The sequence below is a fragment of the Hypomesus nipponensis genome, chromosome 3 (assembly GCF_054491055.1).
Source record: "Hypomesus nipponensis isolate SF chromosome 3, ASM5449105v1, whole genome shotgun sequence".
Classification (NCBI taxonomy): Eukaryota; Metazoa; Chordata; class Actinopteri; order Osmeriformes; family Osmeridae; genus Hypomesus; species Hypomesus nipponensis.
Genome location: NC_140363.1, coordinates 5189428 through 5256669, shown reverse-complemented (window position 1 = coordinate 5256669; position 67242 = coordinate 5189428). Strand labels below are relative to the sequence as shown.

The following is a 67242-nucleotide window of genomic DNA, read 5'->3' as shown; positions in this document are numbered from 1 at the left end:
TTATTTCTTGCGTGCATTTCCAGAACATGCTCGTAAGGAGAACCATCGTACGTGTCTCCCTGCCGGACCATTCAAATATGGGCATTAAAATGCCCATGGTTCCCGCCTTAATATCTTTGCCGTCCAATCACCGATTTTATTTCTGAAAACTTCCAGATACTCATGACAACTTAAGCTCAAAGTACATATCATTGGTTAAGGGGTTACTGGGAGGGGAAAATAAATCTATCGTCAGCAACGGCAGCCATTGTTTTCCGAGGCGGAGCCAGAGCGGAGACCATGGGAGATTGCTTACAGTGTTATATTTACAGCTTCGAATTGAAATCGGAGACGATATTATGAGTAAAGACAAGTTTCTTAATATGTGTTGTCAATATTGTCAATTAAAAGTCTAAACTTTTTCCTTACGAAGAATTTGTTTGTGGGAGTGACGCGAGTTTTTTCAGCCAAGAATGACGTGTCCGGCTTGGCCGTTTGTGACAGGCAGCTATGACGGTACTAGCACTGTTTAGCTTCGATTTGAGCAGATTTCTAAAAGACTTGGAAAAACAACATTAACTAGCTAGATTATGTACACTGTAAGCTAAATGTACATGCCTTGCTTGGCCAATTCGGTCGATTGTGGAAGAATCTCGAACGTTTTTTAGTAATCGAGAGGAGTATCCAGCCATAGCGCTAGCAGCTACTTTTGGGGGAGGATAATTCCGGTTTCCCCTATGTCTCCACTAGTCACTAGAATGGTCATAACTTTTAATCAAAATATGATATTTCTAATCTGTTTTCTGTTCTACATTGCCCACAGATTTGTGGATATTCCACCTGCTCAAAGTTTTTCTCTATCTTGTAATTAAAGTGGTTAAAAATTAAGTTGTCTGATGAGGTATGGTGGATAGAAACGTTTTTTGTAAAAAAAAAAATGGCTGCCTGAAACCACCTTGATAAAATATGATTTGCCTTAAGTAATCTTTTATTTATTTACATCATAAAAATCCCCTAGTTCTCCTCTTCAATTTGGTATAAACAGTTAAGGTGTATGATTTAATATGAACATTCATAAAATATGAAAATTAATATGAATATCATATTTCAACAGCATATGGAATGTTCAGAATTTGGTCTCAGGCAGTAAAGGGTTGCACTTAACAAGACGCTGTCCATTGTACTGAAATGTGATTCTTCTGACGCAACTTCAAAATTATGCGGATTCAACATCAACCTGCTCTACATCTGTAGCTTCAGGGTGCTGTTTTTCCTGCACAGTAATTCATCAATTTAATACAGACACTAACCATTTTTAGTTGACTGCTGACATTGGTCGAGATTACAGGTATAGCCATTTTACTATCCAAGGGTTATAGGTCTACTTATTACCAGTGTTGGGAATAACGCCGTTCAAAATAACGGCGTTAGGTAACGCCGTTATTTTTTCAGTAACGGGGTAATCTAACTAATTACTTTTTCCGTCGTTACAACGCCGTTATCGTTACTGAACGTTAAATGCGGTGCGTTACTGTGAATTGATTGAATAAACTGTGTAATCTGAACGCACTCCTCCTAGCTCTACACAAACTGCTAGTGAGGAGACTGCATGGTTTTTAGCGATTATGATTGGCTACAAGCAGAGTCACGTCATCATGGTAGCCAATCGGAGCCAGTGTTTTCACACACAAGCCAGGCCACGCGACGCGCTGCTTGCACCACACACACCAAACAGCAGCCGAGATGGCGAGTTCGGAGCAATCCGATGACAAATTGACATTTACAAGGTGGAAATATAGGCACTATTTCCAATTAATCGAGGAAAAAGGCAAGAACGTGCATGTAAAGTGTACACTATGTCCGGGAGGGAAGATTTTGTCGACATCCGTTGTTAGCAACTCAAATTTAACGAAGCATCTTGCAACGAAACACGCATCGACAAAGCTAGTGGCCAAAAACACAGATAACTCCACAGATAGCTCGCCATCCACAAGCCAGGAAGGACACGGAGCAAAGTCAAAGCAGCCAAAGCTAGATTTTTCTGCCCCACAGCAAAAAGCTATAACACAGGCTGAAGTCAACCGTATGATAGGCAGGTACGTGGTCAAAAATATGTTGCCGTTATCGGCACCCAGTGCCCCTGTAGAGAGACTATTTAGCCTGGGGAAGCTGGTCTTCACCCCAAAGAGGAACAGGCTGTCAGACAAGAGGTTTGAATTGCTGCTGCTTCTTAGATACAATCAGTGGTTTGAAGGGTAGAATGGTTAGGCTACATGGGTATGAAGAAAATACTTGAAATGTGTCACAGGTTGTGAGAGTTAGATTTATTTAATATGCACAAAGTTAAACACACTTTATATTGTTCAAATGCTTACTTTTGTATTGAAAAAAATACTTAAGTACATGTTGTTTACTTGACCAGTTGTCTCAGGTTGTAAGATTTAGATTTATTTAATATGCACATAGTTAAACACACTTTATATTGTTCAAATGCTTACTCTTGTATTGAAAAAAATACTTAAGTACATGTTGTTTACTTGACCAGTTGTCTCAGGTTGTGAGAGTTTGATTTATTTAATATGCACATAGTTAAACACACTTTATATTGTTTAACTGTTTACTTTTGTATGTGCAATAAATATCGAAGGTTATGTTCAAGTACTTGTCTGTTCTACTCATTTCAGCTGACTTGTGAAAACCGCTCAGAAAATCCAAATTCTTTGACATACAGCAACTTTTTTTTTACACGCAAATAGTTACTTTCCCTGGTAATTAGTTACTTTTATAATAAAGTAATTCAGTTACTAACTCAGTTACTTTTTGGAACAAGTAGTGAGTAACTATAACTAATTACTTTTTTAAAGTAACGTTCCCAACACTGCTTATTACCAGTTAATATCACTTTTGAGTTGCTAGCCTGCTGGTACTAGGCTAAACTAGCACGGTCCCATTATGTGGGTAGGTTAGCTTTATCCTTCTGGCTTCAACAAGACCAGCTGCTGCTAACACTGTTAGAAAGATTGCAGACGCTAGGGATAGATTGATTACAATAAAAAGTTACATGCTCTACTACACTAACAACTTTCAAAACATGTTTCCATTGTATAATGAATGGATGGCAATGTAAGGCTAGCAGGTTCGCACTGTGTGGGTAGTTTTCCTAGCTAACTAACAACGACCTTCTTGATTGCTAACTACTCTCTGGGTGTTGAACAAACTTCTGATACATCTCTTCCTTTTGGGTGACATTTTCCTGTCTTCAAAGCACAAAAGGGTAAAAAATATCAATGCTGAGACCAAACGAAATACTAATATGAGGCTTTATTATTTCCTGGTGTATTTAGCAGTTTATCGTGTCAGACTACTGACAGCTCTCTTTCTGCAAGTCAAGATTCACGAAGTGTTTCTGCTTCAGCCAATTAAATGACATCATCTTGTTTCGCGGGCTCGAGGGCGCATTGGTTAACTTGGAAATGTATGTTTCACTTTTCTGGGCGACAGGGGCGGATCTAGACATTTTCACCTGGGGTGGCAAAGGGGTGGCAGAGCCGCAGGAGGTATTTTTGATGTGGCACATTCATTTATTATTTATATAACAGTGTCATATAGTTAGCTGTATTTACATACCGGGGCCTGTTTTTCTCAAATATTCATGACATAAGATAGCCTACACTGCAAATTCATGAGTACACCAGACTTAACTGTGTCACATCAACCTTATCTGACTGGAAATATATGTCTGTGTAACACAACTTTTTATATCACACAACTAAATAATTTGTGTTTTTTGAACATTGAATGCTACAGCATATTAACAGGGAATGTATGTTATATTACATAAATCTACTGGACACATTTGTAATTGTACATCTGATGTATTTATTTTTTGTTCTTTTAAACTTATTTATTATGTTATCCTGTTGTGTGCATTAAATCAAATCAAATCAAATTTATTTGTATAGCCCTTTTTACACGCAAGCATGTCACAGAGGGCATTAAGCATGAAAACATTGCCATACAAAAAGCATTTATAGATTGAAATTCGCTAATAAAAAGAACCTCAAATACATTTAGGAATTGCCTTCTTCAATAACTTGTGGCAAAATATAGCATCAACACATTTCTGAAATAGGAAGAACCCATTATGCCAGGTCTCAAAGGTCAAAATCAGCGATACAGATATAACAGCTCAATATCTGCAAAACAGCAAAACTGAAACAATGTCTGAAAGTAATTCTCATTGCTAATACATAACAGGTTAGGTCAAAATAAATTAAATGTCATGATCTACACCAGGGTTCTCCAATCCTGGTCCTCGAGGGCCGCTGTCCTGCATGTTTTAGATGTTTCCCGCTCCAGAAGACCTGTTTCAAATTAATGGACATTCAGGACAGTGGCCCTCGAGGACCAGGACTGGAGAACCCTGGTCGACACTCTACAATGTATCTTTATTTTAGCGTCCGACATGACAACTAAGGATTTTAGGGTCAAAATCAGGGATACAGATATAACAGTTTGTCATACAGCTCTTGAAAAGATTTCGATTTACATTCTCACTGTTCAACATTCTCAAAGCAAAATAATTCGGCGGTTGCTGTTATGCAATGTAAAAAACTTTTGACAAATTTGTCCAAGTCCAGTGCTTATGCACGCTTGCTCTCAATACTCAAAAGAGCAAAGTTACTTAACCGCTCCTCCTCCATCATTGAGCGCAAAGGAAAAATAATAATTACAACTACATAAGACAACTTTGTTAAATGGATTTAGCAATACTTAGGAAATACCAAACATGTTACCATTTACAACCTAGATAATAAAAAAGAACAAAAGTTGTATCTAGCTTTACCATGGACAAACGAACGGTACTGATACTGGCCGGGTTTCCCAGATTTGTTAAGAAGCTCTTAACGCTAAGATCTTCTTAAGAACGTTCTAAGAACGCTATAGAACGCTCTTAGAACGTTCTTAAGAAGATCTTAGCGTTAAGAGCTTTTTAGCGTTAAGAGCTTCAATCTGGGAAACCCGGCCACTATCAGTGACAGCTGAACTGTTGCTAGCATGGCCATATAAGAACGGTACTGAATCAGGGCTCGACATTAAGGCTTGTCCGCGGTGCTTGTCTGGGACAAGTAGAAGAGAAAGAAATATACTTGTAATTTTGTAGGGGTTTAATATTAGCTGATATTTAACTACGTTGCTCTACATTTAACCGATACAAATGCTGCTTATGCTTGATAGGTACAGTAGGCTACTGTACACAGCTGCCAACGCTAGCTAACGTCAACGTAAATATAGCTATATAAAATGATAAATCTATATCCAGCCACCAAGACAAGTGACTGTTGTGCATTGACAATTGAAACGTTAATGTACTTGTCAAAAGAACAAGTCCCTCAAAAAGTTAATGTAGAGCCCTGCTGAACTGGGGCAAGCACGGCCATATAAGAACAATACAGTACTGATAGCTGAACTGGGGGCTAGCATGAGTATAATTAGCTAGCCTAGCTACAGTACAGTAGGCCTATAACATCCACACTTGTGACTTAACAAAGTCAAGTGTACACTTAATTATGCTTTCATGAATATGCTTTGAGGGAACGATTATTTATTCACCTTAAATACGCTGCTGCTGCACTGTTGAACGAAATACCATTTGCTATCGGCGGTTGCAACTTTGAATGTTCCTCTTCTTCCAGATTAAGCTATGTTTAACTGGCGGTTGGTACTCAAAATAAATTGCCATTACTGCCACCAAGTGGAAGTTTGCTATTGCCACCGCAAAGTCGAGAAAATGGACATGGACCCTACCATTAGAAAAGGGGCGACGCCGCCATTAATGAATATAACATTGTAGTTCTAATGTTAACAAACATATTATTTTAATATGATTTAATACCATTTATTACATTGTAATCATATATTTTTTTAGCATATCGAGATTGGGGTGGCAAGTGCTGGGCGACGAATGAGTTTTGCAAATATTGCGCAAAATATTTTTTTTCCTGAATCGATCCAAATTGCACCACAAAGGAGTTCTAAAATATTGGTGGGGACAATTTTGTCATCTTAAAATATTGGTGGGGACTAGTACCTAGCGTCCCCTAAACCTACGCCCATGGATTTAACATAACATTTTGATCGAACGAGTTGCAATAAAGTACCAAGGAAATTTAGGACTGCGTTCATAACGTGATATAACATTTTAGTTGACATTGTCCAGGGCCCCTTAGATGTCATGTGCCCCTGGGCAAGTGCCCAGTTGCCCTAATGGTTAATCCGGCCCTGCTGGGTTTACTGAGTCGGCTGACTCGTCGTGATCACGCAGGCCCAGTTTGCACTTCCCACAGAGATTTAAGCACAACATCAGCCTCCCCAGTACATAACGATTCTCCTCTGTCTGTTTGTTGTGCTCTAAAATAGTCTGCTGATATGCACTATCTGTGCCATGATGTTGACCTGCCCGAATAGTCCCAATTTCAGGGCGCAATTGATATGGGTTTTACAGCTTTCGTGTTTCACTGTTCTTTCTGCCAGATGCTTCAGGTCTTTGAATCCATCCATTTTCCAAACTGAGTCTGCATTAGTACCAATTCCAAAAAGGCATGGGAAACAGAACAGTGCTCTTTTGATGTGCTAGCAGTTAGCCATGTCTGTCTGTCATACCATTCCATCTTGAAAGCTTTCTCACCAGGCTGCAGCAGGATTGTCGATCGTCGTCTGGTATGTGTGGCGGTAACGTTATTGGCATTGGTCTGTCTGATATGATCTGACTATGTTTTATTTCTTGGTCACGGGGTACAGTTCCCGCGGTTTTCGCAATATTCCAGTTGCTAGGCAAATTTCATGGGGCACATCTGAAAGTGCCCCATCTCCCAATGTTAACTTTGGCCAGTGTTGTTCACGCTCCCCACGTGCCCCTAATGTACAAACGCCACTGGGTGGCATGTTGTGTGAGCTCTCAGTGCGCATTCCATGGACGGTTCAACCATGTGTGAATGTGTGCGTTTGTGTGCTAGTGTTTCCTTGGAGTAAAGACTCGGGGGAGCTGTGTGGAAGCCCTTCACATGTGTGACCAAAAGGTGTTAGCGTTTATACTAGTGCTGTCAGTTTAACGCGTTATTAACGGCATTTTCACATGCTGTTGCAACAACTACCAACGTTAGAAAAACTACAACACCACACCGGATCTAGCTAGACCGGAAACAAAACAACAGGCACGCCACACACTTGTTTGGCTTGCTAGCCGGCTAAAGAATAGTAGCAGAGCCCGTTTACGGATATTAGACATTCTCTGGTAGTAGGCTAACATTCCGTTTTGAGTGGATGGCGAGCGCGAGATGCCGTTTTGTCGTTGTAAACTGAGCTATCATCGCAGCATGTCCAGTTTGAAATACCACCAAGCACACAGCTGATGCGAATTCTCCACCCCCTCGTCAAAGCCAGGCGATTGCAATGTTGTTTTCAATAAAAAAATATTTGCACAAAACAATCCGAACCACTTTTCTATGTTGATAAGAGCATTAAAATTTGAAAAAAGAATGGGACAAAAAGAAATCAGGGACATTTAGAATAGATAAAAATATGCGATTAATTGTGATTAATCGCGAGTTAACTATGACATTAATGCAATTAATCGCGATTAAATATTTTAATCGTTTGACAGCACTAGTTTATACAAAAGCCACAGCCACAAATCAGTGTAATGGTGACTCTTTTTGGTCCACGCTCAGTTCAGCCTTCTAAATGTGCCCCAGAGGCTCCACCGGTTACCGTGTGATTTACTACCCCTCATTACCAGCACATGTGCACTTATGTCACCCTACTCAGGCCCTGATGGACCAGGAGAAACTGCAGAGAGTCATTTAACACCCAATCAAACACCCAGAATCAAACACCCAAAAAGCAACAGACAGACTGCATACCAAAAAATACCTAAAACCTGTTTATGAAACTGTGAGAGTAAAATAACTGCCAAACCCCTCAAAAATCAATTGTGTTCACTAAAAAAAATACTCAAACGTATCCAAACAAACAATATGATTATATACTAGAACATTTGTTAATAAATTGACATTTTTATTTTTTTCATTTATTAATGAGCATTCAGTTATCCTGCTGAATCAGATAAACCAAAAAACCTTGTTCACAGAGAATATAAAAAAAGACTGAAAACACACATTTAGCAGTGACTAATCCAAGAGTCCATAAAGCAACTAACAAAATAACGTCTTTGAAGTCAAATCAAAGAGACACCTCCACATTGACGCTCTTTAGCCTTCTGTATCATATCTACTGAGACAAATGACTATATGATGGAGTCAGTAACAGCCTATCCACCACCCACAGAGAACAAGGAGAAAGAGAGAGAAAAAGGAAAATTGAACTCATAGCCTTTACCATCATTGAATTTGCAAACAACGGAATTTGGAATCTGTCCTTGCTATGCAAATCTCGACTAACAAACTAAAAAAAATAGTACAAAACAGTACAAACAAAACACAAAACTGGAGAGCAAGGAGCCGCCACACTTTAAATGAAGCATAAAATTAAAAGTCAAAAATAGAATAAAAGGTATAAAATACGTATTTCATTAAATAGGCAGGAGGTTCATAGACAGTAGTTACATTAAAGAGATTCACTAAAACAGCACGTCTGAATTTGAATTATGTAATGCCAAAGTGAGTAATAATCAGCCACAAAGGACAACTTGTCAGCCTCTTAATTCTGCACTTGTAATGAAGCAAACTAATGGGATCTACATTTATTTTAAACTGGATCATGTTTTCAATTTAATTTAATTAAATTAAATTGATATAGCGCCAAAACAATACAATTATCTCAAGGCGCTTTACAAAGCCCAGGGCCTGTTTTCAATATCTAACACTCTATATCTAACATTCATAAATAATGTCAGTGCCAAACATACTACCCTAAGTTCCAAACAATTCTATATATCATTCAAATAAAATCCACACTCCCCACAGTCCAAAGACACGTAAGTCAGGTGAACTGGAGATAGTAAATTGCCCATAGGTGTGAATGTGTTTGTGTTGACTGGCAATCTGTCCAGTGTGTTTCCCTGCCTTTTAGCCAATGAGCACTGGAATTGGCTCCAGCCCCCTACAGGCCTAATTAGAATCAAATAATCTGGTTGATGGCATTTCTCATTATGACAGAACACTTATGACGTCTGTCATTTGGGGTTGTTCCAGTTTAAGCTTAACACACAGCTGAGACTGATGTACGAATGAAGACAAAGACGGACATCCTAGCCATATCTCACTAGTTTTTAACACATTGTATCTACATGATCTATAGAAGATTTATACATGTAATGTTCTGCACTGTCTGGCCAGCCATGAACATTTACATGGCTACACAAAAACCTGTTTTCCGCACCAACTCTTCATTAGATTCTTGGCACTGTTATTCATCAGTTGGGGCAGATAACATCTCCAGCTCTCGAATTGTAGCGCTGACATCTACAACAAAGAAGAACACAGTCAGTCGTCTTTCTCGTGTGATTCATGACAGCTGAATGATCCCAGCGCCAAAGACCCCTGAGAAAGCATTTTAATCAGAATTAAAAACATCAGTGTCCAAGCAAGGCTTTGGAATATGAGTTTACTGTTCAGGCAGATGGATATGGATTATGATGAAGATTTGTGGAGATCCTGACTTACCCAAGATAAACGGGAAGTTGGATTCAGTCAGTGCATGAGCCATAGCTTCCAGTAGGTTCTTTCTCAGCTTGGTCTCGATATGTTCCTTGCAAAGAAAGAAAAAAAAGATTCAAGTCAAACAAACATTTGTTTAAATATTCCCAAAGTAATTGATTCACCTGAGAAACTGAATCTTCCTAAAGAATTCCGAAATCCTAAAGAATTTTCATTTTTGAACTTGTAACATGTAAAAGTGAACAAACCGTCAGATTTCTGAACGAAACCAGCATCCTGTTCTTTGCTTTGTTGAACATGGTGTGCTTCAGTGACTCAGTATGTTGTATCAGTACTCTCTGCTTTGACAACATGGATCTCGTTCCAACACATTCTTCAGCCTCTGCAACCAAACCAGCAACATTTGGTTTACATGACCGAAATTACATAATTACATAACTCTTCAAATAAGTCTTTCTGGAATCAAGCACAATTCCACTGACTTACTGTTGTAGCCAGGAACCATCTCTTCTTTGATGGTATCTGTGATTGATGCATATATTTCCTTCTTTTGTTGCGCAATCTCTCTATATATCATATGCTTCAGTTTGGCTTCCTGTATATTTTCAGGAGATATCAATGAAATATTGCATTCAGAAAACAATAGTACATTTTGAAAACATTATTGGTTTCTTTTTTTGGCTAACTATGAATCAGCATTACTAAAGAAACACCAAATTCCAGTTTAAAAGAGGATCGCTTCCATCCAGAGACTCAAAAACAAGTGGTTGTGAGACTGAAAAGTGTCAGATTGTTTTAATTAAGCGGAACCTTACTATCTTGCATCACATAATTATATAATAATTTTAGCATTTCAAAACAATTTTTGTACTTTCAGTACACTTTATTGTCTAGCAAAATTACTAAATAATGCATCGTTAAATGTAGGTTTGTGTAACGATGTGAGAGTACTAATAAAAAGGTACTAGAAGGCCAACAGATGTTTCCAAATGAAGCAATAAGGCTTTAGAGAGGAGTAACACTGTGAACATACACGCAACTTCACTAAAGTTAAATTAATTTGTGGAATGTTCATTATTTCACCACTATGTGGGTCAAATGTGGGACACATCATAGGGAAATTAATTTTTACAAATGAATGTTGAAGTGTGTTTTCACCCATAGCTATTAGAAGTGGCACTTATATGTTTATTGTACTTGTCGCATATTTTGGATAGTTTTTTTCCTCCGTGTTTGTTGATATATTTACTACCAAGAAAAATATAAAGTGGTGTAAACACTCTCACTTACCTCAGCTTTTAAGAACCTCAGAATGTGAGTCATTGCAGCAGGGTTGCTGTAGCCCTCAGTGACACTGATCGAGAAGATAGTGAATCGTTTGACCTTCTCCCGCACTGACAAGCCAGTTTCCCCTTTATTTCTGAACACATTACATTGGACACGTCACACACAGAGGTTGTGGATGAATACAACTTTTAAGATTACTGTAAGAATACTTACGGGAACAAGGCATTGAACTTTTCATTGATGCTTTCATACATAATTTCAGCCAAACACCTGTTCAGGTCTCTTGTTTCTCCATCATTTGACCTAAAGAAACCTTTATTTCTGCACAAGGCGGATAGAGTCTGATGGTATCCACGTCCATTTTTTTCAACCTAAGGAAATTATATTGAATGTTTGATTCCTTAAATGTGTGTGGATCAAACCATGGTAGATCTGTAACAGTTTTAAATACAATATCATAAAATAACTTCATCTGCCAAGTAGTAGTGCTTACTGGTACATCCACGTTTTTCTTGGTTATTTCAGCACATTTAATCTCTGACTTGTTAACTCCATCTGAGAGGTATTTTTCCAGTTCATCGTAACATGGCTCTAAATGATCAAACCATAGACATTTCAGTTCATCTTCCAGCTTCTTCCTCAGCTCACTGTGCAGCTTAGCTTTGTCCTTATTCTGAAACACATACCACAGAACCATCTGAGTTTCTCCTCAAGATAAGACTAATTTACAGACAACACAAGACACTTTCATTAATTGTGACACTAACCATCTCCTCGTTGTTATCTTTGGATGTCTGTATGAGGGACAGGATCCCTGTGGCACTTGTAAAATACTGTGTGGCCACTCTGTTTGTGTGACTGAGGTTAAACCTTCTCAGCACATCTCTCAGCAGTTGTATCTCTTCATTTTTTTCCCCAAAGAAATAAATAAAGAAAATAGATAGGGTAGTGTCAGCTATAATGACTACATTGACATGTGAATCTACTCTGTTTGTGCTCACTTCAAGAAATACACAAACTCCCTTTATGGGTGTTGATGAATAGCACACACTCCTCTAATGGAAACAAAGAGACAGCTACTAAAACTGATGATGCTCTACCTGTGTCCTCCTGTTTCAGATATGGCTCCTTTGAGCAGAACTCCTGTGAACTTACAGTAAACACTGAAAACTGAAAATATTCCTGAAAAAAAATCACAATAGGTAAATCAACCAGGTATATGATCACAAAAATCTATCAAAACACCCCCTGGCTAAGAAAAATACCTGGGGTTGACACTGTTTTTCAAATTTTTGATTCACTTGATTCTTGGCCATGTTATTCCTGTGCTGTATGCATTTAAGCTTTTTCTCCGAGTCCTGGGAAATGGGGAGAATAATTAATAATTGTGTATTTAATCTGGCATAGATATATCATCTAATGAAGTAGTGTCGGTTTGTATACATTTTTCACTTACATTGTCCGCTGTGATTTGTAGATCTTCATTGTTCAGTCTAAGGGATGTGAAAATCATTATGTAATTTCTGTTGTTTTCTGCATACTGTTTCAAACCTAATAACATAATAAACAAACTAATAGTACACTGAACACACTCTTTAGTACTGCCTACATTTACATACACAAAATCGAGGATAAAAAAAAGAGACTGACTTTGATGATCTCATGTAAGACTGGGGATCCATGTTATCAGTTTTGGTGCAAATGAAAGAGATGCCAGTGCATGCCCCTCCCTGTACCATATCTGTCATGCTGCTCTTCAGGATCTCCCAGGCTGCCTTGTCAGATGCTGCTCGATTGATATCACTCACAACCCAAACATATGTGCACTCCCTTAACATCTGGGGAAAAAAAAGTTATTGTTTTTGTTGTTCGTTTGGTTTAATGGAATATATTTCGCATTACAAACAACTAGTTGTAAGGCTGGGTGTCAAACCTGCCCCCACCTCTCATATGCTAAAGTCTGGAGTTTCTGGACGGTCTCAACTTGATGGCTCTCACATCCCATTCAAGATGTGGTCTGATTGGTTGTTCTTGTGTATAAAGGGAATTGTAATGCATTGTTCTTTGGATTCTTTGTCTCCTGAGACCTTCTCCTCAGTTCTCCCTTGTCCTACTGTCCTACTCCTTGCTCACCTCTTGCTTTCTCTCTGATTTACAATGATCATGGTAGAGTAGGTAAGATTGAAAGCTTTCATATTGTAACATGTTTGCCTTGTAATTGATTTCATTCATTTGCAAAGTTATTAAATGCGTATTTCATTTAACCATACTTTGACCATTCTTGCTCTGATTTAACCCATAGAGTCAAATACCTGGAATTCTATTGGTATTGGCATTATTTGGTTCATGCTAATACACTGTTCAGTTTCCCATCTTCCTTTAAACCATAGGGGAATTAGTTTGGGTTGTTTGGACAATATTTACCCCCCTACATAGTACAGTATAATCCAAACCCGTTTCTATCTATTCAATATGAAAAATAAAATAAGCGCCTGTACCTATATAATTTGTCAGTGTATTGAAACTATAAACTATATTTTCTCCCAAAAAAAGAAATTCACTTGCCAAATATTACATGTTTTCATGTAATTGAAACCTGTAGCTTTGCTAAAATAATAGCATTAATACATATGAATACAAATAAATGTTATTAATGAATTAATGTATGAATGTAAAAAATTGTCTGTTTAATGATGTCACACCCTGGTTCTCTCCCCCTGCTGGTCATTCTATGTTGGGTTTGTTTATATTGCTGCCCCTCAGTTAACCTTGGTAGTCAAATCATTAACTGCACTTGTTTTTGCTTATTCTGTCTTTCTTCTGTTTTGTATCAATACTCCAAATTTTCCCTTGTTTGATTGGGTGTGAAATTGTAGTGTCAATATGGTGTCTAAACTTGAGGTCTGACACAAGGATCTTGTAAGTTCCTTTAAGTAATTTGTTTCATTTAAATAAGTTGGGCGCTGCACATGCATCCAGAATCTCCTTCATTTTGTGACAAAGAGCACTACAGTGAGCACTTACCGATTTCCACATCTCGTCTCTGGTCTGATTGCAGTCTCCATTTCCAGGGAGATCAACTAGCACAATGTTCTGGAGAAGCTCTTTTTTATCTGGCACTTTGATTCTCACAGTCTTCACTACTGGCCAATAGAGTCCCCCAAGATCAGACTCGTGATGTTGAATATAAGGCCTGATATCTTCAGAGAGATCTGAGGCCTGTTTGAGCATGAAATGAGACTTAGAAGGTAATCATGTTTTACAAGTATGAGCTGTAAATAAAGTAACTTGAACTCACATATAATTACAAATTACAGCTACAAGAACTGTAACTTACCTGAACATTTGAGATGGTTTTAGTAGTTAAGCTGAGCAGGGCTGCAATAACTGTTGAACGATCATCCTTCATCAGTTCATCAAAGCTTTTTGCAGTTGCATTCTTTCCGTACAGTGCTTCAATCTTGTCTTCTGCCATTTTGCAGATGGTTTCATCCCTTTCCTCAAGTTCTGCTAGAAAACCTAGCAGGCTCTTTAGCTCATTTTCCCAGGCCTACAAATGAACATGAAGTATTTTTCATTATTCATTTTAAACATAGGATGTGAGTTGTTACATTACAGTATGACAGTGGTAATGTAACAGTTGTAAGAAACCTCTTTTGAGATGAATTCAATAGTTGCTGTGTACTGGTCACTCTCAGCTCCAGCCTCCACTTGTATGATGACTGATGTACAAGCAACAAGTGTCCCTGTTGGTAACAGATCCTCCTCATCTAGGATGGCATTTATCAGGGAGCTTTTACCATCTCCTGTCTTTCCAAACACACCAATAGTGGTTTTCTGTATCGTTTTCTTTAGCAGATCTGCCATAATGTGCCTGGATACAACAAACAAACAAGTCGTAGATAAATAGCTAGATAGACATACATAAAAATTGATACATTTGTTTTAATTAACAGCAGATTCAGGAAAACATCATGGATGTTAATTTGTGCTATTATACTGAAACAGGCAATGTACCTGATGAAGTTCATAAATTCTGTGTTGGTCTTGGGATTGGTTTGGATTTTCTTTTCAAATCTGTGTTGAACCTGTGCCATGACTTCTTGTAATTGCTGAATGGCTGCAATCTCTTTAATTTCTATAAATTAAAAGACCATTAAACCATAAACAATATCTGTTCTTTGACAATTACCTGTAGTGAGAGTAAATGTGAAAGTCCATGTCTTTTGGCCAGATCTGACCACAGTATCCAGACAGGTTTGACTAACCCTTTAATCTAAGATTTAGATTAGAATGATTGTGAATGGATTGGATGAAGTCTTAGGGCTGTTTGAATATGTGCTAAACCAAAACATTCCAAAACTAACAAACCATCGTGCTGATCTTGTTATTATTCAACTATAACCATTGTTTTATTATTTATCATAATTTAATTTGTGTAACAGATGGATGTGACACAGTATTTACCATGGAATGATGCCACTATCAGTAACTTGTCTGTTATGGGACCATATGGTAACCCACAGAAGAGCTATTCTTTATTCAGAACAGTCATTTTTTAATCACAGGTTCCTACCTCCTGCTTTCTTCTTCTTCCACTCTCTGTCTTTGTCAGAATCACTCTCTCTTCCTCTTTTTGCTTTCTGTTTGCTCTCTGGAAGTAATGACCCCCCTGGTGTCACCCCAATTTCCTCACAGGTGAGATGTCTTCTCCCATTCTCTTCCATCATCTTGTCTATCTTCTCAAAGAGTTTAAGAACTTGACTAAATCTGTAAATCTTATCAAATATGTGATGCCTCATCTTACACTCCTGTATGATCAGGCCTAAAGGGTCTTCTTTTTCACCGACGTCAGTTGTAGAGACATGTCGCGCACTTCTAACAGTAGTTAGTACAATGGTAAAGTTCATGGCCTCATCGCTGAACAAGTTCAGTATGGCTTTCACTGTGTGTCTGTCCTCCTCTGAGAAGCTGTCAGGCTGCAGCACCAGTAGAAATACATGAGGCCCTGGAGCAGACAGGGTCACACACTCTTTCACTGCCACCGAGAGCTCATGTTGTGTGCGTTGGGGATGAAATAGGTCAGGAGTGTTAATGACTGTGATGGGTCTTCCCTCCACCTGTCCTCTGACTCTCTCACTGACATGTTCTTCACAAACCTCAAGGGCTTCAGTCTGAAATGCATCTCTTCCAAGGATGAGGTTTCCCACTCGGCCATTGTCCAGTTCATTCTTCCCCAGCAACACAAGCCTCACTGCAGAAGATTAAACCAATTGCAATATAACAGTATAAACTTAATTTACAATTCATGTAAACCACTGGAATTAAGATTGAGCAAAATTAAGATAATCTTTTGAAGAAACTATGAATTCAGACTCAACTTGTATAGTTCATTTCGTGGCATATAGGGGCTCTCATGTAGCCTACCAACTGAGACAACCACGTCATACGCTATGGGCCTATATCACGTGTATTCATGATGTACAAGTGTAGCTAAGGGAACAAAGCAGACATCCCAACGCATTTTCATCCTGACGCCCGCAAATGCTACAATCTCCCGGAAATCGGTGATTTTGTATGTAAAGCGAGCGAGAGACTGTCCTACGGTCATTTCTGGTTAAATAAAAGTGCATATCGCGCGTCCTGATTGCGCCCCGGAGGAGGGGGGGGGGGAAGCCACCTCCCGGAAATGAGTCTCTGCAGGTTGGGATGTCTGACAAAGGGTGCGTTCAAAACGGGTAAAACGCAAACTCTTGTGCAACCCCCCCCCTTATATAATTTATAAGGCCTGGCTGAATCGCTTTTGTGGCATAAAGGAGGTGTCATATACCAACCGCGTCAATCACTCCGTATAATTTCATGTATATTTCCCTAAGCAATTTCAATGCTGCAATAAATCCGTAAAAGTTAACATGTGTCGGCTATTCACCTGACACCAAAGGACTGGGAAATTTCCAGGCAGTGGCAGTGGTTGAGACAGACTACAACTGTACACCAACATCAGGAGGGCAGAATAGACAGGTACAATTTTTTAATTTAACATTAACTGTTGTTTTCCTCTATTTTATGCGCAATTTACGCAGTAAGAAATACGCAGAAAAAACTGGATGGAGTTAATTACTTACTGTTTGCCGGTTAATTGTTGCTTCTTCTGCTTCTTCTTCTGTTTGTTTTGCTTAAGCTTATGTTCAATGTAGCACTGAATTAGAATTTGTCTGATAGAACTTGGAACTTCCAAACGCATTAAGTTCACCTTGTTCAGGTGACGACTAAAGGAATTACTCAGACTATGGCATCGGGTATTAGCTTACATGTACAGGACATTCTACTTTCCAAAAAATCCTTCTTTCCTTCTTAAACCAGATATAACGCTTCCCGCTCAAGTTCCCAGAAAATGAAACTTAAATTCAGCACTTCATTAACATAAGCGTAAATTTACTGGTTTAAACCAGTCATAGAAGAGCTAAGCTTCCTGCTCAAATTCCCCGATAAAGATTCAACCGTTATATAGCTTGCCCTTTCACCAGATGACTACAGCTCCTTTATAAACTCCCTTGAGTGACTGTCCTTGAAAACAGAAATCCAACAGATGTGTTATGGTTAATTTTGCTACAAAGCCTCTGACACACCCATATCCACCGGTCTTGTGTGGCGGTCCAACCTCGTTGCCAACTTCCACTACCTCTTTTGCATACATTTGCTTCCTTCTTTCGAGTGCTTCCTCCAAAGGGAATTGTTAACCTTGTGTAACCTTATGGTCATAGTGACCCACCGTTGTGTTGCAACAACTTTAGCCAATACAAAAATAAAGTGAAGCATTTTTTTTCAACAGTCGGGCTGTCTCAGACTTATGTCTCAGACCCCCAACAGTGCTAAGGGTTAAAAGAAAATGCTTTTTATCTGTTATTGTATTGTGTAAAGTTGTCACAACACAACGATGGGTCGTCGTGACCCAAATGCAGCACAAGGGTTAAATCAATATAGTAAACGATGTGCTCACACGGGCGATTTTAGGCACGGGCGGACCGGGCATTTTTTCATGTCACGTGGGGGGCGCACAAGCATAAAAAAAAAAAAATATCTGTGGGGGGGGGGGGTGCAAGTGATAACCGGACCGCCACTGTGCTCTTTTGCATTACTTTTGCATACATTTGCTTCCTTCTTTCAAGTGCTTCCTTCAAAGGGAATTGTTAAATCAATATAGTAAACGGTGTGCTCACACTTACAATACAACTACATGTCTGGTCTTGATGAAGAAAGTGTTTTGTCCGTCTCTTCATAAACGGAGTGACTAAATTCAGTTCTGGATTTACAAAGTATTTATCAATCTGCAGATTGGGAGAGAAAACCAGACTTCTGACAATAAAATGATAACACAGCACCAGGCTTAGGTCTCAATCATGTCTCTCTCGGCTCTGAAGGCCGGAGGACCATCTTTTATAGGGCACAAGAATGTAAACATAGATAGTGACAGTCAGGCAGTAATGACGTTACAAAAGTCTCAGAGAAAGAGATTCACTGCTCCCAACACATGACAACTCTCAGACAAGAGAGTTCATAGTTGGAGCTGTCCTTGTACTCGCTTGTACTGCAGGTACACTTTTCTGTTGCTTATATATGAACTGGGTGTGTCTACGCTACTGTATGTTTATTGACTTATTTTAACCTTAGTATGTTATTTGATATTTTGTAATTGTAGGTTGCCTTTAAACATCTGGCTGGGGACAGCAGATGAAAATTAGCCTCTCTGGCTAACTCTGGTGCACTTACAGTTTTTTGCTGTTGATTAGTGTGCATTGTCCCTGAAATAAATGAGAAACAAATAAATAAATGTAAGCGCACAGGAAATCGCAATTTCTTCCACAACAGTAATGTACTCAAAGGAGATATATATCGTCATCATAACTACAGATGTTACTTCTGTTGAGGGTTCTTACTTTGAGAGGATGCGATGCAAGATGGGTAGTTACATATATTAGTCTATACAGGGTGGTAGACTGCTTTGAATGTGAAAGTTTATTTTGAGACCTGCACTGGCAATAAATGAACCATGACATTGCTTTTAACTGGTGGTGTTTATTGGTCACTTGTGACATTCCTTATAATTACATATAGAGATTTCACATATTTGCTTTCATAAATACAAACTTAAGGTCTGCATTGCGACAATAGTCTTTCTTAACGCCTCTGTCTGCTACACAGATGAATAGGTGGCCTGACAATAGTGTAGCATCAACAAGCAATAATAAAACACTTCTGTCAATAATTCCATCTTAACCCAAATGGTTTTACAGTTGTTCTAACGTTTTTAACCTACCACATCCACACTGAATGTATTAACCAAACAAGTACAAAGAGGTGATATGTCTGATGATTTAGATTAAAGCTGTTAAATACAAACCTAGATAATGTGTGTGTAATGAGGAGATGGGTTTCGTCATCAGAAATATACATGTGTCATCTGTCCTGTAGGTGGAGCTACAGCTCAACAAGTCCTCCAGCAGCAGGCTGGGGGTGAAGTCTTGTTCTGGATCAAACCAGAGCTCAGAGCTCCTCAGAGTCCCTGAACATTTCTGGACCGAGAGTCAACATGATCGCATGTCTCATAGTCACAGTGATTTTCTCACTCCTGATCGGTAAATGTTTTACTATACTCTGAATAATTACAGTTTAGATATTGTCGTGGCGAGCTGATTATTGTATGGCAGAGCTGATTATTGTATGGCAGTGTATTAAGGATGGATGGAGTCACCTTTAACCATATTAGGAGAAGGCCTGTTTGAACAGGAAGGAATGTTGCTGCAGACTCTATGTCTGCCTTGAAAGGCAGGAGGGGGGCCGAGAGTGTGAGGCTGGGCTGATTAATACAGGGGGATTGACTCATCTTCCAGAAGCTTCTAGGAGGTTCCATATTGCACAATCTTATCTCTTGGGACAAGGGGTGTGCGTTAAATATTCTGCCTATATTACCCAGTGTTGCTGAGAGTTGCTTGCTTTTTATCTCTCTACCAGTGTATGTTTGTATTCAACTATCTGCCTGGATAAAGACCATGAAGCCTCCTCTTTGGACTTGGACTCTTGGAGAGACTTGAGACTCGAGATTTGAGATCCACTCCTATCTGAGGACCTTCTGAGATTTCCACATCAATATGCTAAATGTGAATGATTTCTATATTGTAATAAAGTGTTTTTTATGTCTTGTGTGTCCATGAGGTGGTAATATCTTCTCTCTGTCTGTCCAGGTGTGTGTCAGACTGTGGAGGTCCACCAGACTCCCTCTGATCTCCTCAGCAGAGATGGAGATACTGTGCAGCTCGTCTGCACCCACAGTAAAACAGATTATACAACGATGCTCTGGTACTTCCAGAAACCAGGGTACACAGCTCTCACACTCATTGGGTATTTCAATTTCAGGACTCCAAACTTTGAAGGTTCAAATGAAAAAAAAATCAATTTCACTGGGGATCTCGGTGGTGACAAGGCAAAGAACACCTCTCTTGTCATTAAGAAACTGGGTGTAAACAGCCACAGTGCAGTTTATTACTGTGCTGCCAGCTATGCACAGTGCTGCAGATCACCACTGTTCTCTACAAAATCCTCCTCTCCCATCCAGGAGTGGTTTGTGTGTCAGAGTGAAACACCTGCATCTTAGGTATGAATTAGATCCAGCAACATCATGTCAGTAGAGCAGGATTAAATCACTTCCTGTTCCTGCTCCAACTCCAGGAAGTGATGCTAAGTCCTCAGTTGGTCCACCAGACTCAGCACTGATGGTCACCATGATCAGACTTTGCACTATCTTCTCTGTTCCTTTGTTCTGGATCACAGGAAAGCCTGCTGACCTTACAGGACATAAGACTTTGACGCTGCTGTGGAAATGCCTTTAAACTGTAGTGTAGTAACCTTACATGATTAATCAAATCTGTTTGGCAAGATTTAAGGTTAGTATCATTCAATGTTACAGTAATACCCTCTCCTTCTCACTCCACAGTAGAGTCACTCAGTCAAGAGGTGACCCAGACTCCCTCTACTCTCCTGGGAAAGCCAGAAGAAAAGATCCAACTGAGCTGCAGTCACAACATTCCTGATTACTACACTATACTCTGGTACCAGCGCTCAGTGGGAGACACTGCCCTGACAATAGCCTACAGTAGCTCACAACATTTGTATGAACATTTGAAAGCCCTAAATCTGGGGACTGGGGCTCAACTGCTAAACTTCTCCAGCTGGAAGAACTGACCAAATCTGAACCACATCAAGTCCTGCTCGTTTCATGTGCTGCCTAAAAATTCAAGTGTACAGTATGCTCTTCCACAGCAACTCACAATACTGCTTACTGACAAAGATCAAAATGTTCATGCATCGATGTATTTAGTATCAGTGACCTGTTGTTCAGTGATAAGAGAAATAAGTCCTTATGAATATAGAAGTGCAGAAGTGCAGACCTACAGAGTCTAACCAATGGTGACGCATTCTAAACTTTGTCATTGTGATGTCATGAACCTCAGAAGTTTTGCAACATTATGTTGTGCCAACACTGCGTTCTACTGTCATTTCAGAGAAGATTCAAGTGAATGTAGTTAACTTTTGCTACTAACGGTTTGTGATCATGATCAGTAAGATGATCAGAAGTATTGAGGTGAGGACAAAGGCACAATTGAGACATTTCCTATTAATAAGCATGTTTGCTTGAGAGAAAGGTTTACATTACAATATGGCAGACCATGATGGAATTAACATAACAATAATAATGTATCTGTAAGACAGAAAACACAGAAACAATAGAAGCCTAAAGCATAACATTTATAAAAAAATACGAATGAACAAATATGTTTAAAATAGTTATTGTCAGGGATTTGGGATGCAGACTCAAAAATAGGCTACAACTGACAGTAAAGGGAAACAAATGTGCAGCAAGATTTAAACCATGTCATATGCTGTATGCTGCTGTAACACTAATGCTGTTCATAATTCAGCGACTAATGACTTTAACAGTCATTAGCCTGCTCTCCCACAGCTACTCACAATACTGCTTACTGATACAAGCAGTCCTGATGAATATATAACTCCCTGATCAACACAGACTGATGTAGAGACTGGAGCTAGCCAGAAACAAACGTAAACACAGAGTGACAAACAGATATGTACAACTGCTGCTCGTTTTTTTTCCACGTGAAATGGGGTTTTGTGAGACGGCAGACATGTTAGCGATTGTGTTTAGTAATTTTGAAGGGAAGTTCCGACAGAATCCATTATGGCTGCGGCGGTTGCGTCCGACAGTCCAATAAGCAATGGCGGCGCATTCTAAACTTTTGCATTGTGACATCATGAACCTCAGAAGTTTTTTAACATTATGTTGTGTCAAACATAGATATATATAAACCTTGTTGCTGCTTCCTGTATCTTGTCCTTCCAGTGTTTTATTTGTTACTGAACAAAACGTAGTATTTGGTATTGACTTTCCATTGTCATGTGTGTCTTCACAGAGGAGAGAAAAATGAATTGAAAAATGCCAAGGAAGATGTAAGTTCTTTCTTACAAAATATTTCTGAGATGCTGTTTTAGATTCTTTCTGTTTTTAGACTTTAACAATCTTTTCTAGTTATGATGAAATGTGAATTTACAATGTCATGTTGTCTAAGTTGTTGTGTGTGTTTGAAACAGAGAGAAAGTGGCTCTCTACTCTGGGGAGTTACCCAAAGCTCTCTTTTGGAAGAGGGGGAGTCGAAAGTAAGTCCGCACTAAAATACAGTTTATGCTGCAAGCCTAGTAGTTGTGAGGTCAGGGTTTGGAGGTCTGATGTGTTTTAGTTGATTTATTACAAGAATATCGAATGTTCATTTGGATGATGTGTTCTTCAAAATTGTACATTGAGTGCAATAGTGTGTAGACCTCAATCTGCATGTCACCTGTGTACAATAACACATGATGGATGGGTGTGTTTCTCTCCACAGGGATGATGAACCCTCCTCCTTCAGAGCACTCTCACCTGGACAGATTCCAGACATGAGGATGTTGAAGAACATACGGTAAGACAGGGTTGCCTCAACAGAATCGTAGGAATGTCCGGGCGTCCAAATGACGGCTAAGTTTAGGGTTGAAGTTTGGGTTTAGATGATATGATAGTTTTAAGGCAGGACAGACTAAATGCCAGTGTTTGGAAAGAGGTTAAAACACAACTGTGATGTGATGTCCGGTCTGTCGCGTTTGAATGTGAGTTGATAACATGCTGCCTGTGATGTGTCCATGTTACTGCAGAGGGGAGAGGTTCTATCTTGGAACCATCACCCTGGGGCTCAGTGACTCTGAGAGTTCCTCTGACGAGAGCGCTTCCTTCTCGTCTCACCGACTTCCCTGTCAACTTCCTGTAGCCACAAGGGGGCATCCTCAAATGAACCAGTAAGTGTCCTCTTCACAAGACACACACACTAAATGCTACAAAATGATTATGCATAAGAAATATTAGGAAGGATTTCTTGACATGTAGAGTGAACTACTAGGATATTGACCATGTTGTAATGGGTCTCATTCAGCGGGAAGATAAAGGAGCTAGAACACCTGGTGGAGGATTTGAGGAAGACCATCACAGAGCTTCAACTAAAAAATACTTATTTGACAAAGTGGGTTAAGAAATTACAGCATGTTGAAACTACGAAGAAGGCTGAGATAAAGAATCTCAAGATGGAGGTATGACAATGTTACTTACTATTTCCACAGCACATACCCAAAGTTATGCTCCAAAACAATGGTATTATTGTGTTCTAGCATGGTCAGTTGCAAGATTCTTTAAGGTCGTAAACACAAAAGAAAAAGTTACCATAGGGACACAGATACACACAGAAGAGTTACCATGGGGACACATAGGTGTCCCTCTTCAGTTTTTGTCATTTGTGAGTTCAATGTTTATAGAGGACAGAATAAGCTACCTTTTGTATAGTGTTTCATTGACCTTTTATACATGCAGGTGCAGACACTGAAAGAAGCAGCATGTGATGGTGCTTGCCATAGAGGTCTGGACAGGAAGAGGGTAGAGAACAGTCGAGAGAGAGTGATCAAGAGAGTGGAAAAAGAGAGATGTACAGTGATGAAATGTACACAGAGAGAAAGGTTGACAAGCGGACAAAGCAGAATATTGACCAAAGGCAGATTGTGATAGACAGCTGGCGAGAAAAGGAGAACGAGACACGTAGTGATGTGGAGGAATGGGACAACATGAAGAAGCAGAGAGACAAGCTGCAGTGTGAGATCAAGGGTCTGAAAAGTGAACTTCTGCAGATGAAGAGAGAGAAAGCCCATGAAAAATATGAGAAGGATAGAATAAAAGCAAGGCAAGATGAAGAAAGAAACACAACAGAGTCACAGTGCCGGGCAGGAAAGAGCAGAGAAGTGTTGGGAAGGGGAGAAATGGAGAGATGGATGAAAGAGCAATCATTAGAAAAACAAAGAGAGGATGAGACACAGAGGGAGATGGAAAGGAGAGAAGAAGAGCTGATGCAAAGAGAGGCAAGGAGACAAAAGGAGAGACAAAAAGCTCTGGACACGGAAAGGGAAGCCCTGCAAAGAAAACTGGAAAAAGAGCATGATGGACAGACATATGTAGACAGACAGCGAGCGCAAGAGAGACTGGAAGAGGAGGACAGACAGAAAGTGCTAGAGAGAGCGAGGGAGGATGCAAGACAAAAACATGATCATCAGAAGGAACTAGAAAGACAGAAGAAGTTAGACAGAAAGGCCAAACAGGAGATGGAGGGTGCAAGAGAAAAAGAAGCACTGAAAAGGGAAGTTGAAGAGATGCAGAGACGAGAGAAGGAGAGGGAGAGACAGAGAGAACTAGAAAGAGAGAGTGAGGCCGCAAGACAAAAAGAGGATCTTCAGAAAGAAGTAGAAAGACTTGAAGAAAAGGTGAGACAAAGAGACATTGAACGTCAACAAGAACAAGAGAGACAAGCGGAGGAGGAAAAGAGACAGAAAGAACTACAAAGAGAGAGGGAGGACGCAAGACAAAAAGAGGATCTTCAGAAAGAACTAGAAAGACAGATCAAGTTTGACAGAAAAGCCAAACAGGAGATGGAGGATGCAAGAGAAAAAGAAGCACTAAAAAGGGAAGTTGAAAGACTTGAAGAGAATGTAAGACAAAGAGACATTGAACGTCAACAAGAACAAAAGAGAAAAGAAGAGGAGGAAAAAAGACTACAAATATATAGGGAGAATGCAAAACAAAAAAAGGCACTGAAAAGGGAAGTTGAAAGACTTGAAGAGATGGACAGACAGAAAGAGACTAAAACACAGCAAGAACAGCAGAGACTAGAGAAGGAGAGGGAGAGAGAACAAGAAAGAGAGAGGGACAATGCAAGAGAAAAAGAAGCATTGAAAAGGGAAGTTGAAAGACTTGTAGAGATGGAAAGAAAGAAGGAGACTGAAAGACTGCAAGAACAAGAGAGACAAGAGAGGGAGAGACAAAAAGAACTTGAAAGACAGAAGAAGTTTGACAGAAAGGCCAAACAGGAGATTGAGGATGCAAGAGAAAAAGAAGCACTGAAAAGGGAAGTTGAAAGACTTGAAGAGCTGGAGAGACAGAAAGAGACTGAAAGACAGCAAGAACAGAAGAGACGAGAGAAGGAGATGGAGAGACAGAGAGAACTAAAAAGAGAGAGGGAGAATGCAAGAGAAAAAGAAGCACTGAAAAGGGAAGTTGAAAGACTTGAAGAGATGGAAAGACAGAAGGAGACTGAAAGACAGCATGAACAGAAGAGACGAGAGAAGGAGATGGAGAGACAGAGAGAACTAGAAAGAGAGAGGGAGGATGCAAGACAAAAACAAGAAATAGAGGATGCAAAAGAAAAAGAAGCACTGAGAAGGGAAGTTGAAAGACTTGAACAGATGGAGAGACTGAAAGAGACTGAAAGACAGCAAGAACAGCAGAGACTAGAGAAGGAGAAGGAGAGACAGAGAGAACTAAAAAGAGAGAGGGAGAATGCAAGAGAAAAAGAAGCACTGAAAAGGGAAGTTGAAAGACTTGAAGAGCTGGAGAGACAGAAAGAGACTGAAAGACAGCAAGAACAGAAGAGACGAGAGAAGGAGATGGAGAGACAGAGAGAACTAAAAAGAGAGAGGGAGAATGCAAGAGAAAAAGAAGCACTGAAAAGGGAAGTTGAAAGACTTGAAGAGATGGAAAGACAGAAGGAGACTGAAAGACAGCATGAACAGAAGAGACGAGAGAAGGAGATGGAGAGACAGAGAGAACTAGAAAGAGAGAGGGAGGATGCAAGACAAAAACAAGAGATAGAGGATGCAAAAGAAAAAGAAGCACTGAGAAGGGAAGTTGAAAGACTTGAACAGATGGAGAGACTGAAAGAGACTGAAAGACAGCAAGAACAGCAGAGACTAGAGAAGGAGAAGGAGAGACAGAGAGAACTAAAAAGAGAGAGGGAGAATGCAAGAGAAAAAGAAGCACTGAAAAGGGAAGTTGAAAGACTTGAAGAGCTGGAGAGACAGAAAGAGACTGAAAGACAGCAAGAACAGAAGAGACGAGAGAAGGAGATGGAGAGACAGAGAGAACTAAAAAGAGAGAGGGAGAATGCAAGAGAAAAAGAAGCACTGAAAAGGGAAGTTGAAAGACTTGAAGAGATGGAAAGACAGAAGGAGACTGAAAGACAGCATGAACAGAAGAGACGAGAGAAGGAGATGGAGAGACAGAGAGAACTAGAAAGAGAGAGGGAGGATGCAAGACAAAAACAAGAGATAGAGGATGCAAAAGAAAAAGAAGCACTGAGAAGGGAAGTTGAAAGACTTGAACAGATGGAGAGACTGAAAGAGACTGAAAGACAGCAAGAACAGCAGAGACTAGAGAAGGAGAAGGAGAGACAGAGAGAACTAAAAAGAGAGAGGGAGAATGCAAGAGAAAAAGAAGCACTGAAAAGGGAAGTTGAAAGACTTGAAGAGATGGAAAGACAGAAGGAGACTGAAAGACAGCATGAACAGAAGAGACGAGAGAAGGAGATGGAGAGACAGAGAGAACTAGAAAGAGAGAGGGAGGATGCAAGACAAAAACAGGAGATGGAGGATGCAAAAGAAAAAGAAGCACTGAAAAGGGAAGTTGAAAGACTTGAACAGATGGAGAGACTGAAAGAGACTGAAAGACAGCAAGAACAGGAGAGACGAGAGAAGGAGAAGGAGAGACAGAGAGAACTAAAAAGAGAGAGGGTGGTCGCAAGACAAAAAGAGGATCTTCGGAAGGAAATTGAAAGATTCGAAGAAAATGCAAGGAAAAGAGAGAGGGAAAGTCAAAAAGATGAAATTAGTCTAGAAAAGGAGGAAGAGAGACATAAACAGATGGACACAACGAGTGAGGAGACAAGAGAAACAGAAGCACTGCAGAGGGACGTTGAAAGACAGAGAGAGACAGAAAGGGACATTGAGAGATTTGACGGGCTTGCAGAACATCGAGAGATTGAGATAAAGGGAGAACAACTGACAGGGGAGAGGAAAGAGAAGGGACAAAAAGAAATGGAGAGCGCAAAGGAGGCCAGACAAGAAGAAGACCTGCAGAGGGAAGTTAAGAGACTGAAAGAGAATGAGAGACAGCAAGAACAGGAGAGACAGGAGCAGGAGGAGGAAGAGAGACAGAAAGAACTACAGACAGAGAGGGAGGAGGAGAGACACAAAGCAGACCTGCAGAGGGAAGTTGACAAAAAGGGAGAATTCCAAGAAGAGCAGCGGACTGAAGCAGAGGACCACAGACTTATCATGGAGACAGAGCAACAACAAGTGGTCATTGAGGAAGAAAGGGGTGAGGTTGGAGAAATGGAACAAATTGAGCAAGACAGTGAGCAGGAAAGGAAAAGGCTGGAAACGGAAAGCCAAGCGGAGGAAAGAAAAAGAGAGATGGAAAGAAAAATGGAGGAGAGGAGGCAGAGAGAAGAGAATAGAAAAGCCATGGAGCTGAGATGGAGACAAAAAGGAGACAGGAGATGGAAAGAGAAAGAACTGAAGAGACAGAAAGAGCTGGAGAAAAAGTCAGAGGAAGAGGTAAAACAACATGAGGAGAAAGGAGACAAGGAGAAAAAGTGGATGGAGGAGGAAATGGAGAGACTAAGAGAGAGGGACAAAACCCAGTTGGCCAAGTTATATGACATGAGAGAAAAAGCTGCAGATAACTTTTGGCTCCAAACAACATTGGACAAGCAAATAGAGTTAGTTAAAGACAGGGAGAGAATTATGAGAGAGGATGAGAAAATGAAAGAATCAGAGAAGAGATGGGAGGAGGAGGAAAGACAACGGCAGGAATGCGGACAAGAGTCAGATGAGGCAAGACGACAGTGGCAGGAGAAGCATAGACTAGCAGTCATGAGGAGAAGGGAGAAAGAGAATAGGAGAGCCATCGAGGAAAGGAGTCAGTACAGGAGAGAAGAGGAGCAAAGAATAAAAGAGATGGAACTAGAAAAGAAAAGGGAAGAGAAACTTAAGGAGGAGAGAATAGCAGATACCAAGGAGGATTGCACAGTAGTAAAGAAGGACGATGCAGAAATGAAACAGAAATGCAGGGAGAAGGTTAAGAATGCGTGGGGGCCAGAGAAGGAAGTGACAGAGAAGGAAGTATCAGAGAAGGAAGTGTCAGAGAAGGAAGTGACAGAGAAGGGAGGATCAGACAAGGAAGGGACAGAAAAGGAAGTGTCAGAGAATGAAGTGTCAGAGAAGGAAGTGACAGAGACTGAAGAGTCAGATAAGGAAGAGTCAGAGAAGGAACAGTCAGATAAGGAACAGTCAGAGACAAGTAAGAAATGTTTTTTGTGATGTGAAAGTGTACTATATAATAATGTCAGAATAATTTTATTGAGACACTGTTGCAGGCTTGACAAGTCGTTAATCTGTGTGCTCTAGACCACGTTGAAGTATTTAATGCTTGTCTCTTGTTAACAGACATGGAGAAGAAACGTGGTTTCTGGAGCCAGCTCTGGAAGAAAGTAAAACCAAAAAAGAAGGCAACAAAAGAGGAGAAAAAAAGAGCCAGACTGGCTGAGATTGAAGCGTATGTGGAGAAACTGAACAAGGAGGCCGACCGTAACATAAAGGCCTTTGAGGATACGTAGTCTACACCTTCAGTTGGGGCCTCAGATCAGTCATGGAGGCCCCCTGGAGGGAAATCAAGATAGGGTAAAATAAAAAATGCCTGTATATACATCTAATGAGGAAAATGTCATGAGAGAACCCTTCAACCTGTTTTTTGATCTAACTTCTAAAAGAAGGGATACTTACCCATTGCTCTCCCCTGCTAAAGCTCTATACCGTGTCTAGAAGGATGGATGACATTCTGCTGCTGACCTTGGTCACCAGGACCTCTACAACATCTCCACTACATCTACATGCTTTTCCTCAAATATGAACGTTATCAACCTTGAACCAATGAACATTAATAAAGTTGACATATTGACCAAATGCTTCTACAGTGATTGAAATAAAGGTTTATTGATGTATGGCAACAACAACAAACAACATCATCAACCGTTAACCTAGGCCAACCAACGCTTCCTTCTTCAGGTACCATGAACTACCATGTAATGACACAGAAGGTATTGGGTTTAGCTCAGTGCAAGACAGCCTGGAAGAAACCAGGCTAACCACATTGTGGATGATCACCCTCTCCCTGAATATGCTGCTTTGGATTTAAAGCTGTTAAATGTTAGATTGTGTTTATGTAATGAGGAGATGGGTTGAACACTGAGTCAGCAGGGGGAGACAGACCTCAACTTTTGAAGATTGAGGATGTTGGTACTGAGGTGACAGTTGTGATGTCACTCTGGTAGCCCCGCCCTCCTCCTCTTCATGTACATGACCATGCTGACTGCCAGCAGGTCATCAGGTCGTCACACAACTGAAGACTGTTCACCATGATCCTAGCCTTCATCCTCTGCTCTCTCTGTCTGCCCTGCGTGAAGGGTGAGCAACACAACATTTCAGAGAGAAAAACAGAGTCATGGTTTTAGTTTTTCTCATCACCACTGTTTCTCTCCACAGGTTCCTCTGCCAGTCCCACAGTTCAGCAGACCCCCTCTGCTCTAGTCAAGAACCTGGGAGACACTGTTGACAAAGAGATCCTTTGTTCACACAGCATTCAAAACTATGATTGTATCCTCTGGTACAAACAACATTTGGATGGGGCTCTCCAGCTACTTGGTTATCTGAATCTTAATTTTCCATATCCAGAAGAAGATGTGAAAGGACAAATCAGCTTTGAGGGAGATGGGCGTAGCGAGTCAAAACTCTCCATCTCCACACTCTCTCCAAGTGACGGAGCAGTGTATTTCTGTGCTGCTAGTCTGCACAGTGATGCACCCTCCCTGTCTCCTCTACAAAAACCCTCCTGTGATAAGAGTGGTGATCAGTGTGTGTGAGCAGCCAGTCTGAGGCTGGCTCCCTCTCAACACCTGGGGCTCACGTCTGCCAGGGAATCAGGAGCAGCACTTTGATCAACGCTCACACACCACCACACTGGTGCTCTGCTGATAAAGGTTCAACTGCAGTCTGACTTGTTCTGAGGACACGTCTGAAGAGCCCCACAGAGAAACAGCATCTAACCTGGTGGAGGAGGTGACAGGACTGGAGGTGGAGATCAGGAGGGCTTCTTCAGAGTCACGTCATTTCCTCACTCCCTCCAGAGAAGCACAGCTCAGTCATGTTTCTGGTCAGTTGCTGAGATGTGTTCAGCTCTGACGTCCTCATCCATGATCTCTCTTGTCATCCCAGTCTCTGTGTTGCTACTGGGGGCTGCAGGTACCAGGAACTGTTATCTCTGCTACAGTGTGGAGAGATTCATTTTCAGGTCTAGCTGAGCTGGTGGACCTCAAAGGTGGTTTATCAAGTCATCCTCATGTCCTGGTTTTGGTCTCTGTGTCTCCAGGTCTCTCTGAGGGGAGTGATGTCACCCAGACCCCCAGCATCCTCTGGTCAATCAAGGGGCAGCCTGCTGAGATGGACTGCAGTCACACCAAGGGTGCTGGCTTCTTCCAGATGTACTGGTACAGACAGTTACCAGGACAGGGGATGAAGCAGGTTGTGTTCAGTGTAGCCGGCAGCAAGCCTGACTATGGAGAGTTCAGTGAAGTCAAATTCTCTGCAAACAAGACTGTAGCAGAGAGAGGATCTTTCACAGTGAAGAACTCTTCACCAGAAGACAACGGCATGTACTTCTGTGCTGTGAGTGAACACAGTGATACAGACATCATGTGCAGCTGCACAAAAACCCAAGTGAGCTTTAATCTTCATTCAGAATGATGAACCATCTGATGCTGTTTATCCCCATTTTGACTGTAGGGGGCTCTCTAGTTCCATCAATCCTCACGTCTCTAATGTTGCTGCTGTTCTTCTAAAACCTCAGACTTCTCATGAAAGGCCCTAAGTGACGTCATGTGAGATGACAGTGTGTTCTGCTGACACTCCCTCCATCCACCTCCTCTGGGCAGAGTCACTGTGACACAGCAGGGGGTGGGTGTAGCTCAGTGCTAGACAGCCTCCTCCCTCTAAGTCAGTAAGCAGACTTCCTGTGAACAGAACTTTATAAACTGTTACAAAGTGCTTTCCTGCACATGTGTCAATCCAACAAACCAACACAGAATCAAAGCAAGAGCCAGTAAAGACAACAGTGGTCCAGCAGTAACAGCTCAGAACAAGTCCCTGATTATCTGAGTGAAGCCTCACTGGTAGAGCTTCAGCAGACAGGAGCACCATGATCATCCTGCTCATCAGCATATCCATTCATGCTGTCTGTGGTTCAGGTGCATTTATATTCATCCCAATTTTAATTCATTTGCCTACGTGTGACTTTTTAAATGAAGGCAAAAACATCTTGTCTTCTCTCCTCTGCAGGTTCGTCTCTGAGTGACCAAGTTCACCAGACTCCTGCAGCCTTGTTTAAGGACCTGGGAAATTCTGCTGAGCTGAACTGCCGACATAATATCCCGAGTTACAATCGCATCCTCTGGTATAAACAATCCAACATGAACCTGGTGTATCTGGGATACATGCTAGCAGACTCACAAAATCCTGAAACTGGATTCAAAATCACAGGAAGTGCAAACCAAGGCCAAAACTGCACATTAACCATAGAGAAGCTCTCTTCAGACAGCAGTGCAGTGTATTTCTGTGCTGCTAGTCTCCACAGTGGTGTAAATCCCCTCTGTTCAATACAAAAACGTCTCCCCGACTGTGCTGTCTGTGCGGTAGGACTCCTCCACACACCTGCATGAAGCCACTGTCACCAGCTTTGATCCAGGGCCAGAACTCTGCTCAGCTATGAGGAGAGGAGGAGCTTCCTGATGCAACACCACCTCAGATGATGCAGGCGTCTGTAGTGCTGCACCCTCTTTCACACAAACAAATACACACACACATATACACACAAACACACTCACACACTCTCTCATGCCCTCCCAATCCTACGGAAGCTGTTTGGAGAAGGTGCACCAGTGGTTCTGTTCAGAGCAGCTCTCTCCAGATCTCGAGGGCCAGCATGACTCTCCAAGCTCTCATCCCAGTGTCTCTCTCTCTACTCTGACTCAAAGGTACTGTAGGGTCAGTGGCTACATAGGAAACATCTCCATGATGGACTAGATAACGCTCACACGGTGTAGATGTTTACAAGAGCATCACTTCCACTCTGCTATGATTATAATCTCCATCCCACAGGTCACTGCCAGAAGAGTGATGTCACACAGCAGCCAGGAACGATCTGGAGTCTTGCCCGGAAAACTGCAGAGATGAACTGCAGCCATGAGAAAGACGCGGGTCACATTCAGATGTACTGGTTCAGACAGCGTCCAGGGGAGTCCATGATGCTCATCGTGTTCACAAGCGTTGGTCTACAGCCGGACTACGGAGATCTCAGTAAAACCAAATACTCAGCTGTTAAATCTGTAGCTCAGAACGGAGCGTTCACCGTGAAGGACTTGACACCAGAGGACAGCGGGCTGTATTTCTGTGCTGTCAGCCAACACAGTGATACAAACTGATTGTACAGCTGAATAAAAACTGGTTTGTGTAAGCCTTGGGTTTGTTTTCCTGCATCATCAGAACAGATGTGGTGTCTGTCCTGTAGGTGGAGCTACAGCTCAACAAGTCCTCCAGCAGCAGGCTGGGGGTGAAGTCTTGTTCTGGATCACACCAGAGCTCAGAGCTCCTCAGAGTCCCTGAACATTTCTGGACTGGGAGTCAACATGATCACATGTCTCATAGTCACAGTGATTTTCTTCATCCTGACCGGTAAATGTAATATATTCTCAGAGTCATGACTGTTTAGATATGCTGAATGTGAATGATTTCTATATTGTAATAAAGTGTTTTAAGACTTTTCTTGTGTGTCCATGTGGTGGTAATATCTTCTCTCTGTCTGTCCAGGTGTGTGTCAGACTGTGGAGGTCCACCAGACTCCCTCTGATCTCCTCAGCAGAGATGGAGATACTGTGCAGCTCGTGTGCACCCACAGTAAAACAGATTATACATTGATGCTCTGGTACTTCCAGAAACCAGGGGACACAGCTCTCACACTCATCGGGTATTTGAATTATGGGACTCCAACCTTTGAAGGTTCAAATGAAGAATATTTCAGTTTCACTGGGGATCTCAGTGGTGACAAGGCAAAGAACGCCTCTCTTGTCATTAAGAAACTGAGTGTAAACAGCCACAGTGCAGTTTATTACTGTGCTGCCAGCTATGCACAGTGCTGCACATCCCCTCTGTTCTCTACAAAAACCCTCCTCTCATCCAGGAGTGGTTAGTGTGTCAGAGTGAAACACCTGCATCTGAGGTCTGAAATAAATCCAGCAATATCATATCAGCACAGTTGGATTACATCACTTCCTGTTCCTGCTCCAACTCAAGGAAGTGATGCTAAGTCCTCAGTTGGTCTTCCAGGCTCAGTACTGATGGTCACCATGATCAGACTTCTTACTATATATTTTGTTCCTTTGTTCTGGATCACAGGTAAGCTTGCTGACCTTACAGGACATTACACTTTGACACTGCTACTTAAATGCATTTAAACTGTAGTGTTGTAGTTTTACAAAAATAATCAAATCTGTGTGGCAAGCTTTAGGGATTCTATACATCAGTTTTACTCTTCTTCTCACTCCACAGGAGTGTCACTCAGTCAAGAGGTGAACCAGACTCCCTCTACTCTCCTGGGGAAGCCAGAAGAGATGATCCAACTGAGCTGCAGTCATAACATTCCAAGTTACAACGTTATTCTCTGGTACCAGCGCTCAGTGGGAGACACTGCTCTGAAACTAATAGGGTATGTTTTCTTAAAAAGTCCCACTGTTGAGTCTCCATATCAGGGCCTCTTCAATGTGAGTGGAGATGGTGAGAAAGAAGCCAACCTTCATCTCCTCAAACTGAGGCAACCTGAAGATGATGGACTATATTTCTGTGCAGCTTATATGACACAGTGGTAGAGAACTCTGCCCCGCTATACAATAACCTTCCAGTGATTAACAGGCCCTTCAGCACACCTGTATCAAACCACAATAACAGTAATGTACTCAAAGGAGATGGTTATCGTCATCACAACTACAGATGTTACTTCTGTTGAGGGTTCTTACTTTTAGAGGATGCGATGCATGATGGGTAGTTACAGATGTTCGTCTGTAGGGGCTGGTAGACTGCTTTGACTTCGAAAGTTGTTTCTGAGACCGTGTACTGGGCATAAATTAACCATGACATTGCTTTAAACTGGTGTTTATTGGTCATCTTTGACCTTCCTTATAATTACATACAGAGATGTAACACATTTGCATTCATAATTCTCGACTTTTAAGAGGGTCTGCGTTGGGACAACAGTCTTTCTTTATGCCTCTGTCTGCTACACTAAGGAATAGGAGTCCTGACAATAGTGTAGCATCAACAAGCAATAATAATACACATCTCTCAATAATTCCACCCTCACCCAAATGGTTTTACAGTTATTATGTTTTCATCCAACCATGTCCACACTGAATGTAGTAACCAAACAAGTACAAAGAAGTGATATGTCTCAGTGGTTGAGCAATTGGATGCAGATCAAGAGATCCCAGGTTCAAATGACCACTTGGATGTGATGCTTTGGATTAAAACTGTTCAATGAAAACCTAGATAATGTGTATGAAATGAGGAGATGGGTATCGTCATCACAAATATACATGTGTCATCTGTCCTGTAGGTGGAGCTACAGCTCAACAAGTCCTCCAGCAGCAGGCTGGGGGTGAAGTCTTGTTCTGGATCACACCAGAGCTCAGAGCTCCTCAGAGTCCCTGAACATTTCTGGACTGAGTCAACATGATCACATGTCTCATATTCACAGTGATTTTCGTCATCCTGACCGGTAAATGTTATATATTCCTCTCAGTTATTACTGTTTAGATATGCTAAATGATTTATGCAGTGTAATAAAGTGTTTTTAATGTTGTGTGTCCATGTGGTGGTAATATTGTCTCTCTGTCTGTCCAGGTGTGTGTCAGACTGTGGAGGTCCACCAGACTCCCTCTGATCTCCTCAGCAGAGATGGAGATACTGTGCAGCTCGTCTGCACCCACGGCCAGACTGACTACAGAGTGATGCTTTGGTACTTCCAGAAACCAGGGGACACAGCTCTCACACTCATTGGATATATTAACTACCAGAGTCCCACATATGAGGGTTCATACGCTAAATATTTTACAATGACGGGTGATTTCAGTGGAAGTGGAACCAAGAATGGCTCTCTGTCTATTAAAAACCTGACTCTGTCAGAAGACAGTACAATTTATTACTGTGCTGCTAGCAAAGCACAGTGATACAGATCCCCTCTGTTATATACAAAAACCCTCCTCTCTCCTCCAAGAGTGGTTTGTGTGTCAGAGTGAAACACCTGCATCTGAGGTCTGAATTAGATCCAGCAACATCATATCAGCACAGTCAGTTGACAACACTTCCTGTTCCTGCTCCAACTCCAGTAAGTGATGCTAAGTCCTCAGTTGGTCCACCAGGCTCAGCACTGATGGTCACCATGATCAGACTTCTCCCTATCTTCTCTGTTCCTTTGTTCTGGATCACAGGTAAGCTTGCTGACCTTACAGGACATTACACATTGATGCTGCTAAATGCATTTAAACTGCAGTGTTGTAGTTTTACAAAAATAATCAAATCTGTGTGGCAAGCTTTAGGGATTCTATACATCAGTTTTACTCTTCTTCTCACTCCACAGGAGTGTCACTCAGTCAAGAGGTGAACCAGACTCCCTCTACTCTCCTGGGGAAGCCAGAAGAGATGATCCAACTGAGTTGCAGTCATAACATTCCTGATTACTACACTATACTCTGGTACCAGCGCTCAGTGGGAGACACTGCTCTGAAACTAATAGGGTATGTTTATTACAAAAATCCCACTGTTGAGTCTCCTTATCAGGGCCTCTTCAATGTGAGTGGAGATGGTGAGAAAGAAGCCCACCTTCATCTCCAACTGAGGCAACCTGAAGATGATGGACAATATTTCTGTGCAGCCAGCTACACAGTGGTACAGAGCTCTGCTCTGCTGTGCAAAAACGTTTCAGACATTATCAGGCCCTGCAGCACACCTGTATCAAACCAAGACCACAGTCTTAAACTCAGAGGAGAGAGAAAGAGTGAGACAGAGAGAGGGGCAGAGCGACAGAGATAGAGTGAGTTGAAGGAAAAGAGATAGAGACAGAAAGCATCACTAGGGATATTATACCCCCCCTCCACCAATGAGATCCATGAAGCAGTGTAGGGTAGCTGGTGTAGGTTAGCTAGTGTAGGTTAGCTAGTGTAGGTTAGCTAGTGTAGGTTAGCTGGTGTAGGTTTGCTTGAGTATTGAAAGTGGAAGATCATAATGTCTGCTCTTGTTGTTCCAATGGCCGCAGATGGCTGTATACGTCCTGGAACTCCGTTTGCTGTATTCTGGTTGTTGTTTATTTTGTGTTATTTATAAAAAGAGGCCTGGGTATGGGGCTATTATTGTAGCAAAAGTATTCACAAATGCACAGCACGATCCACGAATGCACAGCAAGATTCACAAATGCACAGCAGATCCACGAATTCACAGCACGATTCACGAATGCACAGCACGATTCACGAATGCACAGCAAGATCCACAAATGTGTACTATCCACAAATGGTTACCGCGATCCACAAATGCGCTCTCAGATTTGTGTATGTGTAAAACCTTGTCCAAATATATAATCACAAAGGCTGGCCTCTCAATTGGCTGTGTTTTTTACACGTGACTTTTGCTACACTTCTGCCGTGGTACAAATCCAAAACTCGTGTGCGTGTGCATGTGCGACAATATGTGCCTCGGTAGCTGTAAAGCCTCCATACCACCAGCTGGCGGTATAGTGGTCCAGTGATTTTTAAGGCAACATGACATTGCTGGGTGGTTCAAGTGGTTCCTTAGACTCGTCGTGGCTGCACTTGGGATGCAAGGCAGACACCTCGAGAGCTTTCGGTAAGTATATTTTTAAGTTTAGTAGTAGGCCTAGGGGTCATAAGTAGCCTTATATTGCCAGGTAAAATACAATGTTATTAGTAACACTAGTTATCTGTGAATAAATAACTTTAGCTCCGCTTATGCGTCACCAAGCAAACATCATTGAAGTGGCACTAGCAAGCTAACGCTAGACCAATTAACCAACCTGAAAATGTCTGTGCCGGATATGGTGTGTAGGTAGCTAGGATCGAGTCACGATCAGGAGTCTATCTAGCTTTAAAACTAGTTTGGTGGAAGTTTGTATTTAAAAAAGGCTAATAATTAAGATTTGTCTTGAGTGTCATCAGCTAGCAAGCTAGGCACATTCAATCATCAGAAAATGTTTTCCTAATGTACATTTAGACTTTTTCTTTGTTCTCTTTTTAATGCTCTGCACATGTCTGGACATAAGTTAGTAAGTATATGTATTTAAGTGGCCGATCAGGAAACAAATGCAACAGTTGAGAAAGGGATTAAAGGTGATTGGCATTTGGCCACTTCTAACAGATAAGATGTGGTCAACCAACCTGCTTTTCCCTTACGAGAAAGATGCTGAAATCACACCCAAGGTACATGATTTGGTTTAGTACTTAAATAATTGAGATAATTATCCAATCTTTTTTTAAAGACCCCTTCTTGATTACCTACTCTCCAGTTTGTATTCCCATGTATGAGTTGGCTACGTCTTCATTATCATTCTCTGTCTTTCCAGATGATTCTTGCACACATCACCCAGACGTTGATGACGAAGATGTCTCTGTCGAGGTTGTCACTCGGGTCATGGCTTAATTCCGGACTTTTATTGAACCCTAACCCTTACTTCCATCCTTCCTGCCTCTAACCCTCCTTCAATGGCTTTTTGTTTATAAAGTGTGTAAATATAAAGAAGAGTATAGAACAAGTGTCTCACAGGTCTGTCTTTTCAACAGCCTCTTCAGAGCATCTGAGGAATCTGCTGCGGTTCTGGTTCTTTGGTCCCATGTTTCTTCTGTCATGGCTAACTCCTCTGCATAACAGCTAGTTGAAAGATCTTGCATGTGTATGTGTGTGCTTTGGAGTTCTACTCTGTTAGGCTTACCAAATGGCATGTTGTAAAGATAAGCTTGGTGTTGGCTGAGTTCATTTGGTAAGGTTCCCCCATTCTGTAGGCAAGGAATGCTGAACACATTATCACTATATATAGAATAAAAGGTTATATCTAATTTCTCTTAACAGTTTCAAGCTCACTAAGTTTTGCTATTAATAGTTTATTAGATACACACACAAATTGTACATAAGCCATCCTCGCTATTACGGTCCCCTTCGTCTCAAGGCTGGAGAGCCTAACATTAAGCGGATATGACACTATTCAGGTGCGTGGAGCACTAAACGGGAGGAGACGGAGCTTAAAGATGTACTTCAATGCAAACACAAAAGCTTATATAAATTATAATAATTGCCACACATCTTCAGCGGCCAAAACTAAGCTTCAGCAGAGGTGGCAACTGGGTCTATTGATCTTTTTAGATGATCCATCTCCAGTTCATCCAGACAATTCTCAAGGACTGGTGCATGGACACCAGGCCTCTGGTCAGCATCATTGTCATTGGACTCCCAGTCAATCTCTGGTATGTGCAACTCCTATAGAAACATAATTTAAGATGTTAACATTTGGATTTGCATCCGACTGTAAAGTTATGCATAATCATGACAGGATGGCCCACTTTATTAACTGACATTAAGAGCTTTAAGTGGAGGATCGATTTGTTCATCTTATTAAGTTATTGTATAATGTCAAACAGACTCATTCAATACCATACTGTCGTAAGAAGCACGTGGTTACTGTACTTTCAAGACAAATGGATGCAAGCTACTGTAGAGAGCCTTGAATTAACAGTACAGCTAGCCTAGCGGGATTAAGAGGCACTTTTAGTTGTTCGGCCACTTAAATATATATACTTACTAACTTCAGTCCAGACATGTGCAGAGCATTAAAAAGAGAACAAAGAAAAAGTCTAAATGTACATTAGGAAAACATTTTCTGATGATTGAATGTGCCTAGCTTGCTAGCTGATGACACTCAAGACAAATCTTAATTATTAGCCTTTTTTAAATACAAACTTCCACCAAACTAGTTTTAAAGCTAGATAGACTCCTGATCGTGACTCGATCCTAGCTACCTACACACCATATCCGGCACAGACATTTTCAGGTTGGTTAATTGGTTTAGCGTTAGCTTGCTAGTGCCACTTCAATGATGTTTGCTTGGTGACGCATAAGCGGAGCTAAAGTTATTTATTCACAGATAACTAGTGTTACTAATAACATTGTATTTTACCTGGCAATATAAGGCTACTTATGACCCCTAGGCCTACTACTAAACTTAAAAATATACTTACCGAAAGCTCTCGAGGTGTCTGCCTTGCATCCCAAGTGCAGCCACGACGAGTCTAAGGAACCACTTGAACCACCCAGCAATGTCATGTTGCCTTAAAAATCACTGGACCACTATACCGCCAGCTGGTGGTATGGAGGCTTTACAGCTACCGACGCACATATCGTCGCACATGCACACGCACACGAGTTGTGGATTTGTACCACGGCAGAAGTGTAGCAAAAGTCACGTGTAAAAAACACAGCCAATTGAGAGGCCAGCCTTTGTGATTACATATTTGGACAAGGTTTTACACATACACAAATCTGAGAGCACATTTGTGGATCCTTGTACGCATTTGTGGATAGTACACATTTGTGGATAGTACACATTTGTGGATCTTGCTGTGCATTCGTGAATCGTGCTGTGCATTCGTGGATCGTGCTGCGCATTCGTGAATCGTGCTGTGCATTCGTGATCTGCTGTGCATTTGTGAAACTTGCTGTGCATTCGTGGATCGTGCTGTGCATTTGTGAATACTTTTGCTACAATAATAGCCCCATACCTGGGGCCCACCCTCAGTTGGCTTTACTCAATAAAGGATAAATACGGATAAATTATGAACGCATCAGATAGAAATCTAAATACACACACCCACACATCACATGGTGCTGGTGTGTCAACTTGTTTGGTCAGCTAAATTAACTCACGGTATTCTGTAATGTTGTCTACCTTGGAACATCACTTCCTTCTTAGCAACACAGTAATTAAACACATCCAGTAGAGAGCAGTAGCACAACACTAGCTGTGACACTGTAGCAGCTATAACTCTCTCCCACACCAGGAAGTATGAAGATCCAATAGAGTTTAGATCTCCTAGCTCCTCCCACATCAGAACCTTTAAAGATCAAATTGAGTTTAGGTGTGTTTCTGATCTACTCCTCTCTCTGAAGCTGACAATCACCATGACTACAGCTCTTGTGGTGGCCTGTGTCTGGAGACTGGGGGTCCCAGGGGGAGGTTCTGTGTCATGTCCCACGGTCAGGACTGGTACCGGGTTAGAACTGTTGGGAGCTGTCCTCCCTCTCCTCTGGATTGCCACGGCAACCGGCTTCTCAACAAACTTTGTTCAACAGTCGCCACGGGAACTCGTTGTGAAGCTAGGAGATGCCATCAAACTCACCTGCAGCCACCATGATAAAAAATACGATAAGATTTTCTGGTACAGGCAGGGGTCTGCGCAGGGGCTTCAGCTCATGGGCTTCCTGACCTTCAAGCAGATGTTTTTAGAAAGTATGTTCCAGAACACATCAGACGCTCCAGAACCCTTCACCATGTCAGGTGACGCTGAGGCCGAGGGCTTCCTGGAGGCGTCTGCAGTGAGAGCTGAGGACAGGGCCGTGTACTACTGTGCTGTGGGTAGAGCACGGTGAGGCAGCTCCTCTCTCCACGCTACACAAAACCCCAGCCCTCCCCCTACTCCTCCCCCCTCTACCGCCCCTCCTCTTCCCCTCTCTCCTCCCCCTCTCTCATCTTCCCTTCCCACATTAAACACCAGCCGACTGCTGAACCCAGATGGTGACAGCAGTTGTCTCTCTACCAGCCACTCATCAGTTAATGACAACGGAGAACCGTTCAACTGAATTCATAAAGCTCAAATACATCTAGCTGTCTCGGAAGTCACACAATGTTCTCAGTCTTCCTCTCTGTGCTTATTTCCCTGTCCCTCTACCTTACAGGTAAGTGTGACAGAAACATCCCCTTCCTGTCCAGGGAATCGTCTCTCTGCCCTGGCCCTCTCAGCTGGTGTTGTCTCTGTGTCTCTCCGCCCTGGCCCTCTCAGCTGGTGTTGTCTCTGTGTCTCTCTGTCCTGGCCCTCTCAGCTGGTGTTGTCTCTGTGTCTCTTGCAGAGGAAGTCCTCTCAGCCCCTATCATCCAGCAGACCCCTCAGCATCTTCTGGTGACGCCTGAACGCCAGCAGGCACGGCTCGATTGTCACCACGGCGACAACAACTACCCTTACATGCTGTGGTATCAACAAAGAGATGGCCAGGGGACCGTGGAGCTGATTGGGTTGCTACACTATGAAAACGCAAACCTCGAGAAGAAATTCCACTCAGGACGCTTCAACATAACGGGTCACTCTAAGGGCAAGGCCGCCTTGGTCATCTCCAACATGGCCGCGGATGACAGCGCTGTGTATTTCTGTGCAGCGAGTCAGCACAGTGTTACATCTCTGTTCCCTCTGTGACAAAAAGTCAGTGCCAAAGCCACATGCCTGACAAGCTACCACTGTTCTAAAACTGCACTGATAGTGTGGTGGAGTCAGTCTTTCACAATGAACACAGCATAAGCTACATACCTAAATAACTCAACATAGTGTCCAGCAGTCTGCTAAATAACAGAGAGAATGTAATGTAATGAGTTAAAAGAAACATAGGTAAGAGACAGCATCGCAGATTTAAATAATCAGTTTTCAACATATATATAAAAAAAACTTACCAGAAGGGGGCAGACAGCCACAAGTTTTTTCATGACATCCCAGAACCAACATCCAGCTATGTGTACAAATAGGACTGAATGTCATATTCACATCTCTCAGCCATGACAATGTCTAAAGCTGGCCTTCTCGTCCTTCTTGTCTTCTCTTTTCTCCTGACTACAGGTACACAACATAAGCAACACTATTTGAAAACAGATACATTGCATAGTAACTCACTGCATGAGTAATGTTAATCTGAAAGACGAATATGATCATTATTTATGTCCCAGGTTGTTCCTCCGTGACTAGCAAGGTGTACCAGATCCCACACGCTTTAATTAGTGTCCATGGAGAGAATGTCGAGCTACGCTGCAATCACAAGCAGACAGGCGCTGATTGTATTTACTGGTACCAGCAATCTGTGATGGGAGAGCTCCAATTCCTTGGCAGACTCTTCTACTCGGAGCACGTCATGGAAAAGGACGTCGATAAGCGGTTATCCATGGCCGGGACGGCTTCTTCCAGCGGCTTGTTGCTCATTTCAAACGCCTCTGTTAAGGACAGCGGTGTTTATTTTTGCGCAGCAACGACCACAGTGAAACCAGTCCTCCACTTCCCTTAACAAAAACTCAACTGGTCCAAACTTGTATCCGTGAACACTACGGTTATTATAGGATGAAACGATTTGAAGTGTTAGGTTTAGTTTAATGGCAAAGATTGATGGAACTTAACCAAAAGTGCGTGGCTTTTAGCTCACTGTATTCGTGCGTGGTCTTTTGTGTGGGACATTATGGTTCTGATCTCCCTCATTGCGCTAGGCAATACTGTTTCCCAGCGGCTATAGGAGCCCATGGTGGAGTCCTGCCTCTTCTGGGCATGCTGTACATCGCCCTCTCCAGCCTGGAGCCACAGCCAACATCAGCTTTCAGGACAGGGATGGATTAACCAACGGGCCTACCGGGCCCAGGCCCAGGGGCCCATGAGCTCAGGGGGCCCCTAACCCAGAGCCTCGGCGTATCGTCGCTGTTATAAACTTGATGTACTAGGGTATTGATATGATGATATGCGCCGTAGCCGGTATGTGCTAGGCTTAAGTCATTAATGTCTTTAACAGGGCCCCAAAAGTCCTACTGATTAAAATTAAAAATAGCCTAAACATTCACTTTGAAGATGTCACAAGAAAGAAACCTTCATGATACCTTTCAAGTGAGTGTTTATCCCCTCAGTTTATCTATAGGACTTTAGAGGGGCTGACTACTCCATGCAATATGGGCCCTTCAACTTTGTAGGAAGAAATCCAAAACGTGTGCAAAACAATAGCATTAGAGCTGTGTCTAAGCACCCCCAAAACACTATTTATTGAAGATATAATATTGTTAAGCCTATGATGGTAATTCTTCAAGAAAGAGAGAGGGTTGTGTGGGCTAAATGTACACTCTAGTCTATGGTTACAACGATCAAATATTTTTGTAATATAAATGTTTATTTTGTTGATTACTCGAGTACTTTTGCGTTTTTAACAACAATATCAATATTATTCCTGACAAAAAAAAAGAAATTGTTTTGCCAAGAGAAATGTTAGTTTTTTTTGCGTTGAGGGGGGGGTGCCTTGACACATCCAGGCCCAGGGGCCCATGGTTTTTTAATCCGTCCATGCTCCAGGACCGTGTACACACCGCACACATCTCGAGGCTCACTATAGAGTCCTTCTGTGCAGTCAGTCAAGGGCACTGCTAAAGATGCCCCACTTCCTCAACATAACCACTTCTATGATGTTTGTTTAAGGAGAACTGACTAGTGCACTTGCGGAGCACGATTAAAGTGTTATTTTCATAAATATTTGCTATTATTTGGTGCAAGTGGGTGGCTCCTCTGTATCATTTTTATTCAGGAAGTGACGTGTTTTACTGTGATGGTTGAACTGATGTTATTTCCTGCCTGCCTCCTCTTTACCTGTCAGTGTTTGAATTGTGTTTGTCTCTGACTGAGTCAACATGTTTACAGCCCTCACCGTCAGTGTCTTTGCTCTCTGGCACACAGGTACAACAAGCATTCACCCTCTGCCTTCACAACACTGAATTACTTTATTCTTTGTCTTGTGCTTGTGTCTTGTGCTTGAGTTTGAGACTCACCTGGACCTATCTCCTGGTTCTCATCTACCTCCGGTTCTGAGTGTCTATCTCCTGGTTCTCCTCAGGTTGGAGCCAGACTGTGCTGATCTCCCAGTGGCCAGGCTACATCTCCAGCCAGCCTGACGCCTCGGTGGAGATGCACTGTTATCAGAACAACACAGACCATCCCTACATGTTCTGGTACAGGCAGCAGAGAGGGAAGGAGCCCGTGCTGATGGCTACTCTCGTAGCTGGGTCTCCGAGCTACGAACCTGGGTTTGATTCTGGCTTTGGAGTGTCAAGCTCGGAGAAAAATATGTGGTCTCTGGCCGTGGAGGCGGTGCGCAGTACAGACGAGGCGGTGTATCTGTGCGCTGCCAGTCAGCACGGTGCTGCAGAGTCACGGAGCTCTGAGACAATATCCCTCCCTGGGAGGCTGCCAGGAGGCTCTGACACCTGCTGTTCATGGCCCAGCCTGCTCACTGCTGGTGGGAAAGAATGTGTCTTCCTGAATAGGCAGTTACCTTATCTACCGCCAGAGGGGAAAAAAAGTTGATTTATTTTAATTCTGACTTCAAGCCAGTACATGTTAAGGCAGAAACCAACGATCGACAAATCCTCTTGGATGAGGATTTTCTGTAGCCATGAGGAACAGGACAACATGGGTCATGTATCTGTGTTACTCGACACGTTATTCATTTAGCAGATGCTTTAATCCAAAATGACATATAAATACTACATTTAGAAAATACAGCAGATCAAGGATCTGAATTACATTATTCTAACTTCATTTCAGGGGTTAGTCAAGGAACAGTCTGTATTTACCAGGCACAATGCAAAGTAACATCTCAGTTCAACATTGATATATATTCACTACAGGATATCTCAAGTACAATATGACAATACCATCTCAACTATATTACATAGTACAGTGCAACAATAACATTTCAAGGACAACATTACTGTTGCCTTACTATGTGAAAAGCGCCCCTGGGTGTCTTGAAAGGCACTGTTAATGTAAGTTATTATCATTACTATAGTACAACAATAACGTGTCAACGACAATAGAGGGAGCCCAGATGCTGTCATGTGGAGTATGTGGTTAGGGATTAAACATCTCTATCTGGTGACTGTGAGTCTCTACAGACAGCAGAGGTGTCTAACTGTGAGTCTCTACAGACAGCAGAGGTGTCTATCTGTGAGTCTCTCTATAGACAGCAGAGGTGTCTAGCTGTGAGTCTCTCTACAGACAGCAGAGGTGTCTAACTGTGAGTCTATACAGACAGCAGAGGTGTCTAACTGTGAGTCTCTCTACAGACAGCAGACGTGTCTAGCTGTGAGTCTCTCTACAGACAGCAGAGGTGTCTAGCTGTGAGTCTCTACAGACAGCAGAGGTGTCTAGCTGTGAGTCTCTCCAGACCTACTGATGCCCTTGGGGCCATGATTGTTCTGGGATGTCTCGGTTTGTTCGTCTTATTTCCATGTAAGCTTTTCCTCAGGCTATCAAAGCTCTGACTAATTGCTTCAAGAGATGTCAAACCTTTATTAAAAGGTATGCTGGTAAAATACTTCCTCTTTCTCTCTCCATGTCCTGTTTGTCTCCTTTTCTGTGTTCATCCTGTTATCTCCGTAGGTGCTGTGAAGAGCGTGACCTTCCAGCAGTCTCCGTCGGTCATGGTTACAGAGAATACCACGGTTCAAATCTCGTGTAGCCATGACGACAACAGCCTGGTGGTCATGCTGTGGTACCAGCAGCGACCTGTCTCTCGGGATATGACCCTCATCGGGTACGGCTATGCCTCCTCCGAGCCCAGCTACGAGGGTCAGTTCCAGGAGAGCTTCCAGCTCACCAGAGAGGACACCCTGAGAGGAGCGCTCCTCCTCCCCCGTGCAGCTCCTGCAGACTCGGCCGTGTATTTCTGTGCTGCCAGTACACAGTGATGTGGCTTGATGCCACCGCCTCACCAAAACCCTGGTGCGCTCAGTCACACAGGAAAACCACCTCACTGCTGTTAGGCAGTTTGGTTGTTTTGTTTTAGACGTTTCTGTGGAGGAATTGGTCAAGTTGTATTCTCAGTGTGAATTATGTTATATGTATATCAAATAGCATATATCCAAATGCTGGGAGTTAATTCACATTAGTTTTGTTCACAACGTTCCCCGACAACAAACTGAAATGAGTCTCGTGTTCTCATGAGGAGTGAGGGAGAGCCTTCTGAGTGGTCGAAACTTTACGCTGGAGCCAATCTTAACTCATTTAGTCTTTCTAACCTCTGTATCTCTCCTCCATCTCCCTTTATAACTGAGCATCTCATGTAACATATTAATCCAGCAGGCGTTTCTATCCAAAGCGACGTACAGAAGGAATTTGAACCTGCAACCTCTTGACCTGCAGTCACATACTCTAACCTCTGAAATGTCCTTTAAGCCTATCCTCAGATTCATGTCCTACAGTACCCCTACCAAGCACCAACTCTCAGACGCTAACACAGCGAGACCCTGCATTACTAAACTCATGTCACTGATCCATCACTTCACTGCACCAGACACAAGAGCCACAGGGCACCACAGAGCAAGAGCTAGTCTCTAAGCAACACCAACTATTGGTCACGTGACCAGCCGGCTGGTTTACCCTCAACTGGTGAGAGTGTGATGTGGATGTAACATCATTCAGTAGGGGAAGTGCAAGTGCTAACCAGCGACATGCTATTCACAGTCCTAGGACTTCTTCTGACGCTGATCTACTTATGTGAGTGCAGGAGAGGAATGTTCTGGTACTTTTTCCACACAAAACAATTAACACAACTGTGTTACTGGAGCATGCACAGTACTGCATACTAAACTGGAAATGCTGAAATCATATTTCATCCTCAGATTCGATAACGTTTTTCCATCCCCCACATCTGTTATACCTGATCTCCTGAATGCTGTTTCTTCTTCTCTGGTGTTGTGTAGGCAAGGGTTCAGGCCCCACGGTCCTCCAGGCACCCAGACACCTTGTCCTCCATGCTGGACAGACCGACCAGGTGACCCTGCAGTGCAGCGTGGGTCCCGGCTTCAGCATGAGCAGCTACACCATGCTGTGGTACCGCCAGACTGGCCTCGGGGCTCCAATAGAGTACCTCACCAAGGAGTACGAGACTCCCGAGGGCCACCTCCAGCCCTCTATCGACACGTCCAGCAACAGCTTCACCCTGCGGATATCAGAGCTGTCTCCGGATGACAGCAGCACCTACCTCTGTGCTGCCAGTCACAGTGCTGCCAAGCAGACTGGGAGCCATGCAAATACATCATGTGAGGCTAATGACATTAGAATGACATGAAAGGCTGATCAGAGATGTGCAGGAAGGTTTTGTGGCTCTTCTGGTTTTGTTAGTGAGCGGGCTGGTGTAACGGTGTGTTGGTGGCCTGGTTGTCTGTATGTTCAGCTGGGAACCTTCTGAGGGGCGTTTCATTGTGATAGAGGAGGAGAAGGTTTTGAGGCTGTTGGGCCAGCATAGGAGGCCGATGGGTTACAGCCACCTCAGTCTTGTCAACAATGTCAACAAAAACTGATGTGACAGCAGGAAGTGAAGGTGTCTCCCCACCTTCAAGAAAAGGCTTAAGACGCACTTGTTCCGGGAGTACAACGGTACTTATGAATGATTTGCTGGACTTGATGTTAGCTTCCTCCAGGAACACGATGACTCTTACTGAGGGACTTGTTGCTCTTGTTGGTTAGTTGTAACTGATTTAACTTCTTGTACTCCCTGTGAATTATATTATATTATTGTTGCTTGCTTTTTTTCTGCAGGTACACTCTTGCACTTTTGAGGTTCATGCTGTTTCATCTGTAACTTGTTCAACTACATGCTCTTATGGTTCTCCCCATTGGCACTTATTTGCTTTTCAAAATGTATGCTTCATGTTTGGCTGCTCGCAGTGTTTTGGGGCTATATTGTTGTTTTGATCAGTGACCTATGCTCTTTTGTAAAGTTCTCTCTTAAAAGTGGCTTTGGATAAAAGTGTCTGCTAAATGAATAAATGTAAAATGTAAATGTAATGTAAACTAGCCACTCTAGAGGATCCACGAGTCATACTTTACAAAACCACACCTACTCATCCATCAAGATCCTTGTGCACAATTTTCATTACCGGTGGAGAAGTAAAGACATCGTTGGTAGAGAACAGAAGGGAGTCTAGAGGCACGTATTCTTCTCGTATTAAACATGATTTTCACTCGGTACAGCTCAGCGGTATGGCATGGCAATGGGTATAGCTCAGTGGTAGAGTATGGGGAATGGTACAGCTCAGTGGTAGGGTGTTTGGGCAGGCTCTGCTCAATCAACACACAACTTTGCTGAAATCCGGCAACGTCTGAATTTCCCATCTATGAGGCGTGACCACATGACCCCCCCCCCCCACACACACACACACACCCTCCCCCCTCCCGTGGGTATCAGTTTCTTGGTGATGTCAGTAGACGACCTCCCTCTAGGCATGGGGAGGTAGTGAGGATGCAAGGGAGGAGGCAGAGCAGGGCTGGGGACAGAGACCTGGACGTTCTCACTCTCTCTCTCTGGTGCCATGGAGCTGCTCTGTGTGTTAGTAGCTCTCCACCTCACTGTCGGTAATAGCAACCCTCTTCTCACACACAGAGGGTTATGTGCCCATCTAAAAAGTGTGTTCAGATATACATTCCAGAACAATCCACCGACAACTAAATGGCTGTTATTTCATTTCCCAGAGTTCTGCTCAGCTGTGAATGTTCAGCAGAGGCCCCGACACGCAGCGCTACATCAAGCGGTGTCCGTGACTCTGGACTGTGAACACGATGACAGCAACTTTTACTACATGTTCTGGTACCGACAGACAGGCAGCCAGATGCGCATGCTTGCTTCCTCCATGGGCAAGAATGTGTCCACTGTGGAGGCTGGACCCAGATATGCCATGTCTCGTCCTAACCTGACTTACTCCTCCCTGGAGATCAGACAGCTGGAGGGCCAGGACTCTGCGGTGTATCTCTGTGCCTCCAGTACTGGCACGCTGACTCAGAGCAGCCACATGGCGTGACAACAACCTCGAAACCACACCGTGGAGTGTGTGTGTGTGTGGGGGGGGGGGGGGAGGCTGTATGAAGACAGAGCTGTCATTCTAAAAAGTAACATTCTGATTACATCGTTATGTTGCTATTTCATTTCTATGTAAAAACCTTCCCATCAATTTTCATATCAAACTTCGACTTCCCACTCTAATGACAGGTGACAGGTCTGATAGCACAGGTGTCTACTTGAACAGGAGCAACAGGCCCTCAGTCCATGCTGGAGAGGGGCACGCTACAGTCGCTTAGCAACACGTCAGTGAACCAGCTGTCTCAACTGTCAGCTTAACTAGATTCACCTCAGAAAACATCTCAATCACGATCATAGACTGACCTCTATGGGAGAAGTATGTAATTACATCACAACATTTTTTCTATGTTTATAGAGTTTTATATGACAGGATATACTGTAGATCCAAAGTTGAGCATTTATCTGCAGATCAACAAGTCACAGGTTAAAACTGCTTTGGATAAAAGCGTCTGCTAAATGAATATATTATTATTACCACATGGAAGTTTCAGCTGTTCCCCCTCTTCCTGGTTCCCTTCTCACCTCTCAGAGGGGTCCGTTTGAGAGGGCCTGTTCAACTTGAGAATACAAACAGGTTCAGGGTCAGTAATATGAATAACCTTTGATCTGGATGGTTGGTTGGACTTTGTGAGGCTTTTTATTCCATTACAGAGACCAAAGGATGTAGCCTATAACTAGAAAAATCTGCTTGAGATACAAAAAAAGCATCTGAACGATCCACATACTGTATCTAAAGGTAAAACATCTAAGATAACATCTAAATCCTCGGATTGGAATGGATTTCTAAGCAACTTATAACCACACCATGTCTCTGTCAGGCAGTTCCGGTACTAATTATACAATTGATACTAACCAAAACAATGGAATGTTTCATTATGATTTAGTACTGTGTACTGTATGTGGTCCTATTGTTGGATGTAAGCTTTACCAGGATGGTGGGGGTGTTAACAGGGTGACAGCTGTCAACTTCTTTGTAGCAGGAAAAGAAACACACAGCATGTACCTGTCCTCCCCTCCTCCACCCCTCCTTCCTTCCTTCCTTCCTTCCTTCCTCCTCTCTTACTCTCCCTCCATCCTCCCCTATCCTCCCTCCCTTCCCTCCTCTCCTTCCCCCTTTTCTCTCCTCCTTCCCTCTACACTTTGTCCTTCCCTCCTTCCCTCCTCCCCTCCTTCCCTCCTCCCCTCCTCCCCTCCTCCCCTCCTCCTCTCCTCTCCTCCCCTCCTCCCCCACCTCCCCTGTCTTACCCTATCCCCTCCTCCCCTCCTCCCCCCACCTCCCCTGTCTTACCCCATCCTCTCCTCCCCTCCTCCCCTCCTCCCCCACCTCCCCTGTCCTACCCTATCCTCTCCTCCCCTCCTTCCCTCCTTCCCTCCTCCCCTCCTCCCCTCCTCCCCCACCTCCCCTGTCCTACCCTATCCCCTCCTCCCCTCCTTCCCTCCTTCCCTCCTCCCCTCCTCCCCCACCTCCCCTGTCCTACCCTATCCTCTCCTCCCCTCCCCCCCACCTCCCCCCACCTCCCCTGTCCTACCCTATCCCCTCCTCCCCTCCTCCCCTCCTCCCCTCCTCCCCTCCTCCCCTCCTCCCCTCCTCCCCTCCTCCCCTCCGCCCCCACCTCCCCTGTCCTACCCTATCCCTCCTCCCCTCCTCCCCTCCTCCCCTCCTCGCCCACCTCCCCTGTCCTACCCTATCCTCTCCTCCCCTCCTCCCCCCACCTCCCCTATCCTCTCCTCACCTCCTATTCTCCTCCCTTGTTCTCCCCTCCTCTCTGATGCTTTTCTTAGCGCTCACAGAAATAGAAGCCGTCCATGCAGAGCTGTCTCTCACCTCAGAAGCTCCTGCCAGCACACCTGCTCTCAGCGCCGGCCTCAGAGAGATGAGGGGTAGATATGGAAGAGTGTGGAGAGGAGGGGGTAGGGAGGAGTGATACTGTTGCAAAAGAGAGAAACTGTGTTTTTGTGTGATGGTTTAACACCGTGGGGACAGGGGGCCACGGTGATACATTCCTATTGAGCCGCCGTACAAAAACCTCCTGCCATCAACTTCTATGGAGGAGAGCACTGCAGTGGCCTGGGGCAGGGGAAGCATGGACTTCCTTAGTGACCAGGGAGCCTACAACAACTAAGACCTCTGACATTCACAAAATAAACATTAAAAGTGAATATTTTGAATAATATTTTGAATTTTGGGAGATTCTATCAGACAGATACAAGTGGTTGTATCCCTTCTGTCTCACAACATCTATTTCTGTTTGGAATGAAGAAATACATTTCTTCAGTTGGTCGTGGATACCAATGATCTTGAAACATCCCACCAAGTCTTGGTTTTGGAGTGAACTGGGCCTTTTTGGAAAAGGACATTTTCAATGTGACACTGGAAGTCAAGCCTACTTTGGGAATGGAACAAAACTGACTGTTTTAGGTAAGTTCAGGTCCTTCAAAGTCACAACACTGTAATTAATCTAACATACTGGAAAGAATAATGAAGTTGTCATGAGAGATGTTGGGTTCTGTCAAAAGTTCCACTAATGGGTTGGTGTGAAAACACTGTGACCTATACTCAACCAGCCTTCTTTGGCAACGGAACCAAACTTACAGTTATAGGTAAATATGTTGAAAATGCTTGAAAACATTTGTCCTTATTTCCCATGTCTGTCAGGGTCTTGTTAGTGTGGAGTTAGGGATGGGACTGTTGTAGAACAGGAGGTTGGAGAGGACGGGACATAGTTAGCATATTATGCTAAACCCCATCAGTGTGTACAATGCCAACCCAGCATACTTTGGAGCTGGAACCAAACTGACCGTTTTGGGTAAGAAACTGCACAATGTCTCTTTGTTTTTAGTAGTTGAACTGCGATGTGGGGGATTGATACTGTATGGTGAAGGATGCTTGTAGATTTCCACTTGGCCATTTTTATGTTAAGCTTGTGCACTGTGCCAATTATCAAGCCTACTTTGGTCAAGGCACAAAACTGACGGTTCTGGGTGAGTAATCCTTACAAAATATGTGGGTTGTAACTGCAGGTGTACTGTAGGTGAGCTGAAATACCCAAACCTAGCTGAATATTTCTGTTGTTTAAATATTAGCGTTTCAGTTTGTATCCGTTTGTGTTTGGCAAAGTGGGTGTACTGTATCATGGTGTTGAAGGAGTCTGTCAAGAGAATAACATGATTAAAATGCAAACGAGATCAAATGTACTGAAGAGAGAGGAAGGCAGCTGGGAGAGATGGGTGAATTAGAGTTGAGGTCTGGAGAGCTGTGACTCTGGCAGAGAAGCTTACTTTGGTGGAGGAACCAGGCTGACTGTCCTAGGTGAGACCTGATTTCCTTTAAATCCTGTTCACAGCCAACACAGGATAGTGTGGTTAAAATATGTAAGTTGGACTCCTTTGTGTTGTATTATAACAATGTGTTGGGACAATCTGGAAGCAGGTTGACTGACAGATTGTGACATGGTGATCGCAAAATACAAAAAAAACCTGCAACATCAACAACAACACTAAAATGTACAAAATTAAATGAAATAGAATTGTACCTATGTATAAAGTGCAGTAAAGGAAGGCTGACCTCCTGATGTCAGATCATACTCTGATCTCATGGATCTTGTCACGCAAAGAATCACAAAGACTGAGAACGTTTTTTAAAGGTAGAGTGACATCAGGAGAATTTGTAAAGATGGTTTTTGTAACAGCGTAGACACTCTGTGCTCGTACTCCCAGGCATACTTTGGAGCTGGAACGAAACTTACAGTTTTAGGTAAGAAAATATGCTGTAAATCGTTGTGATATGTGTGTAAAGCTTTCCGATAAGGTTACAGTCTTGGCATAATCAGTATTGTACAAACATTTAGCTGATTACGACCATTTATTTGGTTGAAATTACATAAGGATGTTGCATTTTGAAACTGTAAAAAAACATTTCAAAGTCGTGTAGGATTTATAAACTATAGGAAGCACTGCTTGTGCTCTGCCATCATATTGGGTTATTGCGGTGATTATGTGCAAGACTTGGCTCTATGCCCAGATCCTGGTGCACAATGAGTTTATATCTCCGTTAGCGACTGTGGGTTTCAATGAGGCTTATTTTGGGAACGGAACCAAACTCACCGTCTTAGGTAAGACTTAATTTGACTTGATTAATTAATGTCTTAAATGTCTCAGGGATAGCCTAGCCTATTTGCAGAGATCGAATAAGCTGATAGAAGTTGGGAGGGTTATTTTTGTTTAATGTTTGTGGAAAACATTTGTCCTTCAATCGGGAATACAATACAGCTGATAATTGTTGATGTTGGTCAGATTATTAATCAGGATGTAAAATATGAGGTTCTATCAAAATCCGTGTGGTGTAGAATTGTGAGAAATGATCTCACAGTAGCACGCGGACGGGCATGTGGAGGAACAGAGGACGGAGAAGCAGGGTGTTTTTTCTGTAGCCGTTTATCAGTGTGAACTACGACCCTGCCTTCTTTGGCGGCGGGACCAAACTCACGGTACTAGGTGAGAAACCTTTAGATTTCAGTGTTTAAACTTTGGCTGTGAGGTGTATGAATTCCCATGTTAATGAGAGATGCTGGAACTGTCTATTAATCTTATGTATCAAATGAAGGATGAGTGCACTCTAACATGTTAGATTATCTGAAAGAGTAGCCTGATATTGTTTCCTATACATGGTAAGAATGTGAACATTCGAGAATAATGTTTTCTGAACAGCCTTAGAAAACGGGCAGGCTATAGTTTTCTGCTAGTGCGTATGTGGTGTGCTCCGGTGGTTATCCTGCTTACTTTGGAGGGGGGACTAAGCTAACTGTGCTCGGTAAGAAATCTGAAATGTTGTTAGAATTTTTTTTGAATGCTCCTTGAATTTGGCCTGAAAATATTTGACGTTATAGAACAATGTGAATATTCGGTGTTGAGAATTTTGTATTCCCTCATTGCAGATCCCAAAATATCAGAAAATGCCATCGCACCGACCAACGTCAGTGTTCTGCCCCCCTCCACACACGAGTGTAAGGATGCAAAAGACAACAAAAACAAGAAGACCCTGGTGTGTGTGGCCACCGGCTTCTACCCGGATCACGTCAGCGTGTCCTGGAAGATCAATGGCGTGAATGTGACCGATGGAGTGGGGACGGACAACTCGGCCGTGTGGGACAAAGTAACGGAGAGGTACAGCATCACCAGCCGCTTGAGAGTGCCTGCCGGACAGTGGTACACAGACACCAATCGGTTCACCTGTACTGTCCTCTTCTTTAATGGTACAGAAGACAAACCCATTTCAGCGTCTGTTATGGGAGATAAAGGTACGTTAAACGAATGACTTAGATTTTCCAAATCAAAAGGCTGAACGTAATGGTAGGCTACTGTGTCCTGTGTGTTATTGTGGAAAATATATTTAATGTAATTTGATGGTGAATGTTACTGTATCAAAGGTTGGCTTTTGTTTGTCTCTGACAGCTCCGTCAAGTGGAGGCATGACAACAGGTATGTTTCGCACTTATATTTTTTACGAGCTCAAATTGTGTGAAAGAGGTTGACTACTGTATCTTTGACTGCCATGGTAAACCCACATTGCCACCCAGGCTTATGGAAGTGTGTTGTTTTCCACAGAGAACTACATGAAGAGCACTCAGACGGCTAAACTGGCGTACATCGTGTTCATCGCTAAAAGCAGCCTGTATGGGTTCTTTGTGGTCGTGTTTGTGTGGAAGCTCCAGGTGACTGTTCTACACTAAACACCCACTCCACCCCTGCAACAGCTATGGAAACACAACACTGTTTGTGCTATAATATAGTATGCTTAAGAGCCCTGAGATTGCCTTGACAATAAAGGGCACACTAATAATATAATGCCTAAATTATTACTACTACACTATTTTCGAAACTATTTTAAATGCATGCATTTATGGGTTTGCTGAGTGGTCAGAGCATTTTAACAGCAGATCAAGAGGTTCGAATCCCCCTAACTACACTTAGATCAGTCTTCTTCTAAATAACACATTATTATGATTCCCGTCCGCTCATTCCTAGGCAGTTGATAAAAGGTTCTGTAATGACAGTAACATCAGACGGTGTGTTCCTGCCACCTGTCTCCTCTCTCCTCCACAGGGTAAATCTGGGAAGCATTTCACCTGAGGCCACAACAGGAAACCTGTGTTGACCGGGACGGTGATGGTCTGGATGGTGTGGTGTTGCTGATGTGGGATTATAATATGCAGAATATGCATATGATCTGTCTCCATAGATGACCCATCATTTCAGGTCAACTAGTGTTCTGCAGTTTATAGACGCGCAGATGTAATGTGAATAGAAATAAAACCTGCTTATCAACCTAAAATCTCACAGTTCATAAAAAGGTGATACAACAATCGGCTTGTACTGTATATAGAAATAATTGCAGAGTAAAGAGGCATTTGTTAATAGGGATTTCTGAAATAACCTCAAGCCTGTATAGAAAGAACATTGTGAAGACAAGCTTTAGTTCTCCAACTTTTTGAAATGAATGAACCATAATAGAGGATGTTTGTATTCAACATAGCAGCTGCATCTGCTAACATAATTCACATTCAGATATTTCATTGTTAATAAAGTTATAAAATATATTTGGAGTGATGGTTATTATTATTGTTATTCAGACATTTAGTCAATAATGCCATTTTAACTTCAAATGAATGAAGAGTGGGTGAAACTTTCAATTCAACAATGAGTGTTCAAACTGATACAAAGGCCACTGGAAGGAAAGTAGGACTCCTTCTACTTGTGTTCCAAGCTGTATTACAGTATTTCCACAGGAAGTGCACCTGAGAGCAGGATATTCAGAGCAGATGTTCTCATTCTGATGTGTGACTACGTTTCTGAGAAACATGCCCTGCTCAGCGCCCACACGGCAATGCGGTTTCCCGGTAGCACTGCAAAGTGCTGCAAAGTGCTGCAAAATGGTGCGAGGCACGATTGCTCACTGGGGCTTCGTCTGAGTTTTTCCACTGAGCTAAACCGGATCTCTGACATTTAGTTTGGGTATTGTGTTTTCATCACCACATATCTTTTCCATTTCGCCTAGCAGTCTTAAAACGAAAATGACATGAGTCAAGGAATGACAATCTGTTCACTAATAGATAAATATTGATCTGTCTAATGAATATTTGATCTGTACCACTGGTGTACTCGGGGTGGGGGTGGGGGGGTGCAGTGCTGTATAGGGTACTCCTACAGGTTTCAAGTTTTTATTGTCAGGTGCACAGAACAACACAAGGTCATACTGGGCACTGAAATTCTTAGGATAAGACAACGCAACACAAACTGGCATAACATAACATACAAGTACTAAGAACATAGATTACATCTATGATAAGCTAACATAAAATATAAATAAAATAATAATAAACCTCCTAAATATACAAAATAGTATGCAATATACAATACAATATACTAGACCTTTAATACACATAATGACCTATACTAACCTTATAGACCTAACTAACCTAAGACAAGACCTATACTAACCTAAGACGAGTGGGGTAGGCATATCCCTATTGCACTATTGCAATAGTGCAATCATTAACTGAAAGTGACAGTGTGTAAAGTGACCGGTGATAAATGTATCAATGTCCATATCCATGTCCCTTCAGAAGCCTGATGACCCTTGGACAGAAACTATTGTCCAGTCTGCCAGTGCGAGACTAAATGCTACGGTAGCGCCCGCCAGAAGGCAACTGGATAAAGAGACTGAAGGATGGGTGGTAACTCTTAGGGTCCTGCCTGCTTTCCTGAGGCAGCGTGTGTGGTAGGTGTTCTGTAGGGCTGGGAGCTTCCTGCCAATGATGAACTCAGCAGACCAGACCACACTACGTAGGGCCTTGAGGTCCCTGTCTGTGCAGCTCCCATACCACACTGTGATGCAACCAGTCAGAATGCTCTCTATAGTGTATCTGTAAAAGTTATTGAGGATGACTGAGTCCATGCCAAACTTCATCAATCTCCTTAAGAAGAAGAGACCAGACCAGGGGAGGTCATTGTTGATGTTCACCCTGAGGAACCTGAAGCAGTTGACCTTTTCCTCTTGGGATCCGCTGATGTGAAGGGATGCATGGTCCTTCTCCGTGCCCTGTAGGACATGCTTTCCCATGTCCCGTGACATAACTTGGGGTGCCGCTAAATACTTGGAATTTCTCTCAAACCCTGCTGACATTCATAACACATTGTATGGCCCCCTAACAAATCTTTTCAGAGATGTTGCCAGGGCTGGATAAGTCAGGCTAATATCTGCACTGTCACGTGTATTGTTCTTTCATTACATAAACCATTTAGGTTATATTATGTTAGGTTAACTGTATTTGATCGTCAAAGACAAAATGATTGTTGCCAACAATGGACATCACTCTAGTCTAAGACCTTGCTATTGTGCATGAAGTCCCACAGAGTTTCTTAAGAAATAGGAATCTAGCCTTTAAATAAACTAATGTTGATCTGTATGATGAATGTTGATTTGAATAATTGTGGAAGAAAAAAAGTCAGTATTCATAAACAGTGTAGCTTCAGTTTAGGGCCCTGAGTTATTCAAGGATAATATGAGAATAAAAATGTGTTAATGAAGAACAGTTTGCTTTTCTTCCACAATCATTTTTGACCTGTATATTGAATGTTGATCTGTACAACAGCTCGTGATCTACATATTTTTGAGACTGCCATGCACATGAGTGTCGTAGTAAATCTAGCACGGAGTCGCACCTGACAACAGGAAGAAGATGTTCTCTTCCTGTCGGGCGCCAGCCAAGGTCAGGAAGTGGTCACAGAGTGCAGCGTAGCCTCAGGCCCATGTGCACAGTGTGTGTGTGTGACCTTGCACCTCACCACCACCGCACACAGACACACACACCTGCAGCCACGCAGCTCTGTTCCTCCACCCACTCGCTTTGTGCAGAAACAACTACAGTATGGGAGGGTGGGACAAAGTGAGGCAGGGTGAGGCAGGGTGAGGCAGGGCCGGTGAGACATGGAGAGGCAGGGAGAGGCATGGTGAGTCAAGCAAGGTGAGGCAGGGAGAGGCAGATGGGGATGGGTACAGCTAAGGGGTTGGAACATTTGATTACAGATTCAGAGGTCTCAGGTTCAAATCCCTCCCAGTATGGATAACATTGACTCCTAAATGAACAGAACATATTACAGTATTAGATGAGGGGAGATGAGGCCTCAAGCTCCATTCCTGAGATGACAGTTGTGTTACACGGCCCTGAGTATCACACAGTCATCTTCTACATGTGACAATGTACTACACTGGGAGTTTTTCCTTGTCTTCCTTGAGGGTTTAGGTTGGTTGAGGGGCAGTTCTATGGGCGTATGTGAAGCCCTCTGTGACATGCTTGCGTGTAAGAAGGGCTATACAAATACATTTGATTTGATTTACACTCTACACTGCTAAAGACACGGGTTTGAATGCATTCATTACACCCATCCACCTCATCCCTTGGGACAGTGGTGCTTGTGGGAGGAAGGTGTGGGGCTTTCATGTTCTGTCCAGATGACAGTACAGTACATGACTGTAATGACACTGGAGTTTTTGTATGGCTCCCAGCCTGCTCTGCTATGCTGTGGGTACTGGCTGCACAGAACCACACGCTGGGCTCTGTCTGGGCCACACCGGACGACTGCAGAACCATCGTCTGGCTGTCGGGCCGCACGGCGCTGAACCCGTCCTTACTGGCTGGTTCTACAAACCCAGCAGTGACCGAGGTGAAGACCAGCCTCATACCGTCTGCCCTGGTCCAGCAGTACCAATAGAGGTAGGGGTCGCTGGTGCCAGAGACCGAGCAGGAGACCTTCACAGGGGAGAGAGGAGACAGAACCTGGCTGGGAGGATGCTGCTGGACGTCCATGCCCTCTATGTCTGGAGGGGAAGAGGGACGAGTTAGCATAACACTGATGGAGAGAGAGGCATGGATTTAAGACAAACTCTACTTGGTATGGTTATTACAGTGGATGTGTTTTCTTACATTTAAGCAGCAGGAAACAGAAAAGAGACTTCTAGTTGGTCCAGGGGAACTGAATGACTGACTGTTTACATAAAAAAATGGGTAAACTGTCTGAAACAGGGTTAGCACAGGTTTGAGTTCTGGGTTTCGCAGGACCTCTAGTGGTGACAGGTGGTATCTCCCTTCTAAACGCTTCTAAAACGTAGCACTGTAAGGTACAGATTCACCGCTTTCATCCAAAGCGACATACTAGACATAGGTGGACACTTAAAAACAAAAGAACAATGTCAAAACAGAGTTAATCAAAATGTTATTTTATTTTCCAATAACGAAAGGATTAAAAAAAAACAGTGAAATTACTGTTATTCTGAGCTGGTATAAGATCATCATAATGTTCCTGACAAATATTGATTTAAATTGATGAAACAGAAAATAAACTGAAGTTCCCTGGTAGGTCAAATGGAATGATGCAAGCTTTACAAGATCTTCAGATTCTCAGAACAAATTCAAACAAAAAAAGAAACTGATTCCGTTTAGATTAGAGCACCTGTAGCACTCTAAATGTTTGACAGATGCAGCAGTATAGTGTGTGTGTGTGTGTTTGTTTGTGTGTCCATTCAATAATGGGGATGGTAATTAACATACTCACCTGCCAACACAAGTGGCTGTCAATTAGGAACATGCCGCAGGAAATGGAAAGTTAGGAAAATTAGGAAAGTCCTGTAAGCTGGCTCAGTGTTTCATTGGTCCTTTCTGCATTACACCGATGGTATTTCCGATTACATACTGTTTATACTAAACCAGGTCTCGAAGAATGAATCCCATCCTATTTTTATAAAGAAATATGTATCTTTATTAAAACCTGTTGTCTCGTCTCCTTTTGCTCCCGCAGTCAGACCTCCACCTCGACACATTGGAGGCTGGCCTGCGTACACAGTTCATCGGGTTTTGGATCATCATTGAGTAGAGTTCTCTTCAGTTTCTGGTGGACTGGGAAGGCTATGGCCCATGGGAGCGCTCCTGGGTCTCTTTTTGGGACCCCGAGTTGATCAGGGAGGAACGTCAGGAGCCATTCTTAGAAGTGTGTGTGTGGAGGGGGGGGGGGGGGGGTTAGGGTTGTGGACTTCTGTTTGCCACTAGAGGCCCCATTGTCTTTCTTGTTGGTTTTTCATCTCTATTATTAGGTCGTATTGGTTTCATCTTTACCTTGTTTGAAGTGTAGTAAAGAAAAAAATGTTTAGACTGGGTCTTTCTGCTGGGAATTGTCTACATGGTTTGTGTACAATGTACACAAATGTTTGTGTGTTAGCAATCAATACTTTTTTAATCACTGCTCTTTCTACTTATTCAATCCCTGCTCTCAGACTATGCTTATTAAATCACTGTGCTCTCACTCACTGCTAACACAAAATGTTTTGTATATAAGTAGTTTATCTAAGGTAAATCAAGAGGTTTATGTATGTATATTTTTTGAGTTTTAACAATACATTTTATCAGTCGGTGCATTCATTTGGATTGAAAATCACGGAAAAAGAATCGCAATCAACGCTTTTAAAATCAACTCAGTTGAACCGAAAACAGAAATTCCATGTCCTGTATGCATTTGCTATACTCCCATGCTTATGTGTAGACTACATACACATATATTATTATTCTGATGTCTTGTTTTTAGATTTCTTACATTGGAGGAGAATACATGACTGTTGCTTGGCTTAATAGAAACTAGATCAAACAAAATTAAGCGCTCAATGAGGATTATGAACACACCAAGTCTGTTTTTCTCTCTGAAATGTTGTTCTGCTCACCCTTGACACAGGGCAGACAGAGAGAGCAGAGGATGAAGGCTCGGATCATGGTGAACAGTCTTCAGTTGTGTGATGACCTGATGACCTGCTCTGGCAGTCAGCATGGTCATGTACATGAAGAGGAGGAGGGCGGGGCTACCAGAGTGACATCACAACTGTCACCTCAGTACCAACATCCTCAATCATCAGAAGTTTGACTCTGTCTCCCCCTGCTGGGTTAGAGTTGAACGGATTTCTACGTACAGATGGATTTCCTTTGGAGCAGTAGTGACAGTAACCTTCTGGTGACTCAGAGGGGCATGAAACCACAGGAGCTTATCTGTCATCAGTTAATGTTGTGTGCACACGTGTTATTTTCACCCTGAAGATGATTGTATCAGTTTTTGTTGAGGCGTCTGCCTCAGCTTTACCACTGTGCTTCCTGTTTGACACAGAAGTAGACCCCGTTGTCTGAGCTGTTGGCGGTTGTCACGGTGAGATCCAGTGCAGTCCCCTGTCGCGTGGCTGAGTATCTGACCTCTAACCCCTCACTCAGAGTCACCATGTTGACGTATGCGTGGACTATGAGAGTGAGGTGATTCTGGCCGTGTCTCTGGAGGTACCAGAGCATGCTGTTGTAGGAGGTGCTGATCTGGGAGCAGCGCAGGGTCGTATTCAGGCCCTCAGCCACGAGCACGTCGGGGGGCTGTTTCACCCCAGAACCTAAGTCAAAGAAGGTTCCAGAACTACCGGTTAAGAACATGAGCTTGCTTTTCTCCATCAGAACCCGGAACAAACACACACATCCACACCTCATTTTGTTTATAAAATTTAATCTGCCTGTATAGTTACCCAGTGGCAGAATCTGGAGAAGAAGGCACATGGCAGCCATGTTCAGAGCCATGTTCAGAGAGATTGCCTCTCAGAGACTCTAGTTGTTCAAGCTCACAGATAGACTGACTGCTGGAGCTGTGTGATGCTGCTGTGGTCTCTGGAACACCTAGAGGATGCCTCAACACTCACCCTGCCTCAACCCACAGACACCACACCCCCAGATCCTAACCCCTCCTCTGGGTTGACGCTTCCTGGCTGGCTTGCTGGCTGTCTGGTTTCTTGGCTGTCTGATTGGTTTCTGGCTGGCAGGTTTGTTGGTTTCTTGGCTGGTTACCTGAAAGGCTGCCCTGTCTGATTGGCCAGTTGGTTGATTTACTGAAAGGCTGGTTTCCTGGCTACCTGGTTGTTTTGTTGCCTGAGGCTGATTGGTTGGTTGGTTTCCTGGTAGTCTGTCTCTTTGCTGGCTGGGTGGTTAGATGGTTAGTATCCTGGTTGGCTGACTGTGGGAGGTTTTTGTCATGGCTGCAGGTGTGCATCTCTCACTGTGTAGAGACTTGACTGCACAGTAGTACAGAGTGCTGTGAGAGAGTTGAGACTTCTCCAGGAGCAGAGACAGAGATGAGCCCTTCCTGTCCCCCCTGAAGCCCTGGATCAGACCTTGGGCCTCCACCTCCACGTTCTGCCCAGAGGACCACAGCAGCAGCTGCAAGGTGCTGGGAGATCAGAACACACTTTTTGTACTGGGCCTGGTGAGATACAGACCGTTCATTGACTCTACCCACAAACATATTCTTAGAACAGAGCACTCCTAATCCTTAATTCTCTGCTGTATTTTCTACATTCATTGTTTGTAACTTTGGATGAAAGCGTCTCGCTAAATGAATTCTGCCAAATGAATAAAATACTAAATGTAAGCAGGCTCATTGAACTCCCTGGTTTATGGTTGAGCTACATGCTTCAGACGGACCCTGTTTGAGAGAGATTAGAGACTTTACCTTCCCCTCTGCTGGTACCAGATCATGACAGATTTGGGGGTGTTGTCCTGGTCACAGGGGAGTCTCACAGGTTGCCCCTCCTCAACCACCACCACAGGGGGCTGCTTCAGGGACAAGCCTGCACTCAAAACCAATCCACCCCAGACAGAATCACAGAACAATATTGTAGATCTAACGAAGATTCAACAAACCAAGCTGCTAAACAATTCCTTGGGCAAGGCTCTTCACCCTACTTGCCTTGGAAGGAATGTCCCTGTACTTACTGTAAGTCGTTGTGGATAAGAGTGTCTGCTGAATGACTAAATGTAAATGTAAACACAAGAAGATGTGGAAGAATCAAGATGAACATTACCCAGTGTTGGCAGAGAAATGATCAGCCACGCTAACATAGTTGTCGGCTCCCAGCTTACAGTCTGAGTGCAGAGGTACAAGACGGCAATGAGGATGCTGTCATGGAGGTCACATGACCAGGTCCCTGTGTGAGTGGGGTCACATGACAAGTCTCCTGTATGTGTGTGAGTGAAAGAGGTGGGCAGCACTACAGAGGCCCCGCCTGCATCTGAGGTGGTGTTGCATCAGGAAGCTCCTCCTCTCCTCGTAGCTGAGCAGAGTTCTGGCCCTGGATCAAAGCTGGTGACGGTGGCTTCATGCAGGTGTGTGGAGGAGTCCTACCGCACAGACAGCACAGTCTGGGAGACGTTTTTGTATTGAACAGAGGGGATTTACACCACTGTGGAGACTAGCAGCACAGAAATACACCGCACTGCTGTCTGAAGAGAGCAGCTCTATCGTTAATGTGCAGGTTTGGCCTTGGTTTGCATTTCCTGTGATTTTGAACCCAGATTCAGGATAGCCTGAGGTTACTAGCATGTATCCCAGATACACCAGTTCTCCTGTGTCGGATTGTTTGTACCAGAGGATAACATTGTAACTCTGGATATCATGTCTACAGTTCAGTTCAGCAGATTCTCCCAGGTCCTTAATCAAGGCTGCAGGAGTCTGGTGAACTTGGTCACTTAGAGACGAACCTGCAGATGAGGGAAGACAAGATGTTATTGCCTTTATTAAAAAATAACAAGTAATCGAGGAATAAAAAATTCTACAAATTTAAACTCACCTGAAGCCCAGACAGCATGAATGGATATGCTGATGAGCAGGATGATCATGGTGCTCCTGTCTGCTGAAGCTCTACCAGTGAGGCTTCACTCAGATAATCAGGGACTTGTCCTGACCTGTTACTGCTGGACCACTGTTGTCTTTACTGGCTCTTGCTTTGATTCTGTGTTGGTTTGTTGGATTGATAAATGTACAGGAAAGCACTTTGTAACGGTTTGAAAAGTTCTGTTCACATGAGGTCTGCTTACTGACTGAGAGGGAGGAGGCTGTCTACCAGTGAGCTACACCCACCCCCTGCTGTGTCACAGTGACTCTGCCCAGAGGAGGTGGATGGAGGGAGTGTCAGCAGAACACACTGTCATCTCACATGATGTCACTCAGGGCCTTTCATGAGAAGTCTGAGGTTTTAAAAGAACAGCAACAACATTAGAGGCGTGAGGATTGATGGAACTAGAGAGCCCCCTACAGTCCATGATGGGGATAAACATCATCAGATGGTTCATCATTCTGAATTAAGATCAAAACTCACTTGGGTTTTTGTGCAGCTGCACATGATGTCTTTATCACTGTGTTCACTCACAGCACAGAAGTACATGCCGTTGTCTTCAGGTAAAGAGTTCTTCACTGGGAAAGATCCTCTCTCTGCTCCTGTCCTGGTGATTGAGAATTTGTGCTCACTGAACTCTCCATACTCTGGTTTGTTGCTTGGCACACTGTACACAACCTGCTTCATCCCCTGTCCTGGTAACTGTCTGTACCAGTACATCTGGTAGTATGAAGCACCCTTGGTGTGACTGCAGTCCATCTCAGCAGGCTGCCCCTTGATTGACCAGAGGACGCTGGGGGTCTGGGTGACATCACTCCCCTCAGAGAGACCTGGAGACACAGAGACCAAAACCAGGACATGAGGATGACTTGATAAACCACCGTTGAGGTCCACCAGCTCAGCCAGACCTGAGAATGAATCTCTCCACACTGTAGCAGAGAGAACAGTTCCTGGACAGTACCTGCAGACCACAGTAGCAACACAGAGACTGGGATGACAAGAGAGATCATGGATGAGGACGTCAGAGCTGAACACATCTCAGCAACTGACCAGAAACATGACTGAGCTGTGCTTCTCTCTCTGGAGGGAGGAAATGACGTGACCCTGAAGAAGTCCTCCTGATCTCCACCTCCAGTCCTGTCACCTCCTCCACCAGGTTAAATGCTGTTTCTCTGTGGGGCTCTTCAGACGTGTCCTCAGAACAAGTCAGACTGCAGTTGAACCTTTATCAGCAGAGCACCAGTGTGGTGGTGTGTGAGCGTTGATCAAAGTGCTGCTCCTGATTCCCTGGCAGACGTGAGCCCCAGGTGTTGAGAGGGAGCCAGCCTCAGACTGGCTGCTCACACACACTGATCACCACTCTTATCACAGGAGGGTTTTTGTAGAGGAGACAGGGAGGGTGCATCACTGTGCAGACTAGCAGCACAGAAATACACTGCTCCGTCACTTGGAGAGAGTGTGGAGATGGAGAGTTTTGCCTCACTACGCCCATCTCCCTCAAAGCTGATTTGTCCTTTCACATCTTCTTCTGGATATGGAAAATTAAGATTCAGAAAACCAAGTAGCTGGAGAGACCCATCCAAATGTTGTTTGTACCAGAGGATATATTGATAGTTTTGAATGCTGTGTGAACAAAGGATCTCTTTGTCAACAGAGTCTCCCAGGTTCTTGATCAGAGCAGAAGGGGTCTGCTGAACTGTGGGACTGGCAGAGGAACCTATGGAGAGAAACAGTGGTGATGAGAAAAACTAAAACCATGACTCTTTGTTTTTGTCTCTGAAATGTTGTGCTGCTCACCCTTGATGCAGGGCAGACAGAGAGAAGATATTACTACCACATGGACACACAAGACAAAAACCCTTTACTACAATATAGAAATCAATCACATTTTGCAAATCTAAACTGTAATTATTCAGAGTATAGTAAAACATTTACCGATCAGGAGTGAGAAAATCACTGTGACTATGAGACATGCGATCATGTTGACTCTCGGTCCAGAAATGTTCAGGGACTCTGAGGAGCTCTGAGCTCTGGTGTGATCCAGAACAAGACTTCACCCCCAGCCTGCTGCTGGAGGACTTGTTGAGCTGTAGCTCCACCTACAGGACAGATGACACATGTATATTTCTGATGACGAAACCCATCTCCTCATTACACACACATTATCTAGGTTTTTATTTAACAGCTTTAATCTAAATCATCACATTCAGGGGGCTAATTGAACCTGGGATTTGTTGATCTGCTTTCAATTGCTCAACCACTGAGACATACCTCTTTGTGCTTGTTTGGTTAATACATTCAGTGTGGACGTGGTAGGACAAAAACTGTAAAACCATTTAGGATAGGACAGAATTATTTACAGAAGTGTATTATTATTGCTCGTTGAGGCAACTTCATCGTCAAGCCAATTATTCATCTGTGTAGCAGACAGAGGCGCAAGGAACGATTGTTGTCCCAATGCAGACTCTCTTAAAAGTCAAGAATTATGAATGCAAATGTGTGAAATCTCCGTATGTAATTATAAGGAATGTCACACGTGAGCAATGAAAACCAGTTGAAAGCAATGTCATGGTTAATCTATGTCCACCGCACGGTCTCAAATACAACTTTCACATTCAAAGCAGTCTACCACCTCCTATAGACTAATATCTGTAACTACCCATCATTTATCACATCCTCTCATAGTAAGTACCCTCCACAGAAGCAACATCTGTAGTTGTGATGACGATATCCATCTCCTCTGAGTACATTACTGTTATTGTGGTTTGGTACAGGTGTGCTGAAGGGCCTGTTGATCTCTGAAAGGTTTTTGCACAGCAGAGCTGAGCTCTGTACCACTGTGTTGCTGGCTGCACAGAAATATAGTCCATCATCTTCAGGTTGCCTCAGTTGGAGATGAAGGTTGGCTTCTTTCTCACCATCTCCACGCACATTGAAGAGGCCCTGATATGGAGACTCAACAGTAATAGTTTTGTAATAAACATACCCTATTAGTTTCAGGGCAGTGTCTCCCAC

General features: G+C 43.0%; 4 protein-coding genes across 8 annotated transcripts; 3 read left to right on the top strand and 1 right to left on the bottom strand.

The window, feature by feature from the left end:
• Positions 1-8034: 8034 nt before the first annotated feature.
• Positions 8035-17484, bottom strand: LOC146299491 (nuclear GTPase SLIP-GC-like). 2 transcript variants are annotated; one of them, XM_084684676.1, is made up of 18 exons: positions 17069-17484; positions 15520-16197; positions 14961-15081; positions 14595-14817; positions 14281-14493; positions 13968-14162; positions 12594-12781; positions 12400-12436; positions 12209-12301; positions 12044-12125; positions 11711-11844; positions 11437-11616; positions 11157-11314; positions 10947-11076; positions 10143-10251; positions 9905-10038; positions 9663-9747; positions 8035-9461 (listed from the first exon to the last, which is right to left on the bottom strand). In XM_084684676.1, coding segments are annotated over exons 1-18 (2817 nt in total). In that variant the 5' UTR covers positions 17070-17484; the 3' UTR covers positions 8035-9405. The 2 variants fall into 2 exon arrangements, with proteins under 2 accessions (XP_084540802.1, XP_084540803.1); XM_084684677.1 differs by lacking the exon at positions 17069-17484 and having other exon boundaries at positions 16103-16173.
• LOC146299490 (uncharacterized) lies at positions 16913-29557 on the top strand. 4 transcript variants are annotated; one of them, XM_084684673.1, is made up of 10 exons: positions 16913-16964; positions 19416-19579; positions 19956-20318; positions 20935-21582; positions 22430-22466; positions 22608-22673; positions 22898-22972; positions 23202-23342; positions 23477-23630; positions 28863-29038. In XM_084684673.1, exons 5-10 carry the CDS (start codon positions 22453-22455, stop codon positions 28908-28910), a joined length of 498 nt encoding a protein of 165 aa, XP_084540799.1. In that variant the 5' UTR covers positions 16913-16964; positions 19416-19579; positions 19956-20318; positions 20935-21582; positions 22430-22452; the 3' UTR covers positions 28911-29038. The 4 variants fall into 4 exon arrangements, 2 of the variants coding, with proteins under 2 accessions (XP_084540799.1, XP_084540798.1); XR_014735605.1 differs by lacking the exons at positions 16913-16964; positions 19416-19579; positions 19956-20318; ... (4 more) ...; positions 23202-23342; positions 23477-23630 and adding exons at positions 24025-27732; positions 29221-29557 and having other exon boundaries at positions 28863-29096; XR_014735589.1 differs by lacking the exons at positions 16913-16964; positions 19416-19579; positions 19956-20318; ... (4 more) ...; positions 23202-23342; positions 23477-23630 and adding exons at positions 24025-28716; positions 29221-29557 and having other exon boundaries at positions 28863-29096.
• A 5689-nt stretch (positions 29558-35246) lies between these two features.
• Positions 35247-36909, top strand: LOC146299489 (uncharacterized). The gene is made up of 4 exons (XM_084684700.1): positions 35247-35292; positions 35418-35574; positions 35790-36004; positions 36154-36909. The coding sequence occupies exons 1-4, from the start codon at positions 35247-35249 to the stop codon at positions 36603-36605; spliced, it is 870 nt and encodes a 289-aa protein (XP_084540826.1). The 3' UTR covers positions 36606-36909.
• Positions 36910-40751: 3842 nt separating this feature from the next.
• On the top strand, positions 40752-56086 carry LOC146299488 (uncharacterized). Its single transcript, XM_084683156.1, has 11 exons — positions 40752-41205; positions 41697-42002; positions 44466-44759; positions 45932-46309; positions 47335-47634; positions 49106-49393; positions 53546-53602; positions 54425-54787; positions 54942-54968; positions 55095-55201; positions 55593-56086. The coding sequence occupies exons 1-11, from the start codon at positions 40752-40754 to the stop codon at positions 55617-55619; spliced, it is 2601 nt and encodes an 866-aa protein (XP_084539282.1). The 3' UTR covers positions 55620-56086.
• The last annotated feature ends 11156 nt before the right edge of the window (positions 56087-67242 follow it).

Excerpts from the sequence above, each read along its gene's own strand:
- LOC146299491 (XM_084684676.1), bottom strand. Across the intron at positions 11,617-11,710 it reads AAGATAACAACGAGGAGATG|AATAAGGACAAAGCTAAGCT; the intron begins GTTAGTGTCACA and ends TATGTGTTTCAG. Across the intron at positions 10,039-10,142 it reads GATGGTTCCTGGCTACAACA|AGGCTGAAGAATGTGTTGGA; the intron begins GTAAGTCAGTGG and ends GTTTGGTTGCAG.
- LOC146299490 (XM_084684672.1), top strand. The coding sequence starts at position 24,033 with ATGTACACAGAGAGAAAGGTTGACAAGCGGACAAAGCAGAATATTGAC. Across the intron at positions 27,972-28,862 it reads AGAAAAAGTCAGAGGAAGAG|ACATGGAGAAGAAACGTGGT; the intron begins GTAAAACAACAT and ends TCTTGTTAACAG.
- LOC146299489 (XM_084684700.1), top strand. The coding sequence starts at position 35,247 with ATGATCACATGTCTCATATTCACAGTGATTTTCGTCATCCTGACCG. Across the intron at positions 35,293-35,417 it reads GATTTTCGTCATCCTGACCG|GTGTGTGTCAGACTGTGGAG; the intron begins GTAAATGTTATA and ends CTGTCTGTCCAG. Across the intron at positions 36,005-36,153 it reads TCCTTTGTTCTGGATCACAG|GAGTGTCACTCAGTCAAGAG; the intron begins GTAAGCTTGCTG and ends CTCACTCCACAG.
- LOC146299488 (XM_084683156.1), top strand. The coding sequence starts at position 40,752 with ATGACTACAGCTCTTGTGGTGGCCTGTGTCTGGAGACTGGGGGTCCCA. Across the intron at positions 47,635-49,105 it reads CCTCTGTGCTGCCAGTCACA|AGTTCTGCTCAGCTGTGAAT; the intron begins GTGCTGCCAAGC and ends TTCATTTCCCAG. Across the intron at positions 55,202-55,592 it reads TGTTTGTGTGGAAGCTCCAG|GGTAAATCTGGGAAGCATTT; the intron begins GTGACTGTTCTA and ends TCTCCTCCACAG.